This window comes from Gossypium arboreum, chromosome 13, assembly GCF_025698485.1.
Source record: "Gossypium arboreum isolate Shixiya-1 chromosome 13, ASM2569848v2, whole genome shotgun sequence".
NCBI classification, from domain to species: domain Eukaryota; kingdom Viridiplantae; phylum Streptophyta; class Magnoliopsida; order Malvales; family Malvaceae; genus Gossypium; species Gossypium arboreum.
In genome coordinates this window covers 82,003,268-82,075,356 of record NC_069082.1, presented here as the reverse complement: position 1 = coordinate 82,075,356, position 72,089 = coordinate 82,003,268, and the positions used below count along the sequence as shown (strand labels likewise).

Sequence of the window (72,089 nt, the reverse complement as noted above, 5' to 3'; positions counted from 1 at the left end):
AACCCGCTATTCTTTATAGTGCTTCTTAATTTCTTGTTTTCCAAATGAAGGTCCCTTAAGTCGTTTCTCACAATCTCGGCTTCTCTTTGTACTTTTTCGTTCTCGACCTTTCAACTTTGAACTTCAATCTTGATTGATAGTTTTCTTCTTGAAGGGCACTAAGGTCCCGAGACATCTTGGCCTTTTCTCGTTCAATTCTTGTCTTGCCACTTCTAGCTCGGGCGGCGTTTCCTTGAGAAAGGATTCGGATGGGGTGGTTTGTTGACTAGATTTGTCGACTATTTACCCGTTGCTTCCTCCATACGCGTAATCTTGGGTAAGGGTATCAGCATACAAAGCTAATTCCATGAAATGAATTTCCTTCCAAGACTTTGCGGTGTCTCGGACTCTCTTCATATATCCTTCACCCCCGAAAGCTTAACTCGAATCGTGCTAATCCTCCGATTATGGGAGGAATTGTCGTGAAGAAAATTACCTTTGGACCAATAGCGGAGCATATCCAACTCCTCCCCATAACCCAAGTAAAGGTACCCAATCTTGGCTTCCACATTTGTATAGCGAATCAAGGACGAATCCGTGGTGCTCTCCATGTTATATCCTCGGTTCAAGATTCGAAAGATCGATACCCAATGTTGCTCGGTGACTTCCTTGGCCATTCTTTCTTGAGGAAAGCTTCTAGCGGGAGAATGTTTTAGAAAACATATGGAATGGAGTGCGCTCTACCTTCCGAAGTGACTCAAAATCCAAACATTGAGCAATCACAAGATCCGATAAATCGTCCCTCCCTTTTCTTCGACAACTACTCGGGGACACAAGGTTTACGCTAGGATGGTTGGGACAGGTTGACTCCTTGTTTTAACCTTTCAAGAAATCAACTATCGCCACTTCGAGATGTCCGAGAACCTTTGGGAAAATAACCAAACCATAAATGGCCAAAGCGAATAGATTTACCCTTTTCAAAGATGTCGATGGTTCGAGTCAAATCTCGTAGGGAGGACCATGGAATGCAAATGGTTTTGTTCTTCTTCTTTATCTCGTCTTTCAGCCCATGCATCGGTCATGTCTGTTAGTCTCACTAACTTTTTCTTGAAGGTCATCGACTTAGGCTCCTTCACATATATTTTGTCGAATTGTACATTGTCGATGCGGAGTAAGCAAAGATACTCTTCTATAGTTGAGTCATGTCTTCTTGATTGAAGGTGAAACAACGATAAGTCGGGTCCCGAACCGAACCATGGCTTGAATCAACTGTTCATCTACACGGATGGTGATCGGTGAGCTATATCTCCATACCTCTCGGTGAAAATGTCTCTAATGTCCGAATCCCATCGATTCCAAATTTGAACCAAATCTTGAGGTTATTTTGGCGAACATTCACGATTATTTGTTCGGGTAAATTGGCAGACACCTTTCTACAAGACTATCACCCTTGTCCCTCCGAGTTTTAGAGACCGGTCCGAACCACGGCATTCTTCTCGATCATTTGTGTAATTGACTCCTCCATCGAAACCCGTTTTTTGGCAACCAACCTTTAATCAACACCTTCCTAATATGATGCCTACGATGCATGATGAAAATAAAAATAAAACAAACAAACTCGGTTAGTAAACACAACAATTATAATTTGAAAAACAAATTAAACTACCCAATCCAATTCTCTTGAAAGGTAAAAGGCATTTTCCCGTGTACTTATTTTGGTGACTATAAGCGGACGAGAGGTTCGTCATGGCTCTAATTGGATAGCTCGTATGGTTCATTATATGCGTCTCGGTTCTAGACAATTTTCGAATTGCTCGTACTATCATCTACTAAGATTAGCACGAAGCCTCGGTCATAACCCATCACAGCTCACGAGTTCAATTCGAGGATTACATTTACTTATGCTTATGCGGAGGGACAAGTTAACTCACGAAAGCATAAGTCATATGTAACCCAAAGTATTCACTAGCTTGTGCGGAGGGACGAGTTAACTCACGAAGGCATAGCGTTTACTTTCACTTAAACGGACAGAGCCCGGGTAGAGAGCTTTATGTTATGCAAAATGCAAGTGCACGGTGTGTGGGAGAAAAACTCATAAACCTTTGTGTTTTACTTAAAGGAACTAAACCAAAACCATAAAAGTTGAAAACGAAAAACAAACAAATAAGCAAGTTAGAAGATATACAAATGCAGAATTTTGAAAACGAGATTTTTGGATCACGACCAAATATTTACTTTGAACAAGGAAATTTGAAAATTTTAACAACACATGCTTAACTCGACTCGACTCTCAAAAACGCGTCCCGATTGGAGTCGCCAAATTATGACGAAAAAAATTTTACGCTTGGTCGCTAATTATGGTGATTTATTAAACATTTGAAAACCAACTTCCGATTTTATTAACAAAGGAGTCGCCACCGATCCTTTTATAGGTGTGATCGGACACCTAATAAAATTATTTTAAAACAAAAAGAAGGCCAAATTTAGGTCTACGTGAAAGTTCGAGAGAAAAATTGGGGTTCGAGTCGATTCTGTGAGGAAGGTATTAGCACCCTCACGACGCCCAAAATTGGTATCTCATAAACATGTATTGACTTGATTTTCAAAAATACGAGTTCAATATAATATTTAATCGTGATCCGATTGAAAAATAGGAATTTTAGTTTTCGATTTTTTTTAGAAAGGGTGTCCTGTTTCACAACGTCGATTTAATTTCACCCAACATAGCGATGAAATCGATAGCTTAATATTAAATCGGTACATTGCCTTATTTTTGAAATTAATTAAAACATGAGAAAAATATTCCTAAAGTGAGAAATTAAAAATAGATAAAGAACAAAAAAAAAATGATATCATTAATGAAAAATATTAACATGGAATACTAGAATATTAAAATAACAATAATAATGATATTTACAAAATAGAAACAAGTCATGTACTAATAATAAAATAGGAAAAATGATATATTTGGTAATAATAATATAAAATAATAATATGTACATAAAATACATATATATGTATATATATATAATAAAAGTATGTAATAATAATAATATCTACAATAAAAGAAAATATTGGGAAACGCATACATAAAAATATATACATAAAAATTTACAACAATAATATAAAATAATGATATGTGCAAAATATATATATATATATATATATATATACATATGTATATAAAATATACACTAATATAATAATAGTTATAATAATACTAGCAATAGTAATAATTTGTAATAATAATATATACACAATATGGAATTTAAAATATACATATATATATATATGTATATAATAGTATTTAAGAATATATACATAAGAAATATATAACTAATGGCATATATACATAATATATATATAATACACATAATATATATATATACATATTAGAAATGATAAAAATATTAACACACTACATAAGTGAATAAAATATAATAATAATACTAAAATAATTGATTTAAATAGTAAAATAACTAAAAGGATTAAGTTGAGCTAAAACAAAATATTTGGGGCAAAATTGAAATAAAATAAAAGGAAAGGACTATATTAAACACACGCGGAAACATCGGGGACCAAAACAGCAAATATTCCTTCCCATAAAATGCAGACATCATTGTGGACTAAATTGAAAATCGCGACAAATTCGGGCCAAATTAAAAAACAAAAATGACTTAATTGTAAAGTAATAAAAAGCGGAAGGGCTAAAAGCACAATTTGCCCTTCCTTTAAAAAACACGGATCCTAGGCGGGTTGGGTCGGTCGAACCGGTCCAAGTCAAAACGACGTCGTTTGGGGTTAACGACAACCCCAAAACGACGCTGTTTTGGAGGGCTATATAAGGCCAAAAATAACCCCAAAAAATCATTTGGAGGAGGGAAAGAAAAAAAGGAAGAGAGAGGAAGAGAGAAGGAGAGATAAGGAAATCGGTGAGGGCAACCGGTCACCGGAGGCTCGCCGTGGCGCCGGCCACCCACACTGCTGTTTTAGGAAAGGTAAAAAAAATATTTTTTTGTTTTTATTTTATTTTATTTATATTTTATGTTTTAATATATATAGGTTAAAAACTTAAAATCGGATTAAAATAAAATATAAAAAAATCACCTTAGATTTTTTGTTTCTTCAATCTCTAATTTGAATTTGTTTTGGGTCGTTCTATTGTTTTTTTTTGTTTTTTTTTGGAAAATTTTTTTGGAAATTTTTTTTGATGCTGGATTTTTTTTTGCTTCCCTCTTTATCTCTTCCTCCTTTCTTGATTAAGGTTTCAACACCCATCATCATCGGCGATTCACCGTGTCGAAACGGAAAGACGAAAGCGCCACGGGTAGATCCGTAATACTCTTTTCTTCGTTGATTCTTTTTCGTTTTAAAGTAAGTTAAAAAAAAAATAAAACAAAGCAAAGATAAGCAGAAAGATTGAGATAACAGAGAAAAATTGAAGTTCACCTTCCGAGCTTTCCTTTTTTGTGTTCTTGATACAAACTTTTTATCCCTTTCCCCTTTTTTGTTGTTTGGGTGGCTTTATATAGCCTAATTTTTACATACTTTATTATTATTCTCTATTCTTGCTTCGCTTTTGTTTGTTTGCGGGGCATGGGCATGGACAATGGGGTGTGTGATGGTCTTGTGGCAGACAAAGATGGGAGAGTGGGAGTGGTCTTGGTGGCAGACAAAGATGGGAGAGTGGGAATGGTCTGGTGGCGCACAGACATGGGAGAGTGGGAAGAGGCAAGTGGGAGTCTAGGGTTTTGGAATTGGGCTTGGATGTTGGGCTAGGTTAATTTTAGGTTTTGGGTTTGAGGATGGGTTAAATGGTTTAATGGGCCTAGGTATTTTGTAAACGGGCCAAAATTGGCCTACAACACATGCCATTTTAAAGTTCAACCAAAATTGTACCAAAAGGGGCTTTGATAGTGTGGGAGACTTGACTTCCAAAAATCCCGAGTCCGATAGTGACGGCGAAAATCTATAAAACAGAGAAACAAAGAAACGGAGTAAGCAATTTATGCTTAGTAAGTTTTGAGCAAGGATTCCAAAGACAACAAAAGCATAGCATTCATATAGCTAAACGGATAATTTCATATGCACAAATTCTCAATATCATACTTACTTCACATTACCAACCTTTATGTTCATACACAAAAGATCTACTTAGCCAAAGGCCGGTAGCTCGTTTATCAACCGAGCGAATACTTATTTGTAAGGGCTCAACTAATTCAAAGCACATCTGAAACATACCTCATTGTTGGGATTTCAAGCGTATTAACTGAAATTTTACAGCAAGTTCATTCATTCCCGAATCACGTACCTTCGGAGTTTAACCGGACATAGCTACTCGTTCAAATACCTTCAGGACATAGCCGGTTATAGTAGCTCGCACAAATGCCTTCGGGACTTAACTCGGATTTAGTAACTCGCACAAATGCCTTCGGATCTTAGTCCAGATTTAGTAACTAACACAAATGCCTTCGGATCTTAGTCCGGATATAGTCACCTAGCACAAAGCCTTCGGGACTTAGCCCGGACATCATTCGAAGAACCATGCACACATATATCAATAAATCATGACACTTCCATATTTCATTTTCATTACCAAAGCTCAACACAAGACACTTATCATATTTACAATTTCGGCTCAATAGCCACATACAAAGAGCATGATTTTGATTTACTTAAGACATAATCTAATCGAATCATAATTTAAGTTCCATTACTCGAAAACTTACCTCGGATGTTGTCGAACGATTCCGATGGCTATTCGACCACTTTTTCCTTCCTTTATCTCGATTTAGTTCCCTTTGCTCTTGAGCTTAATTTAACAAATAAATTGATTTAATCATTTGAGCATCGAAAAGAGGAACTCAAGGTACTTAGCCCACATATATTCATTAGACATTAAAGTCACATATGTACGGAATCATGAATCAAACTCAACACATTAGTTAGTACTCTCCTTAGTCAATTTTATAAGTCAAGATAAAGCCTTCAACATGCTTACCTATGGCGAACAACACATCAACCTATGTACTCATTCATGTGGCCGATTATGCATGTCTATGTTGAGGCCAATTATATACTCAATACCACACACAAATGGCATACCTTTTACTAACTAATGCATTACATATTATAACTCAATACGCATCCATCATGTACTCCATAACCGAAACACCATCATATGTAAGTATATACCTTGAGATATTGTATATGTCATACCAATACGTCATGTGCAAACATATATATATATATATATGTGCAAGAGCCAAATCTCAAAATTGATTATAACTAAACATGAACATAAATCCAAAACACAAATCTTACCTACCATGCAATAAGCATAAATCATACTTATGGATATACCATGGCGAATACATCACAACACCATACCATTTCAATTTTGGTCATGGTTAAACAAAGAACTTAATGTCTCACTCAAAAATGCTAAAAAGAAAATCCAAGAGTCATCAATCCACCATTACATGTATCATTATCAAGCTTCATATTTAGCATGCAATGGCATTAACACAAAATCCACCTTGGCGAATATCATCCCCATGACATAGCAAAGATTTGAACCATGGGCTAATTAGAACTCAAGCTAGCAACTAAAACATGCATGAATCTCATGGCACAACCTCAAACATACCTTAATCTAGATACTGAGTATGGCCAAACCTCTTCCTAATCCTCTTCCAAACCAAACATGAGCAAGAACTCCTTCCTTCTTCCTTAGAATTTTCGCCAAAAGAAATGAAAAGGATGAACAAATTTTTTTTCTCTTTCTTCAACTCACGGCAATGGGGGGGGGAAACACTCACACCATTCTTTTTTTTTTCCCATTTCTTTATTACCCATACTCCTTATTTTATTTTTTTCCTAACATACACCATTGTCACAACATGTTTTATGAAATGTTTTGCTCGTCACTCTTTGTCATGGCCGACCACTAGCAATTAGGGGGGGAAATTTGACATGCAAGTCCTCCCTTTTGATTACATGCACTATTAGGTCCTTATAGATTAGCCTATCACATTTCAAAAGTGTCACACAAGTCCTACTAACTGAATTCACATGCAATCGACTAAATCGAAGCTTGAAATTTTCACACATTCATAATTACATATTCTAGACAATAAATATTACGTTCAAACATTTCGGTGACTCGGTTTAGCGGTCCCGAAACCACTTCCCGACTAGGGTCAATTTTGGGCTGTCACAGGATGGCTAGACATTATTTACACAAATTTCAAGTTGATCTCAATTATTCCTTAACATCTTTACAAAATGATATTAGTGTCTCGGACTAAATGTATGAGGGCTAAGATTAGGGCTCTAGAACTAGTTCAAGGGTATCATAAAGCCCAATATGCCAATATATATGATTATTTACTTGAGTTAAAGAGAAGCAACCTTAGTACAACAATCATCTGTAAATTAGACCGTAGGCTATTTCAGAGGCTTTATGTATGCCTTGAAGAATGCAAATTTGGTTGGTTAACTAGTTGTAGGAGAATTATAGGGTTAGATGGGTGTTGGCTTAAGGGATATTATGATGAACATTTGCTTACTGTTGTTGGGGTCGATGCCTATGATTGTATATATCCAGTGGCTTTTGCTGTAGTTGAGAGTGAAAACAAACAATCATGGTTTTGGTTCCTCGAATTGTTACAGAGGGATTTGGAGATCGACAACTCCTACAATATATGCTTCATGTCTAACAAACAAAAGGTACTATAAAGTCATAGTATACGCTAAATTGTTTATATAAAAATGATTGCTTATCATATTGTTTTAATTGTTTTACAGGGTTTAATAAAAGTGATTTCTTTGTTGTTCCCTAATGCTAAAGCAAGAAATTGTGCCAGACATCTTTACAACAATTTTAAAAACATAGAAGGATTTAAAGGCCAAGTTATGCGTCTCACTTATTGGAAAGCTGCTAAAGCAACTTTTCCAAGACAATTTGAAGAAGCAATGTCTGAAATGAGGTCACTGTCAGAATCTGCTGAGGCTTGGCTGTGTGACAAGGATTCAAGGACTTGGTCAAGAGCCCACTTCTCAACCAGATGCAAATCTGATCTACTACTGAACAACAACAGCAAATGTTTCAACAAGGTTAAAATTTATTTTTTAAATCTGACTGTTTATCACTTCATGTTGTATAATTATTGTAACACCCCTAACCCGTATCCAACACCGGGACAGGGCTCGAGGCATTACCGAAACTTTACACTTTCAGTATACTAACTTAGGTCACAAAATTTCATTGAAATTTAAAACTTTTCAATCATGAACATCTCGTCTCTTGTATAGGACTTCGAGACCTACAACATATCGAAAGGTAATGCGGGACAAATACGTGCATGTTCGATTAACCTTAGGCTTCTCAGAAAATTTTTCTTAACATAAAGGGACACACGCCCGTGTAGATTAAGCCATGTGGACTCACACGCGCGTGTATCTTGGTGTGACAGCCCTAATGTGACCCTAGTCGGAAAGTGGTTTCGGGACCACAAAACTGAGTCATAAAAATAATTAATTGCTATATTCTATGCTTATTATGTGTGTACATGAGTATGTGGAAGTTTCATTCTCTAATTTTGCCAATTGCATGAGAAATTATTAAATAGGGATCAATATGAGACATGGTGAAATATGATAGGCTAATTTTAAATGGCTTATTAATGCATGATGACACAAGGGTGGACTTGCATGTCAAATTCCCCAATTCCTTTGTAGTGGCCGGCCAAGATGGATTGTTGATGGACAATATATATGTTAATTAGATATTGTAATAAGAAATTGGGTTATTGGAGATAAAATATTGTTAGTAAAAGAAGGTAAAAATGAAAAAAATGAAGGAGTGCTCATCTTTCTTCTCCATTGCCGTGACTTGAGGGAGGAAGAAGAAAGGAATTCTTTTGCTCATGATTCGGCTTGGATGATGCTTAGGAAGAGCTCAAGAGCAAAGGGGAACTAAATCGGATAAAGGAAAGGAGAAAGCAATCGAATAGCCGAGTTGGAACCGTTCTACCCAACACAAGGTAAGTCATTAAGTATATATTTGGTATTGATTTAAACGATCGTAATACCTATGCAATTGTGTTTAATGAGGTGAAATGTATACAAATGTATATGTATGAAGAGATGAAATTGTCGAATGTAAAAAAAGAAGTGAAGCGTATAGAGTGGCTGGTTTTCGGCACTAAGTGTGCGGGCAATAAGTGTTCACGGTTGAGAGATTGGCACTGAGTGTGCGAGCTTGAAATGCATGGCACTAAGTGTGCGAGCTTGAAATGCATGGCACTAAGTGTGCGAGTTTAAAGTATATGGCACTAAGTGTGCGGTGATTATTAAGCACTATGTGTGTGAACCCACTATGTATTTTCTATAGATTATTTTCATTAAGGTGCGACCTTACCGAGTCGATTTTGGACAGCGGAAAGGGTAAGTACCTTGAGTTCATGGCTAATAGGTGCTATGTTTATATTTGGAGTTGAGCGTGGTAAGTTTTGAACCTATGTGATGATTATAATTGAAGTCACGTACATAAGGTTCATCGTGGAATAGGTGAAAGTTCGTTTAGTTGTATGATTGTAACGAAAATAAAATGATGTATGGAAATGCCTCAATAACTCTATTTAATAGCGTATGAAATGTCAATGTAGGACTTGGAATGAGATTGAATCGTAAGGTCTAAGAAACTATGGCATAGTTCGGTATGGATGGAGTACTTAGCCTCATTTCGTTGTTTCCTCTTGTGAAAATTTTATTAATGGATGGTAGTGTAATGCTTATGACTTCTTGAGTTATATACTCATTCGGTGTTTGCTTGTCACCTATTTTAGGTTTCTTGGACTCGACTTTTTGCGTACTCGGGACCGTCATCGAAGTCATCACACCACTAGCAACTTTTGGTATCTTCTTTTAGTTGGTCTAGGAGAACATTTCGGCATGTATAGGCTATTATGTTTTGTTGAAATTTGGTATGTAAACTTTAGCCATGCGAAAATGGCATAATGTTCGGTTGGATTTGGTTCTATGATGTTTGGACACAAGTCTTGGTAATTCGGTTTTGGTTAAGTATTGGTTGAGGCCTACTCGATTATTATGCCATATGTCATGGCTGATTATTTTCGGTGTTAAATTCATGATTTGGTAATAGTGTAGTAGGGAGATGCTCGGTGATGATTAACCTTTGGCATGGCTAGTCATGGTCATAATTTGTAATATGTATGATGAATTATTAGTTAGATCAAGGAAAAATCATGAAATAGGCATAGTTTGCTTTAGTAACAGATGCTGACAGCAGCAGTGATGTGAGATTGAAAAATCACTAAAAATAGTAGAAATGAAATTAAATAATGAATAAATTATGTAATCGAAGCTTGATGAGTCTATTTCCATATGGAAGAAACGAAACTACCATATGAGCTGTATGTTAGGAGATAATTAAATTCTTGTGAAACAGGGCCAGAGCGATTTCTGGATCCCCTGTTTCGATTTAGAAAATTCATCGTAAACTTCATCGAGATAATTAGAGGTCATGCCTTATATTTACAGATTCATTATCGAGTCTAGTTTCATTAGAGACAAACGGCATAGGCATTGAAGCCCTTTACAGGGAGATATTTAAATCGTAAGGTACAGAGGTCAGTGTAGTCGAACCTTGAAACGGGGGAGACTTTAATGAATAAACTGTACTAATTGGCCCAACCAAAAATTCTACAAAAATTCCCCCATATAGATATATGATTCTAGTTTTGGATAAAATTTACGGAATTGGATTTCGAGTTCCAGAACTCAAGATATGATTTTTAAAGCGACTACGATACTGTTAGCCAGCTTGCCTGGAACAAAAAAAAATAAATAGGGGGAAATAAATGAAGTAAGCTCGGTAACACCTCGTATTCGATTTCCGGTAACGGTCACGGGATTGGGGTGTTACACTTGGGGCATGCCCATGCCCTTCAACCGTGGGCAACACTGACTTATCAACACGGCCATGAAAACACGCTTGTGCTGCCTGCTCGTGGACGAAACTGTCATTTTAACACGACCACGGCGCACGCTCGTGTGGCCTACCTGTGTACAACTTTGAGCTAAAATTTTTAAGTGTAGGGGACACACGGCCATAACACATGCCCACGGGAGGGAACCGTGTATCACACACGGCCTAGACACACGCCCGTGTGTTCAACCATGTGGACTTTATTAGGCTATTTTCCAAGCCTTTAGTCACCCCTTTATACTACTTGTGCCTAATGGTTACCAAGTTTGAGAAGAAGCATGATTATATACTTGTAAATAACCTTAATGAAAATAGTTGTATGGAAACCTCATATCCTTAGTTTCATACATAAATGGTTATTTCCTATTTAGTGTCATGGGTTCCCATATTACTTTAATCCATCTGAAATTGGCTCATTCATGTGATTCATTGCCAATTGATAGCAACCATCCTTCGTAATTAAAACCATGCATAAAATCGTAGGCCATAGCCTACCTAAATTAAGCCAATTTTCATGGCCATATACAAAGAGATAAACATATTTTTACATGCCTTTACTGGGCAAATCAAATGACACATATAACAAAATACTCAAGAATACTACACATGCCATTGAACAAAATAAGCTTAGTCTTTATACCAAAGCTTGTTCAGTTGATAGTGTGTTCACTCCCCAATTGTCTTCCAATCCTTATGAGTCCTTGAGCTCTGTGAGACAGGGAAAAAGATAGGGGTAAGCATTTTCATGCTTAGTAAGCTCGAATAACCGAAAAGTAAACTTACCGAGTAATTTGTATACATCCATACTTAATTCATGAAATCATCCATTATGAAATGATTTCCTATACATGCACTCAATCAATGAGTTAGTCACATAATCATGTATCACGTAATTTAACCAGATGAGCTCGTCATTCAACATTTTATTCATATATGTATATTGTAACGTCCCCTAACCCTATACCGTCGCCGGAACAGGGTTACGAGACATTACCAGTCAGTACAGTCCAATTTCGATCATTAATTAAAATAAATATTCACACTTATCCTAGTTTTAAGATGTCGTCCCTTTAATGGGCCCTCGCGGTCCAATATGAACAGTAAATTCAATTCGGAACTAATTTAGAATCACTACGAGTTTTTAATAAATTTCAAAATTCATACTATATACCGTTGCCAACCATAATTTACTTATTTCATCAATACTTTTACAACCTAAATGACTCTCATTAAACATCCTAGGTACATGTCATTATCAATACTCAACATACTTTACCTCATTGAATTCGGGATCGGCCTGGGATGCTGATTCAACAGTCTAACCTTAACTTAACTCACGCATCGAAAACAAACCGACTGATTGAGTATACACTCAGTGGTATTTCTATAATCTGAACACTTAAGCAATTATAAAACTTATTAATTTATATATATCGAACTATTCAAACTCAATGAATGTTCAAACATTCACTTTCTAACGAATTTTTTGGTCTACTTTAAATTTCAAATTATTTATTAATTTCAATAGCAATTAATCAATCAGTAATGTTCATTAACAATCAGAACAATTATTTATTCAGTAACAGTCAGTTATTCAGTAACAATTAATTATTCAATAATAACCAGTTATTCAGAATTTCTCCTGAAAATAGACTCATTAGGGATTCTAAACATATAACTTTAAGCCTCTAATTATTTTTCTCCAATTTTTGGTGATTTTCCAAAGTCAGAACAGGGGAACCCGAATTCATTCTGACCTTGTCTCACTAGGGATTCTAAACATACAATTCAATTGCTTATACCGTTTCTTCTATAAGAAACTAGACTCGATAATCTTTAATTCCATATTTTATTCATCCTCTAATTCAATTTCTACAATTTTTGGTGATTTTTCAAACTTAGACTACTGCAACTGTCCAAAATAGTCTTAGTGCAAAAATGTTGATTTTCTACTTTTAATTTCAATTTAATCCTAACTAAATTCACTTACTTTTCTATCTTAATTCATACTTTATTTCTGCTCAATTTTTAACCAAACTTAGACATAATTATCTATTTTTCATCATAAAACCATAATTTCGAAATTCTTTCAATTTAAACCTTAAAGCATAAAACTTATGAATCACTTTACAATTCAATCCTTATTTCATTTCTAACTTGAATTTCTATCAATTTAGCCCCTAATTCATCTTTTTATTCAAAAAGAACAATATCTAGAAATCTAACAACTTTCAAAATTTTCACTTAAATCAAGTAGTATTCATCTCTAGGATTCCATAAACTCAAAATTTACAAGAAAAGGGATTAAATTGACTAACCAAATTAACTTTGAACCTTGAAACCCTAAATTTTTCTTTTTCTTTTTCTTTCTTTCTTTCTTTCTCCCCTGTTTCTTCTCTGTTTCGTTTCAATTTCATTCATTTCTAATGTTTCTTTACTTATTTATATAATATAATATATAATATAATATAATATAATATAATAACAATTTCTTATATTTTAAGTAATTATTTAGTTGTATTACAAGTGTATGTATTTAATTTATTACACATGTATTTATAATTACCATACAATTGTTAAAATAATATTATAATATCATTAATATAAATTACAATATAATAAAATAATAATATAGTCTTATTAAATAATACATTCATGAAAAAAATCTAAGATTTTTATCCACATTTGCAGCGTCATTTATGGGACTTGGTATATTTACCTATTTGGTCCCTTTAACTTTTCTTTAATTTATAATTAAACTTTCACACTTAATTCAATTTAATCCTTTTCACTAATTACTCTTAATTAATCTAAATTTACTTAATTAAAGTCTAATTAACCATTCAATTGACTTCGTATATATTTTTAATAAATATTTACGAATCCATTTTTCAGAAACGGTGACCCGAAAATTCACTTTCTCGATAACCATAAAATTTGGGTCATTACATATATCCCATGTTAATCTCATTGAGTTTCTAGGAAATCTCGATTGAATACCCATTATCCGTCAATTCATAGGAATGATCATTCCACATATGCACTCCCGCGAACCTCACATCTCATGGCAGGATTACTAGTCCAGGCTAAATCCCCCATATCACAAACTCATAAGGTGATGTCGGGATTACCAGTCCAAGCTAAATCCCTTATAGCGAAAAACACCCTTAATGAGCTCGAATCTGAATTACCAGTCCAGGCTAAATTTAGACCCTAATAGGATTACCCGTCCGGGCTAAATCCTCAATGCACATATATTCTTTGAGAGGCTTGATCATTCAAGGAAAACCCGTCCGGGCTAGATCCTTTCCATACTCGAGATCACGAATTACCCGTCCGGGCTAAATCCTTACAGAAACACATGCAGGATCTCAATTCACATATAAAACATGGTTTATCCATCGAATCCCCTTTTTAACCTCAACCGAGATGCATTTCATGCATTTTCATACCATCGATAAATGCAAATATCATGCATTCATAATTCATACAATTATGCATATTAGGAGTTTACTTTAAGTTATCCGAACTTACCTGTTACTCTTTTTGGAGTTGTGTTTCGGTTATTCTAAAACCTTGAGTTTACCACGATTGACCTCCGAAATTTGTTCCTCAGGGTCTATAACAGCAAAATTAATTCATTAATACCCCCATTATATATTTCAAGTTTAATACCTACCTCGGTCTAAATGACCATTTTGCCCCTAACCTTTCACATCTTTACGATTTAGTCCCTAGGCTTGTATAATGAAACACATGCAATTTCTATCTTACCCAAGCCTAACTGAACATTTTTATCTCTCATGGCAACCCACATTTTTTATTATTTTCCTCATTTCTACCACACATTTACATCTTTTACAAAATAGTCCCTATAAGGGTTTCTTATGAAAACCAACTTGGAAAAGATGTTTAACACACATTTATCTTTCATATTCTTCCACAATCCATCAAAATACCAATAACTCATGCATGGGTAAATTTTTGAACATGAACCCTAGCATGAAATATGGGTAGAAATGGAGAGAGCAAACTACCGGGATTTCAAAAATACAAAGAACATGAAAAACGGGGCTTGGAAGCACTTACTATTGAGCTTGAAAATTGAAGAAACCCTAGATATGGTGTCCTCCAAATTTCAGCAACTATGGGAAGAAGATGAGCATATTTTTGCTTTATTTTTCCCTTTTTATTTCATTAAAATGCCTAATGACCAAAATGCCCTCATGCCCTTTCTTTAAAATTTCATCCATGCAAGCCCATTTTTGTCTAAAAATTTAGAATTTGGGCAAATTTCTCTCCAAGACCTTTTAATTAATAATCTATAGCAATTTCATACAAATTTCTTCTAGAATCCAAGTTTTGCAATTTATTCAATTTAGTCCCTAATTTCCAATTGGACATCTTATACTTAGGATTTCTTCATGAAACTTTAACACATGCATATATTCATATTCCAGGCCTCATAATAATCATAAAATAAATATTTTGATGTCGGATTTGTGGTCCCAAAACCACTATTCTAACTAGGCCCTATTTCGGGATGTTACAATTATTGTTGGAGTTATTTAAGGACTTACTCTCCTCTCCTTGCGGATCATTTTAAAAGCTAGAGATAAACCCAGCCTAACAATGTTGGAAATAATTAGAAGAAAAGTCATGACTAGGTTGGTTTCTATGAGAGAGGCTGCTGGGAAGTATCCTGAACCTTTATGTCCAAGGATACAGAAGAAGTTGTCTGAAATTGTTAGTCAGTCCAATAAGTAAGTTTTGCTAACTCTTTTTTACTTAGCTTAAATTCTGTTACTTGGATGGAAAAGTTTTTAACTTTAAAATGTTACTTTGTTTGTAGTATATGGCTGGTATATGCTGGAAATGAGAAGTTTGAGGTAGACTGTGGATTAGGCAACAAGCATGTGGTTGACCTCCTCAACTCCTCATGTTCATGCAGAAAATGAGACTTTTTAGGAATCCCATGTAAGCATGATGTTTCTTGCATGCAATTACTTACTGTGAGCCTTGAAACTTATGTCAATACATGTTATACTGTCACTACCCAGTTGAATATTTACAGCCACTTGATTAACCCTGTAAAAGGTAATAGCCCTAAAACTCTAAACCTTTATGAAATATTACTTATTTATAAAATGTGTTTGACATCTTTAAATTTTTGTGTATAGGTCCTATGCAATGGGAACATGTGAGGGACATGGAACCCATTCTTCCTCTCATAATTAGAAGGCCCCCAGGAAGACCCAAACAAACAAGGAGGAAGGAAGTAGATGAAGCAAAAAAGAGTGGACCAAAATTAAGCAAGACAGAACAGCAAGACCGAACAGCAAGCTAACTGCACCAAATGTAGCAAACCAGGCCATAATACAAAGACTTGCAAAGGAATCGTTGTGGGTAACCAAGTGGCAAGCCAATCATCGAGCCTGCAAATTTCAAACCAAGCCACTTCCATGGATAACACATCAAGCCAACCACCCTTAACCTAACCAAGCCACCCTTTCAAAAGGAAATCTGTTTTGTGAACAAAGAATATATCTTTTTGGAAGGGTTGTTGAATCATGTTAACAATAGTTAGATTATACATTTTGTCTTAATTGAGGGTTTGAAACAAAAAATTTTTTTGAAATGTTAAACTATTGAACAATTACTTGAGAAATGTTAGATTATACATATTCTCTCAAAAGGGAGTAAAATAGTTGAACTCTTCTTACATCTTTTAAGGATATCCTCTATATGCCATTTTTTGCCTTACTATGCATTATTTTCAACTCTTTTAAGGATCTCATTTTTATATCTCATAAGTTTATTTTCATCCTCACACTAATATATATAGATAAACTAAAATATATATCTTGTGGAGCAAACTTGTAGAGTAAAATTTTCATAAATTATGCGTGAGGTATTCATGGTAAAGACAACCACATGTGAAATTAAAATTGATTACTTTCATTTTGCAAACCAAATCAGCAACCAATTGAAGTAAAAAAATGTATAAATACAGGATCAAAGTAATACAGTGCCTGTTTATTTCTCTCTCCTTTTTACAATGCCAGTTGAGTGAAAATAATTGTTAACTATAAGACAAAAGATTCTAATTTTTCTAGCATAAAATTGCTAGATTACAGATTTCAAAAACTTAATATCAATCAACATGATTTTGCAGATTTCACAATTCTTAATATTAGTTTGCAAGCCTAAGAAGATTGTAGATTTCAAAAACTTAATATCAATCAACATGACTTTGTTGTATCTCTAAAAGAACATTGAAATAAATAACTTATGAAGTAGGGGTAAATTTGAGAAGAATATGACCAATTCTCAAAGAAAATTAAGGTGCACATAGTATAGAAGGGGAGACGCAGGGATCATAATGCAGCTAATAAGGGTGAATTAGACGAAAGCATTAAATGATTTTTAAAACAAATAAGACACAAGGGATGTATAGTTCAGATATAAAACTTAACTAAATCTACAGCACAAATCTCATGTCTCAGGGAAGCAGTGAAACTGAGCTAAGACACGACTAAAATAATCGAGTTTTAACACCCTTTAGACCATTTCATGCCGGAAAGAAATGCCTCGCTATAATCACTTTCTTATCTGAACATTCTTTGTGCATCCTTCTCCAAACAAAACTCCTAACATTTGCAAGCATGTTTACCTTCTAGTTTGATGCAAAAACAGTAATAAGCTGATTTCAAGGACTGCAATCTCCTAATCATATATTTCATGTTGAGCTCCATGTTGGGAATATCTTGAAAGTTAGATTACTAGAAAGAACAAAGATACAAACATTGGACAAAGGAATTGAGTGGAACCAACCTGACATAATCAAACAAACTGCTAGAAATTTCAGACTATTCTAAATTTGAAATGAATTTGAAGGCATGGACATGTTTAGTTTAGCTCAATAACTCACTGTTAATTTTTCTCCTTTTTTCAAATCAACCAGCAAAACATGACCACTTATTTCCTTTAAAATGAAGACCTAAGACATTTTACTAGAAGGTCTCGCATGCCTCACAATGAAGGAAGAGGATCCTAGCACACAAGCGATAATATTAACCCCTCTACTAAAGAAAAACACAGCATTTTGCACCTATCCTTCGCTCAATACAAAAATCTTAAGATAGGAAAGGGCAGACATAAGAGGCAAAGAAACTTTTACTTAGTATTAGATTCATACCTACTGAATTAATGTATCATAAAGGACAATAGGCTTGTTCTTAAAGAAACAATACATATAGGCCTGCATGATGTTGAAAACATTGAACCATAAGTGGGATGAAAAAGCACTTCTGTAATCAATCTTATTGTGAATGAGGGACAAATATTTATCAAATTGAAATAAAATTAGTTTTTAGGCCAAAAGAAAAAGAAATAGGCTTAGTTTGCTTTTCCTCAATGCTATCAATTGCATTACACAATTCATAACAATAATGTCCCTAGAGTGTGTAAACAATATATTTAGCAGCCACGAGTCTATAAAGTAAGATGATTGAAGTAATCAATGATTGAAGTAATCACTATTAGACTATCAGTTCAAACTTTTACATAAATGGTTTTACAAAAGAAAGACATAGTGTTGTCTAAAATGATAGAATATTAAAAAACTACAAATAATAATACTTACATTGCTATAGCTTGATCTTGTAGATCCATTAACAACAAATAGTTTCTTTAAAGGAAATTTAAGGGAGAAAGCGAGTCTCTCAATCTTAAGTCTGAGCTCTCCTTTAGGAAGCTATTTCCCACAGTGCCATCCAGGGTAAAACAAAAGTAATTAGACTTAGGGGAAATGAGGAAGCTTGAATGAAACTATGACACAATGGTTAAGAAATACTCATAGGGGTGAACTTATTAAAAAGTGGAGCTATCACAAGAGAAAGTACAAACATAAATGCCCAAAGATAGATAGCCAGATAAGGACCTCCACTCTATAATCACAAAATAAAGATTCACCATAGTCAAAGAAGGATAACAATAATAGCAAAAAGACTAGAGAGTAATTAAGACCATAAAATCTCGTTGTTAAGCTAACAATTGTCTGATTATAATAAAAAGGACTGATAATATTTGACCAAAGAGACCAAATTCTAGAAATGTGCACAATTTTACCTGTACTATGACAATAATAGCAGAAACAATAGGTGGACCAAGTACAATAGCAAGACATATTCCTTTGATAAGGTCTTTAAAGAATAACCATATTGTTTGTTGCCAAACATATGAGAAAATAATTAGGAACAACAAGATAGGTGTGATCTTAATATTAAAAAAAGTTCCAAAAATAGCAGTAAACAAAGAAACAAGAAAGAGATTTAGCGATTAAGAATACAAACTTTATTGAAACCATGGCGGGCCTCGATTACAAAAGTTGAATAAAGAGAAAAGGGTAGGTCAGTGATCTGTAATATAAAACCACAAATAAATGGTCTGTGTTAACTTACACAAAATGATAATTGTATTAAAGGATGTAGAAGACAAAGAAAAGATCATGAACTCACTTGTGACCATATCATAGCACCAGCCAAAAATGAAAGGGTGTGCAATATTTCATTCTCTTCAATTAGACCAAGTAAAGGCAAGAAAGTTCCTGATTTCTGCAATAAATAACAATTAATTTACAAGATAATGACAATCAACAAAAGGAAGGATCCATTTATTAAACAGCAAACAACTCACCTTCCAAAACCAAGGCAATATGCCAAAGAACAAAATTGCAGAATCTATCAGGATCGTCACAAACTCATGAACAAAATAGAAGTGGCTGCGAAATAAAAGAGATGCATCAAGGACTATGTCAAATCAAGTTAAAAAGAAGCTTGATTATTCCCTAATGTGACAATGTAATCTAGTAAACGATCAACAGAAACAACAAACCAACCTCTTATCGAGACTATAGGCTCGAGACTTTTCAAATTTCTCTTGGCTGATTACTGCTTCCAATGTTTTTGGAAGAGTTGGCAATTTGAGAGTAGCATGTTGTCGTAAGTCTAGATAAGTTTCAAATAAGTACATTAATATCAAAAAACCTATAAATAATAGAGGGTAAGTTGGGAGAGAAAAAGAACAGAGAACTTACAAACTCATAAATAACCATCAAATTAGTACAAGAATGAAAAACAAACTTCTTTAAGAACATAAGTAACCGAGTGATTAACAAGTCCTACAACCTGTGTCATGTACTTTGCACAACACATTCCTTAATAAGCAGGAAAAAAAAAACTAAAAGCCAAAGAGATTGAAATGCAAAAATAAAACCTATAAACAAGCTAAAATTATCTTACAAATCATTGGACCCCCAAAACTAATAAGGTATATTCAGTTCAATCAACAGTTTACAGCAACAAGGGCTATCTAAATATTTGGAATTGTCCTTTTACTTATGTTCCCAGTGTTTTTTTAGCAACCAATTGGAAGATAAACCCCAAAGAACTAGATACAAACCATTTAAGCATGATGAAATATACTCCTTCGATCATCTCTAAAAGTACCCACATGCGCAAAAACACAAAACATAAAACGCCTCAACGTGGCATAAATGCAAGTACATGTTTTGGTTCTTTCGAGTGAAAAATTGCATTATCATGATTCCCAATTTCTTGCAACTTGTAAGCTACTTAACTAGTAGATCAACCCTCATCCCCTTCCGACAATTACTAAACAGGACACTTGAAAAATATAGAATACCCACAAAGGGATTGTGAACAAACAAGTCAATTTAGATCAGAAAAAATCAGATTGAGAAACCAATTATTCAAGAACGTGAATAAGACATAAATTTTTCTTAGAACAAACAAACAAACAAACAAAAATCGGATTTAGCAAACAAGCCACTTGATTTTAAGTCTTAGAAAATAAATTTGTCAGTAAAGAAGACATACTTAGAACATAAATTTGTCAGTAAAGAAGAGATACCTGGAACCTCCATTGAATCCTCTTTTATTTTTGTACGATAAAAAAATTTTGATGATAATAAAATTTTTTTAGTCAAATGAAAAAGAAAGCAAAAAAAAATAGAGGAGATGGACGATTTTTTCAACTAAGATTTAAGGTTTAAAATTTTTAATTAATTAAATTTATTTAATTAAAAATCTATTCTTATCCCATTTGGAAATCCAAGTTGGCACTCAAAATCTAGTTGGACTACCATGTAGGATTACCGTTAAGGAGGTAACAGAACTTAACGGAAGAGTGATCACTTAAAAATTTTTTAGTCAAATGAAAAAGAAAGCTAAAAAAAATAGAGGAGATGAACGATTTTTTCAACTAAGATTTAAGGTTTAAAATTTTTAATTAATTAAATTTATTTAATTAAAAATCTATTCTTATCCCATTTGAAAATCCAAGTTAGCACTTAAAATCTAGTTGGACTATCACGTACGATTACCGTTAAGGAGATAACAGAACTTAATAGAAGAGTGATCACTTCGTAACAAAATAATAATATAAGTGACTAAAATATAACATTTCAAATATAAGTGACTAAAATGTAACCTGAAGCAAACAAAAATGACTATTTTTATAGTTTACCTTTTTTATATTAAGAATGCATTGGTTGTCAAAAGTTAATGGTATGTTCAAAACCCAGAAATTGGACTGAAAATTACAAGGAAATTGAATAATTGGAATGGTGCGTTGAAGTGGAATGAAATAGAGAGTTGGAAAAGTCTTTTCTTTTGTTCGTATAAAAAACTTTGACTAGACATCAGAAGTTGCCATGCAAATTAAAAGTTGGTCATTGGTTTTTTTTTTTTTTGCTGACATTGGTCATCATCCACGCGCATCCATTTAACATTAAGATTTTAACTTCAAAAACAACTTATGCTCTTTGTATGTAAACTCGTTGGATGAAATACATTTTTAAATTATGAAAAAAAAAACAAAAACATTATCCAAAACTTGAATAAATCAAACTTGTTGGAAAGGTAACACAGCAACTGACGTGTCAAACCGAGTTATGTGCTTCTTCTATAAATAGAACGACAATAAGAATTCAATGAGAAAATAAAAGGATTTTTCATGAAGAGGATGCTCATTTCTTGGATTTTAACTGCTTCTGCCCTTCTTTTCTAACTACTCATCATCTTTTCAGTTTTTGGCTTTTAATTTAATCATATCATGTAAGCTCTTCTTACCTTTTCTCGTCATTTTCTTTCTTTATGCATTCTATCTATATTGTATATTAAACATTTGATTAAGTTAGCATTATTAATCAATCAAACATTAATTTAATTTAATTGAGAAATGATGAAAATACTCGTATGAGAGAATGGTGTTAGATATAAACACCATAGATAGCTTATGGACTCTTTAGTTTTAAACATTCAAAGCTTCGAAATGTTATTGAAAAGACATTTATTGTTTTAAAAAAATATTTCTCATATTAAGTGAAATTGAGATGATCCATACTTCAAGAGTATATGAAAGAAATAGATTTTGATAATCTTAATTATGCATATTCAAATCCAGATGATAATGAACTCGGATAAGGACCAATAAATGGTAATAATGAGCATATATTAAATATTAAAGAGAGAATAACCCAACAAATATGTTGTAATGGCCTAAATTTAAGGTTATCAGAACAGTGGTTTCGTAATCACAAATCCAATTTAAAGAGAAATTTATTTTAATATTTTTGCATGAATATTAATATGATAGGAAAATTGTATGAAAATATCGATAGAAAAATTTTACCGATTTAGTGGTTAGTTAGAAAAAGAAATTATTGAAGAAATTGGATAAAAACAAGGTATCGAGACCTCGATCTCGTAAAACTAAGTAAATATATTTTTATAAATATTTATAATAGGTTAATAATATGGTATTAAAATTTCGTTAGAAAATTTTTACGTTTGGATAGTTAATTAAGTAAAAAAGACTAAATTGAAAAGGGTGTAAAAGTTACTAAAAATATTAAATAGCTCAATTGTTAAATGAGGAGGGATATAAATTGAAAATAAGCCCAAAAGGAGATATTTTGGGCGGCATAAGCTGAGAAAAATTAGGAGAATTGGTGAAATAAGGGCAAAATGTGAAAATAACAAAATTTACTAAAATAAAAATGGGACCAAATTGGAATATCTAGAATTCTCTTCATATTTTCTTCATTATCGTCAGCCAAAAATTTCCTAAGGGTTTATTCAAGCTGGTATTTCATAATTTTTGCACCAAGTGAGTTAATCCTTGCCTTTTTCATATAATTTTTGTGTTTTTAAGACTTTTACAACTAGGTCTTACTATTAAATTCATTAGTTTTTGATTTCATGGATGAAATTGAAAATCACCATGGTTGAGTGCTGTAATTTTATGATGAAATTGAATGAAATTGAAGCTTTAATTTATTTATGAAATGATTTTATTAGATAATTTCAATAGAAATTGATTTTTAGGACCTAATTGTGAAAATGTTTGGAATTAAAGTCTAGTGCTGAAATTATGATTCCCAAAGATTATAAAGTAGTTTAAAGTGATAGAATAAAGTGTTAATTGAGAAAATAAATCAGCTCAATTGAGAGGCTAATTGAGTAGGGACGAAATTATTATTTATTAAAACCTTAGGGGAAAAATAGTAATAAACATCTTGCATTAAAACAGTTTTAGACAGCAGTAGTAGGCTAACTTTGAAAAATTACCATAAATTGTGGAAATCGAATTAGAAGATGAAAAAAAATAGGATTAAAGCTTATTGAGTCTAGTTTCTCATAGAAGAAACGGTATAAGCAATGGAATTGTAAATCATGAGATATAATAAATTTTGTGAGACAATGTCAGAATGAATTTGGGTTCCCCTGTTCTGACTTTGAAAAATCATCAAAAATTGAATAAAAATAATTATGGGCTTAAATTTATATTTTTAGAATTCTGAATGAGTCTATTTTCAAGAGAAACAAACGTAACATCATTAGAATCTTTTATGAAGAGATAATTAATTTTTAGTGAAGAAGGGTCGGAATTGTCAGACAGTAGAATAGAGGTGACTTTAAAGAATAAACTGTACTTATTGGTTAAACAAAAAATTCTGAAAATTTTATGGTAAGAAGATACGTGAGTTTAGTTTCAGGGAAAATTAGAGGATCTTAGTTTGGAGTTCTGTAGCTTAAAATATAAATAATTTAGTGACTACGAATTAAGTAGATAGCTTTGAATGAACTATAAATAATAGTGGAATTGTAGAGAATGTTACATATGAAGATGAAATGTATTAAATTGATGATTAAATTTATTTATTTAGATCCAGAAAATTCAAATACGAAGCTAGATCGAGGAAAAGAAAAAGTTAGGGATTAGCAGATTTTTCTATACGAAGAAGTATCGAGGTAAGTTCGTGTAACTTGAATTATATTCTTAAATGCTTGAAATTTATGTTATTGATGTGAATATGATTTGAATGTTCATTGTATGATAATTGATGAAATATTGATAATATTTGATAAAAAGGGAAAATAAATCCCTGTTGGATGGAATGGATTTTGAAGGATAATTGAAAAGGAATTGATGGTAAAAAAGGATCTAGCCCGAACGGGTGATCTTGATATAAGCCCTCCCAAAGAATATGTGTAAAATGGATTTAGCCCGGATGGGTAATCCGAATTAGGGTCTGAATTTAGCTTGGACTGGTGATTCAAATCCAAGCTCATTAGAGTAATTGTCGTTGCAGGGGATTTAGCCTAGACTGGTAATCCCGACAATATTCTATAAGTTTATATTATAGGGGATTTAGCTTGAACTGGTAATCCCGCTATAAGGATGAGATTTGTGGGAGTGTGCTATCTGAAATGAAAATGTGCGCACATGAATATGAATTGACGGACCAAGAATTGTATACTAAAAGTGTACCTCTGAAAACCCATCGAAATTCCGAGAAATTCAACGGGATAAATATGGAAAAATAACAAGGGAATGGAAATCATGGTATTGATGAGCTCATCAATCATGGTATATATTATTGATACATGGAAATTATTGGACTAACTTGAATGTTGAGTTTGTGCATGTTAGGGTAATAATGCATTAAATGGATATTTGTGTGACAACCCAAAATTGACCCTAGTCGGAATGTGGTTTCAGGACCACAAAACCGAGGCATAAAAATAATTAAAAATTTATTTTGATGCCTATGATATGTGTTAAATTGTGTATGACATTTTGATGTTTCAATTTAGAATTATAAATGTGAATTTCACTAGAAAGGACCTAGTAGTAAACTTTGAAAGTATGATGGGGAAATGTGTGATGACTAGTTGAGCATGCATGCAAAAATAAGGGATTTGCATGTCAAATTTCCCCAAAGATGGTATAGTGGCCGGCCATGACAAGGGAATATGGGCAAGGAAAACATGTTATGACATGTTTTGTTAATGCATGATGTGATAAATGATAAAAAATTAAGCATGTAGGAAGAGAAACAAAAAATCAAAATTTGCTCATCCTTCCCCCTTTTGCCGTGAGTGAAAGAGAAGCAAAGAAAAAATTTTGTTCACCTATTTTTCTCTTCTTTGGCCGAAAATACTAAGGAAGAAGGAAGGATTTTTGTTTCATTTTCTTTGTTTAGAAGAGATCTAGAAGGAAATTTGGCTAAACTTGCAACAAGAGTAAGGTATGTATGAGGTTGTGTTGGGAGTTTCATGCATGTTTTGGTTGCTAATTTGATGTGCATGTTAGCCATGGCTCAAATCTTTGTTATGCCATGGAAATGGCATTTGGCCAAAGTTGTTATGGTGATAAAGCCATTGCATGCTAAGTGTGAAGCTTGATGATGATGCATGCAATGATGGATTGTCTACTCTTGAGTAAGATTTTGAGTTTTCTTTTTGTTTAACAATGATTGAAGTTGAAAAGGGCATGATTGTCATATTCGCCATGATGCATTCATGAGCATGGTTCATGCTTCTTGCATGTTAGTTAAAATTTGTGTTTTGGATGGCTATGGACACCTTGAAATTCGCCATGCTCATATATGTATATATATGTTTGCACATGATGTTTTGGTTATGAACTAAGTGATGAATATATTGGTTTAAAGAAGAAGATGTGGAAGAATGCTTGTGAAATTGCAAGCACAATTCGGCCTAGCACACATATAAGTGCTTGATGCTATATTATAAGTTTTGGGCCACAATGTGCAAAGCATTAATTAGTAAATTGCATGCTGTTTTTGTGAGGTATTAAGTGCAAAATTGACCTCAACATGTACATGAATATTCGGCCTTGGGTAGCCTATTGAAGGCCTTAGCATTTCCTTGATGCTCGAATAAATTGTATTGAATTGCTTGATGTAGTATAAAATGTGCATGACCATTGTGTATTCAAGCTAAAGGGTGGCCATATGACCATTTAAACTCCTTGTCATATTCGGCCATAAGCTAGCACAATGAGGTTTTAATAAATTGAATTTGTTTGAATTAGCTCAAGAGCTTAGAGGGCCACAATTGGACAAGGGGAAGGAGAAAGTGATCGAATAGCCGAAAAAGCCGTTCGACAACATCCGAGGTAAGTCCTCAAGAAGTGACCCTACTTGAATTGTGTGAAATAAAGTATGGATGTGTATTGATTATTGATTATGTGTGCATGAGTATTTGAATTCTACCCGGGCTAAGTCCCGAAGGCGAATATGCTTGAATTCTACCCGGGCTAAGTCCCGAAGGCGAATATGCTTGTGACTATAATTGCGTTTGAGCCTTAGTAACGAAAATGAATTATGTATGTCCAATGATTATACCTCGTACCCTATTCCGACAACAAATACGGGTGGGGTATTACATTTGTTATATAACAATTAGATAAAACTGCATATAATGTTTATTTTTCTCTCTCTTTTTATTAGTAATTGTATTATTGACTACTTTTTAGACATAATACATATGATGATTTGATTTTAATTTTTATTACTTGTTTAGAAATTATTTTATCATACTAATAATTTTTATAGTAATTAATATTTTTAAAAATATAAATTATGTAACTGTGTAATTACAATTTGTATTACCAAAATATAACATAAAAATTTAGGATATAATTACACTTTGCCAACCAAGTCTAGAGAATTACAATCCTTTGTAATTACTATCTTAATAATGATATGCTTAATTGTATTGGTTGATATGATATTTATAAAAATAAATATGTAATTTGTTGAGGATAAATCTTTGAAGTTTCGGTATTTTTTCCTCAATATAATTAATTATGAATTCAGTATGGATAATATAAATTAATGAAAAATTGTAAATATTTGTTTGATTTTTTTCTTATATAAAATTATTATTAGAATATTAAATTGATTATAAAAACTATATTTTATTTGGTGGTATTCAATCAAATTGATTAAATTAAAATTTTGAAAATTTAAAGTGTTGTTTGTTAAATTAAAAATTAAGTACTGAATTTAAATCATGAAATTTATTTGATAAATTATTTAATATTTATTATAGAATATAATTAGATTGTTTGGTAAATATAGATTTTAAAAGTAAAATTTTTATAGAATAATAAAATATTAAAAATAAAATAATTGAAAATATTTTCCAATAGCTCTAGTTTACTTATCATTTTTACAATTTTCTTTATAGAAAATTTTGATGTGTTTTATTTTAGATTATCAAATTAATTAATTTAAATTTTTAACAGTTTACCAAACAAAACGTAAAGTATAAGATAGAATTTAATGAAGCTTAAAACCATTTATTTATTTTTATTTAAAATGAAGTATAAAATGTTTTGATACAAATATATTTATTGATTATTAACATAATTTTACCTAAATTAGGAATAAGTTTACCTCTCTAGAGCGGAAAATAATTCGTAAGTTTAAATCCACAAATATATATAATCATATAATGCAATTATGGCAATTCTTTTTAGTAATTGAATGTAAGATTTTAATTTTATATTTATTGATTATTAGCATTTAACTTAGAAGAATATCTTCGAAATATATGATATATTAATTGATTATTAGCATTTAATCATATAATGCAATTCTTTTTAGGGTTTGATTAAGATTTTAATTTTATGTAAAAAAAAAAAAAAAAGAAGAGTATCTTAATTGATTATTAGCATTTAATTTAGAAACTTCCCATTATATGATATATTTCATGATAATTTTACAACTTTTAATGACCTAATCTTTTTTGTTTTTTCAGGAAAGGGATATTAAACCTAAAACACATTGACACCCAGCAGCAGCCAACCTTCTTGAATCTATTTTCTTTTTTATTTTCGACCATAAATTGGTTTTCTCGAGAAAAATCTCTTTCATTTTGCTTGTTAATATAAAAACACATTAAATTTTGTGAAGATTCCCTTGATTGACTCATCGTATTTCTTTGAACAATTTCTTGTATTTTTTTTACCAGTTGACTCTTTTTTTGTTAATATTGGTTATTCTTCGATCGTACGGCATTTGAAACGCCTTCAAAACCCGAAAGGGATTCATCCCTGAATTAGTCGACAAAATTTTCTGTTTTTCTTTTGGGTCCACTAAAACTTTTTCACTGCAACCTAAACCCCACCAATTCCCTTTTGTTGTTTTATTAAGAGGGCTCTATTTCCTCGAAAAGCACTAGGAAGCAAAAACCAAATTTTGAACTTCAAGAATCAGTTTAAATAATTAGGGTTTTAATTTGAAAAGGACATGGGAGGCTGCGTTTCTGGTGACTTGAAAGGAGGCAAGCAAGCTATAGGTGGGGTTCATGGTAGGCCCACTATGAATAATGACGCAGGATATAACGAAGCCATTGAACGCTTTTTCAGAGATAGAGGTCAATCTCCTCTTTTTACTCCAATTGAGGTACTATAACTTTTTATCTATATTTTTGTTTATAATTAAAATTGCTGGGTTCACAATTTTTTATAAGGGTTTTGCATCAGAATAGAATCATCTTTGTTTACACTTAACTAAGAAGGAATTTTGAGATTTGACATTGATTTTACCATGGCATTACCGCATTAGTTTGTGTGTGTGTTTTGCCTATGTTGGATTGATTAACGAGGTTATTTGATTCTTAGCGTGTTTATATTATTTAGGCTTGACTGCAAAAGTGGGATATAATTACATGCTCAACACAAGTATAATCAGATTTTTTAATATATTTGGATGTTTTTTAAAGGATCATATTTACAGGACATGTACATTAAAAAAAAAAAAAGAGTCGCAGTAGCATAGATTTAAAGAGATCTTTTGAATGAATGTTTCCACTGCTTGGAATTGTTTCTTTTCTATTGTTTACTGTTCAATCTTCAGCGGTTCTAGGGCTCATGGTAGTTCTTATCGTGTTAACCCTAAATCTTTTACTATTTCTCTGCATCAATCATCATGCAAAGTAGATGTTTTTGACTTATTCTCTTCTGGATTAATTGATGTGTTATCATTGGCTTTTTCAATTTACTCAGCAAGTTTAGGCTTTCTGCTTTAAATTATACCGACCCACTTTAGAACTTAAGGCCTAATCATTGTTTTCCTGGTTGAAACAGTGCAAGATTCTCTTTTCTAGATTCTTGTACAAATAGTCGGGAAACACAAGTTCCTAATCATTGGTTTATTCTTTATCAAATAAATGTTTGTTCATATGCAAGGGCTTGGCATTATACGTGGTTTTTATTATCCTTGTTTATATTCCCTGGATGACTATATTATTTTTTATTTTGCTGGGGCACATAGGACCACATTCGCTGATGTGAATGTTTTATTAGCTTGGGCCTACCAGGGGACAACCATTTGGACCCTTCTTAGCAATAGCACATTTCACCGTTCTTTACTGGAATAATACATACTGATTATTATAATGAATGCATCAAGCTATCGACTATTCATATCTCATGCTTAGAAACCAAGTATTATTCTGGTGACGGTCTGTCACTGTCATGGCCAGACGCACTTAAAATGGTATATAAATTATTTGGGGAGATTGTGGTCATGCTCAATGTGATTGAATATTAAAATTGTCATGTTCCTCTAAGAGTATATGTTGGCGCTCTATGTTCTCTATCATGAGCCTACCGTTTTCCTAATGAAGGGTGATTAGTTGTTTCCAAGCATCTTAATGTTGCAAGGACACGATTCATGGATGCTGTTGGGATAGTAGAATAAATTATTATATCCAATTACAATTTTGGATGCAGTGGATAGTTCATATTAATGTTATAATGCGAAAACACTGCCACTTATGGTGCTTTTATGTTTTTCAAATGTGCATTGCAGTTATCTCTGTCAGCATCAAACTTGCGCAATCTTGACATCATATCAAAGGTAAGATTCTTGATACATCTTCCTTCATTTTGTGGCAAGTGCCTTTATTATTTCCTAGTGAAAAATATTAGAAACTTATGACATGAACTACGTACCTCATTGATGTTTAACGTCTGAAAATAAGAGGTATACAACATGTTGTGCATCATAGGAAGTACCTGAAAATTCAGGTCCTTCATTGCAAGTAAGATTTGCTTCTCATAGTAAAAGTTGACTTTCAAAATTGCAATGCTCTTGTTTTCTTGTAGAGTGATCCTATGGCAGTTCTGTATGTAAAGAAAATGGATGGCACACTAGAGGAGCTTGGTCGTACTGAAGTCATACTCAACTGTTTGAATCCTACTTGGATTGAGAAGATTAATGTTTCTTATCAGTTTGAGATTGTTCAAAATTTGGTGTAAGCTTCACATCTTTTCTTAAGAGTATCCATCTTTCAGAGTTCTCCATCGCCCTCCCTCTCCCCCGCCCCCCCCCCCCAAAAAAAAAAAAAGAAAAACAAAAGATACATCGTAGTTTTGTGTGTCTCTGTGTGTGGATTTTGAGATTCATGTTCCTCTCTTTCCTCCTGCTCCAGTTTTCATGTATATGATGTGGATACCAAGTATCACAACATGTCTGTGAAGGTATGTCAAAAGTCCTTTTTTTTTTTTCAAGTCTGTTGTTTCAAGTCCAAATTTAATGTATGAAATTGACAAGTTCTGCAGAGATATCAGTAGACAATGTCAGATTACTATGGCTTCTTTACCAATCATAATGTTTGAAGTTTTCATTGCGCTAGATAACCTCCTCCTTATATTTGTTAAATGAAACTCCTTTGAATGAATTTTATAATTTGATTCATATAACACCTAATACTTGAGGAGCCTAAATAATAGACCATCATAAAACAATAATTGCCAATGAGTTTGAGGCTGAGATGCTATGTTACTCAAACTCAGGCATGAATTTGGTAGATATGGGTATGTGTCTGACATAGGCATGCTCCCTTTTTTCTAAGCCTCCCATGTATTTGGAGGGTCATACCTCATATCTAGCTGGACACGGTCGCAGCATCATAGCTTAAATGTAGGAAGTGTTTTACAAATTTTATTACTGGACTTTTACGACTTTTACTACTGGACCAAAAGTTTCCAACTTGTGAAAGGACAGTTGTTTCATAAAAATTCTTTGGTTTTGAGAATTTTTTGTTGTTGTTTTTCTTTTCTTTCGGCATGTGGAATTTATAGTATGACAAGTACCACTGCTTTTTTTGACACTAATTGAAGTGGCACTGTATAGAATCTAGCATTATTTTGGTTGAATAATAGTTGAATTCCCATTATAGAATTTTTGTGCTGATTGCGCTAAATGGGAATTCAAATATTGTATAAATGGAATGGATGATCATAGAAATAGGTCTGCAATTTAAAGCAATTAAACATTTATTCACTCAACTTGGATTCTCAGAGAAAACAGAAAGGTCAGGATTGAATCAGGGAGGAAAACTTTGAAAGAAATCTCATAAAGGATAAATATTTCAGATTAATGTCATTATCTGTCTGCTTTTATGGTTCCTTGGAGCCATGTTCCCAAGTTTGGCGAGGAATGTGCTCAAAGTATTGGCTGAACTATATTATTCAACTTCTATCATGTTGATTTGTAGGCACTAAAGTTGAATGAGCAGGATTTTTTGGGAGAAGCCACTTGTGTTCTGTCTGAGGTGAGTTGTCTTGTATCCATTTCTTGGATTTTAATATATAATTCTTTATTATGAACTAGGGAAGTACTGTTTAGAATTATTACATCTGCATCTACTGTCTTTCAAGTGAAGTTATTGAAAAACCTGCTCAGTATTTTCATCATGGCAACTAAAAAACATTGCATTTCCCTCCTGTTGTAAATAGAATTTGCTTGTCTCTGCTAGTTTTCCAGAAGATGTGGCTTAGAGAACCTTTTAGAATGATTTGTTAAATCTTTCTTACTGGTAACATGTGTTATTCACTTTTTGCTTGGCAGATAGTGACCAAAAGAAATCGATCTTTAACTCTCAATCTCCATGGAAAAAACGGTCCAGGAGGTTCCAAAAACTTTGGGACACTGACTGTCCATGCTGAAGAATCTTGTTTATCCAGAATGGCTGTGGAGATGAAATTGCGTTGTTCTCAGTTAGACAACAAGGACATGTTTTCTAAAAGTGTATGTACTCTGATGCAACTAGTTTGGTTGTGCATGTGCATCTATGTTTTCTAACTTCCATACTCTTACTGGCTATAGGATCCTTTCTTGAGAATATCAAGACTAACTGAAAGTGGAAAATATATACCAATATGCAAGACAGAGGTGATAAACAACAATTTAAATCCAGTTTGGAGACCATTATATCTAAGCATGCAACAGTTTGGAAGCAAGGCAAGATTGCAATTTCTTTAAGGCTCCTGCGATAATATCTTAAAAGTTTATAAGATTTTGGGAAACGTAGTTATGATTCTATGTTCTATGTTGATTACAGGATAACCCATTACGTATTGAGTGTTTCGATTTCAACAGTAATGGCAATCATGTACTTATTGGGTAACTTTTTTTATATTTTGGCCTCTGCATTGGTTGGTCTTATTCACCGTTGCTTTTACCAGTTAAAATTGTTGTTGCCTGGCTGACTTTGGACTTATTTATTAACTTAATCAGCCAACTTCATAAATCAGTTTCTGAGTTGGAAAAACTTCACAAAGACAGAAGTGGTGCAAATCTGGTTTTCCCAACTCATCGTGGTCAGGAAAAGGTGATCACCATGCTTGGCATCAATATTTTTACCAGAAATATGTAGATGTTGTTAAACATACCTTTAGCTTACAGGTTCTCAAGGGCCAGCTCTTTGTAGATCAATTTATTGGGAAAGAGCAATTCAGTTTCCTTGACTACATTTCTAGTGGATTTGAGCTAAATTTTATGGTTGCCATTGACTTTACAGGTAAATAAATTTTGTGCTCGTTGATATGCTTGTTCTAGGAATTTTTGTTTTCCCTATTTCTGATCTTATGTTCTGGTACAAATTTACATATTTGACTTGTCCAGCTTCAAATGGGACTCCTCGAAATCAAGATTCCTTGCACTACATTGATCCTTCAGGACGATTGAATTCTTACCAGAAAGTAAGTCTGGGGTAGCTCTTAATAATGCATTGCTATTTAGAGTAGAAATGTTCTCCATGGGATAGTATGAGATCAGCACATATGCATTACGTTTGCATAAAACAAAGTGTATTCGTTTCGTTCAACTATTTATTGAGATTTACATTGTTTGAGTTCACTAGAATGGGGGTAACTTAATAATGATATCATTAACAGGCTATAATAGAGGTTGGGGAGGTCATACAAATTTATGATTCTGATAGCAGATTTCCAGCTTGGGGCTTTGGAGGGAGGTATGGTGGCACTTTATCCCATTGCTTTAACTTGAACGATACAAATGCCTATGAGGTAAGAGAAGGCACGTTTGTTGTTTTCACCATAATCCTTCACCTGGAAAGCTGCACACTTTCTTCTAAGACTAGTTAATTTACTTCCTATAAAAGGTCGAAGGTGTTCAAGGCATCATGGCTGCTTATGCTAATGCTCTGCACACTGTCACTCTGGCTGGACCTACTTTGTTCGGCCCTGTAATCAACACGGCTGCACAATTGGCGGCTACCTCAAATGACATTACCAAATATTTTGTGCTGCTCATTATAACGGTAAAAATGAACTATTACGTCTATGTAGCAGTTTAAGAATTGTTAATCTTTGCCTTAACTTATAAAGGTATGTGGTCTTATGTAGGACGGGGTTCTGACAGATATACAAGAAACAATGGATGCTTTGGTTAGGGCATCCGATCTACCTCTATCCATTCTTATAGTTGGAGTGGGGAATGCAGACTTTAAACAAATGGAGGTATGCCATTGTATTCCAGAACAATCTGGGATAGTTGAATTGTCAATTTTTGCGTTTCTAGATAGAGTGCTGTACTTGCTTGTAAATGATGATAAGAAAAAGGTTTTCTGGTGTTATTATTTTGTAGGTTCTGGATGCTGATGATGGACGTCGATTGGAGAGTTCAACAGGTCGGGTCGCTACACGAGACATTGTACAATTTGTTCCCATGCGAGAAGTGCATAGTAAGTCATGTTCTACATCACCAAGCTTTTCCATTTTATCAAACCTTTTGTCCTAACCTTAATGATTTTTACTTTTAAGCAAAGAATGATTACGTACCCCAAACTTTGAATGTATTTAGAGAAAGTCAGAGCAACAGTGAAAAAATTTTGGAGACCTTAAATTAGTGGTAGACTTGGCTTGGCTGTTGATATAATTGGCAAGCACTTGTATAGGCTAAACAGATGATTAACGACTCTTTTCTCATTTGTATCTTTGCCAACCCTAAGAAAATTGGAAATGGCGATTACCAAACCCGAAACCCATTTTCTACTTTTGATGTTGAACAATTTGTTGATTTAGACTAATCAAATGAGGCTGTTTTTACAGGCGGGCAGATTTCTGCTGTTCAGGCTCTACTGGAAGAGCTACCGCATCAGTTTTTGACTTACAATCGGTCTAGAAACATTAAGCCACTCCGTTCTTGATTGCCCCCAAAATCTTTCAAAGCATTGACAAAGGTAATTAGATTACTACCGTCTCTTGAAATATAGTGCACAAGTAGCCTTAAGAACCAAATACAGATATACAGTTTAGGATTTAGTTTTACAACAAATTGTTAATATTGGCTTTTATGCAGAAGTAGAGGTAAATACCATGTAAGAAGGCATTAATCAATGAAATTCGTTGTATTCATCGTTTATTTGATTCTTAAGTTCTTTTGTGCATCATTAATTACCCCATTAGTCAAACCCCAAGTTGTTGAATTCAACTCCAGACTTAAAACTATTAGTTTGTCACCCCCCCAAAGTTTGTTTTACCAATTAAAATTTTATGTTTTTATTTTAGATTTATGGATACTAATTTAGAAGTCTAATTATTTATAAGTGGGTCTTGTTGATTTGTCATCTGTCAATACTGGGCTTGAATCACTAATTTTAATATCCCAATGTAATAACCTGAATGTTACCTCGTTATTTTTAAGAACCATGAGAAAGGGTCCCAAAACAAAGCATCCTTTAGATTTAGAGTTGATTACCTTTATCTTTTTTGCGAGGTGAATTTGGATAAAGTGGTCGTGTCTGATATTAGTTCAATTCAGATATGATATTCCAGTTGGGAATTGAAATAACATAGGTTGATTGCAACTCATGGTTACCAAAATCACACTATGAATTTGATGATTTAGGTATTTTCATTTATAAAAATGAAAATTTCAACTTGTATACAACAAATCTGGCAGATATTGTTTGTCATTTTTCTCTTCCATTAACGGCAAAAGTTTCCATAAAATTAAGAAGAGAAAATAGCTCCTCCAAAGGTCTCTCAATCTGAATAACTTTCCATACTCCCCATGGCCTTCAATCCTCTTGGTCTCTGCATTATCCCAATACACATACAAAAACACAATGAAACTATATCACTCAGACTTTGGTAACTGTCAGATATGGGTACGGACATGCTCAATTTTTTTCTAAATTTTTCATATAAACCCATATTACAGACACAGGTACTTGAAGAAAAATGAGAATATATTGAAAGCTGAAGAAAAAAATATAAGAAGAGTGAATCATGTACCTTCTTATAACTCTTCTTTTCCCTTACTTCATACCTCTCTTGGCACATATCAGTCAACCATGCACCAGGGCTCACCAACTGCCATTCACCACATAAGTAAACCCAATTTGCAAAAGAAACAACCCAAAACCAATTTACTCTATGTTACTCAGACTGAGTGTTCAATATTTTCAGAGTTTTTCCATGTATTTGGAGAATCCTTGGAGGGTCATATCCTCGTACCTATGTCCAAATATGGGTTAGACACGGGTACCTCAACCAAAATAAAGGATCCAATCGATTGTTGGCTATTACAATTCTCACATTCAAAAACGACATATGATTCAATAGTTAAATTATTGGAAATTTGGAATAAATTCATCGATGTTACTTACAAGTAAGCTCCTTTGAATGATCTTGGCTCTCTTTCTAGGTCTTTGAGGAGGTTTACACCCTTTCATTGCCATAAAATCCTCCTCTTTTTCTTTGCTTGACAATGTCATATACAGCTTCGGCCACACTACCCTTTTTTTATCATCTCCATTACTGCTACTATCCACTACTACCTTCCCATTCTCATCAATTAAACTCACCGCTGATCCCCTTGTTGTGTAGTACCGATCTTCCTTCTCCAGTGACAAAGTTTTCTGGTGCTCAGTCATAGTCGACTGGAGTGCCTGAGAACTACAATCAAACAAACAATGAGAGTCAATTTCACAAGTTGGTGCTAGCTTGCTAATTCATTATAAAAGTTTTACTTGGGAATTTCATAACACCAACGTTAGGTCTGCTAAGGGACTAAAAATATAGTAGTCATTGAAACAAACAAATTCAAACTTCCCTTCTCTATTTTCCCTGTAACCAAACAGAGTAAAAGGGAAAACAACGTTTCCAACCTCATTTTCTCCGAAAATTCCTTCCACGCACTAGGAGGCTAGCTGAGATTCCATAGCCATTCGCAGCAAATTTGGATAAAAGAAACTAACACAAAATTCAAGCTTTTCTCCTCCCAACCCAACAGTTTCCCAGAAATCAAACAAAAGGGTAAAAAAAAAAGGGAGGTAAAAAAAAAAAAGCAGACAATCTAATAATCCCAAACCAACAAAAGGTGCCAAGAAAATTGATTGATTTTTTAAAAGCCCCCCGCCCACAAGACAAAAAAAGAAAAGAAAAGAAAAGAACAGAAAAGAAGAAGAAAAGCTGGTCTTCTTACCTAGTGAGACGATAATTGGAATGAGAAAAAGTAGAGGAATTGAATCTTCTACGGGTTGTAGCATTGGATTTATGAGATGTATTTTGAGAGTCTTTAACTCTCACACATCTTAGCCTTTTTCTGTTTCCCCACTGTAAAAACAGCTCTGAATCTATTTTTTTGCATGTTCTTTGGCTCCTCTCATCTTTCTCCATCCCTGCTATAAACAAAAGCAAAACAAGTTTCAACTTCCATATCAAAAAAGAAGAAAAAAAAATATCAAAGTTGAAGAAAAAGGAAGAAATTCTGAAAGACCCCAGATGGAATTTTGTTCAAGAGAATGAATTAAGTAAAATAAAACGGATTTTGGTGGAAAAAACTATTACGGCAGTTTATGGTGTGAAAAAAAAAAGGAAAATGAAAATAAATTCTGGGTTTTGCTGCTTTTGTTCAACCAAGATAGAGAAGAGTCATCAGAGATGAAGATATGCTCTTTACAAAGTACATATTTTATGTTGAAAATTTGAACTTCGAGAGGAATTTGTTGTCTGACCTTAAAGATCTAAACAAGTACACTAAATTTTTATCAAAAAGGTCCTGAAAATCAACATAAAAATAGATATCAATTACCAGGTAAAAGAAAGAAAGAACGAAAAAACTGAGAATATTACATAAAAAGGGAAGAAGAAGAAGAAGAAGAAGAAGAAGAAATCTTACAATGAAAACACAATCATCCCAGAGAAAAATAAAAGAAAAACTTGGGGTATATTTTCTTGTCTAAATTATTGCTTTAATATATATATTTATGTAATGAATCTGAAATTGAGGCAGGAGGAGGCTTGGTGTTGCTGTTGTTGCTCTGCCTCTGTATCTCTTATCAGTCCACTTTTTGTGTTTCTTTTCCGATTTCTTTTCTTCTCTCTTTTCTCCCTCTCTTGTATTTATTTATTTATTTATCTATGCATAGACATATAATTTTGAAAAACGAGATTTATAATTACCGTCTGATTTGAATTTATGGTTTGATGAAATGTGAATTTTAATCGTTTTCCCAATTTAAAATAGTTTTTTATTTTAATACTTTAATTTTTGGGTAAACTATGCTAATAATCACACAACTTTGAGAAAATAACAAAATAATCACTCAATTTTTAATTTAATTACGAAACTTTAGAAAAATAACAAAATAATCACTCATTAGCATTTTCCGTTGCAGATTAACAAAATAAGTAATGTGGTAGTTAACTAACTAACGTGGCCAATTAACTTGCCATGCTGGACATTTTCTTGTCATCTCTCTCACACGCCTTATTTCATTAAACAACAAAAAGAGAAAGAGAAAAAAGGGGGGCTTTTTCACAATTTTTCTTCATCCCTCTCAGCTCCCTCACTATCACCCTCGATGTTGGCCACTTGTAACACGACAAATCTGGCATAGACGTTATGGCCGAATTTAAAAGTGTTACAATGAACTATTTTGAAATCAATTATATTATATTAAAACCTCGTATAGTTTATCACTAAGAAAAAGTCCAGATTTTATAAAACATATCAGTTAACATGTTTATTACTAAAACCGTCGATAATTTATTCTTTTAGGAAAACTTAATTTGCAGCGGAAATCTTAAAAGTTGTTATATTTTGAAACCAAGTTTGTATTTTAATAAAACATTTATTTGCGTCAAACCTTGATTTTGTCAAATGTGTTTAGAAGTCTAAACACACCCAAAACCAAAATTAAGAATAGAAAAGTCCGAAGAGTCCAAAAATTACAAAACTCTCAAAACAATCTAGATTTTAAAATAAACTGATAGTTAAGAATTAGTTTCTAGGCTAGTGGTCACCGTTAAGTCTCTGTCGTACTGACTCGCCTATGTCTGATGATTACTTGATTTGGATTTAATGCAAACGCTCTTATGAGATAACCAGAACCTTTAATAGAACAACGATAGTTCCACGCAACTAAGTTACCAACGGACAATTCCAAGCCTTTTGGTCTTCCCCGAATACAAAACTGGGACAAAAAGAAACAATAGATGAACCACAGTACTGATCAATCAAACAATAACGCACGATTTCAAAATTTGAAGAATGGAGAGAAGGAAAATTTACTTAGGAGAGGAAAAGAAAAGATGAGAGGAAAAAAAATCAGAATTATGGAACTTTTGAGAAAGAGGAAAAAAATTAAAAAAATAAACAAAATTTCCCCCAACTCCATCCACTAATCACCTTATCCTATACAATCCTACCCACAAACCACATCCAACTACCTCAAAATCGCAACTCCACCAAACCTTTATTAGACAACCAAAGCAAAAATTAACATTCATGTTCGTACGATGATTCAAACACAAGACCTTAGGACAAGCTAACATCTTACCACTCGAACCAGCAGGCTTATTCTAATATGAGTTTACTGCAAATAAAATATAAGCCCAATTGCCAATGAATAGGCTAGGATAAAAAATAACAGAAATTTATATGACTGAGACTTGAACCTAAGACTTAAATCACACATCCAAAACACTTAGCCGTTGAAGCAGATACTCATTTTTTACAGAATTAATAGAAACAAAATTAAATAATTCAGGGTGTTACAACTCCACCCCCTAAAAGAAATTTCAACCTCGAAATTTACCTTATCCGAACAGATGAGGATACTGCTGACGCATTGAGTTCTCAGGTTCCCACGTGGCTTCCTCAGTGCCATGATTTTGCCACATAACCTTAACTAATAGGATAAACTTCCTCCTCAGAATCTTCACATCCCAATCCAAAATCTGAATTGGCTCATTCTCAAATGCCAAATCGGGTCTAACCTCGATCTCCTCAATAGAAACTACGTGAGATGAATCAAAGCGATACTGCCTCAACATTGAGACATGAAACACATCATGGATACGGTTTAACTCCAGAGGTAGCTCTAACTGATAAGCGACCAGTCCCACACGCTTCAGAATCCGATATGGCCCAATAAACCTAAGGCTCAACTTGCCCTTACATCCGAATCGCAGAACTTTCTTCCACGGAGATACCTTAAGGAACACGTAATCCCCTACAGAGTACTCAATATCCTTCATTTTCAAATCCGCATAAGACTTCTGTCTATCAGAAGCTGCCTTAAGATGATCCCGAATTAATTTAACCTTATTTTCAATATCGAAAACTAACTTAAGATCCAAAACCCGTCGTTCACCCAACTCAGTCTAACATATCGGAGTACGACACTTACGACTATACAAAGCCTCGTAAGGTGCCATCTGGATGTTAGACTGAAAACTGTTGTTGTATGCAAACTTAGCTAGAAGCAGAAAATTCTCCCAATTACTTCGAAAATCAATCACACAACCTCAAAGCATATCCTCCAGTATCTGAATCACCTTCTCAGATTGGCTATTGATCTGATGATGGAATGTAGTACTAAAGTCTAATATCAAACTTAAAGTTTCATTAAGTTTCTTCCAAAATCGCAAAGTGAAGCGAGCATCCCTATCAGGAATTATCGAAATCGGAACCCTGTGAAGTCTCACAATCTTAGAAATGTAGAGCTTGGCTAACTTCTACAGAGAATAGAATCGGAATAAAATGGATGGATTTGGTTAATCGATCCACAATAACCCATACATAATCATTCTTAGTAAATGTTAAAGGTAACCCACTAACGAAGTTTGTAGTCATACGTTCTCATTTTCATAAAGAATCTTATGGGTTGGAGCAAACCCGAAGGTAACTAATGATTAGTCTTAACTTGCTGGCACGTTAGACAACGAGAAATAAATTTGATCCAAAATCAGACATGCTGCCATTCTCAACTTGATAGAAACGCGGAACCAAAGAACCATCCCCTAACTGTTTATCACGAATCTGATTAATCCAAGTCGACTGAACTTGTAACTCGGCTAACAAACTTCCATCCTCAAACAGACTTAGACGAGCAAACATCGCCCTCAAATCAGACATCTCTCTACGACTGAGAATATCAGCTACCACATTGACCTTACTTGGATGATACTCTATCGTACAATCATAGTCCTTAAGCAACTCAATCCATCTACGCTGTATAAGATTCAACTCCTTTTGAGTAAGGAGGTACTTGAGGCTCTTGTTATCGGTGTAGATGATACACCTCACCATACAGATAATGCCTCTAGATCTTTCAAGCAAAGACCACAGTAGGCAATTCGAGATAATGTGTCAGATAATTTCCCTCGTGTGACTTAAGCTGTTGGGACGTATAAGCCACAACCTTACTATCTTGCATCAGAACACACCCCAGACCGAGATGCGATGTATGACTATACACTACAAACTCCTTACCAGATTCAGGCTTTATTAGAATAGGAGCCTAAGTCAGAACAATCTTAAGCTTTTCAAAGCTCGATTGTTGTGCATCAGTCTAGATAGAAGGAACATTCTTGCGTAAAAGCTTAGTTAAAAGAGCTACAATCAATGAGAACCCCTAAAAAAACTCCAATAATAACCTGCAAGACCTAGAAAATTGCGGATCTTAGAAACATTCCTAGACTATTTCCAATCAAGTACAACCTTAATCTTTTTAGGATTAACTCAGATCCTCTCAGCAGAAACATGCCTTAAAAAAGTTACTTCTCATAACTAGAATTCACGCTTGCTCAACTTTGCATAGAGCTGTTTCTCTCGAAGTATTTGAAGTACTACTCTAAGATGTTCATCATGCTTATCTCCAGTCTTAGAGTATACTAGAATATCGTTGATGAATACTACGATGAGCTTATCCAAATATAGTTGGAAAACCTGGTTCATCAGATCTATGAATGTAGCCGGAGCATTCATCAAACCAAAGGGCATAACTAGGAACTCGTAGTGCCCATAACGAGTCTTAAAACCCATCTTATGAACATTAGTTTCCTTAACATTAAACTGATGATACCTAGAGCGGAGATCTATTTTTGATAATATTGAAGCCCCAAAAAACTGATAAACAAATCATCGATCCTCGAAAGTGGGTACTTATTCTTCACAGTTAACTTATTCAACTGCCGGTAGTCGATACACATCCTCATGGTACCGTCTTTTTTCTTTACAAATAAAATTGGTGCCCCTCACGGAGACACACTAGGACGAATAAATCCACGATCCAAAAGCTTTTGAAGCTGAGCCTTAAGTTCCCTAAGCTCTTTCAGTGTCATACGATAAGGAGCGATGGACACCAAAGCTGTACTCGGTAGAATCTCGATGCCAAATTCAACTTTCTGATTCAGAGATAAACTCGGTAACTTATCAGGAAAAACATCTAAAAATTCTCTCACTATTTTAATTTCTTAACAGAAGAGTCCCTAAAAATTGAAACTCTTGCAAAAGTCATATATGCTTCACACTTTTTTCGAACTAATTTTTCAGCCACAAGAGCGGAGATCACGTTAGATAAGTAATCCCGACGCTCGTCGATCGCAACAATCTTCACATCACTCTTGGTTCTCAGTACGACCCTTTTAGTCGCTTAATCCAAACTGACTCGATGCTCTACTAACCAGTCCATACCCAGAATCAAGTCGAACTCTCCATACGGTAACTCTACCATATTTGCTGGAAACATAACCTCTTGTACTTCTAGCAGTACATTCCTATACAATCTGTTTACCAAAATCGATTGACCCAGTAGACTCAATATAGAAATCTCACCCGAAGTATTTTCAACAGGAATCCCTAATTTACTAGAGACAGAACTAGCTATATAGGAGTGAGTTGACCCTATATCTATTAGAGCAGTATAAGGGACATCAAAAATAAGGAACATACTCGTAATCACATCAGGGGCGTCATTATTCTCTCGATGTCGAGCAGCATATACCAGCATAAGTTGCCTCACCTAAGTCTGATTAGCACTTTTGCCTAGTGCTCTCTGTCCTCTACCTAAACCATTACTACCCTAGCCAAACCACGACCCTTAGGTAGTTGTTGAACTGCTCTATAAGGCTGAATAAAACCCAGACCCGGAGCTTGCATCTAATCAAAATGCTGTGGGCAATTCCTAATCAAATGATTCATCGACCCACAATGCAAACATGCCCTAGTCTCTTCCAATACTCCCCAGGATGGCGCTTACCACAATCACTGCATAATCCTAGTTGGAGCAACTGGGGCTCCCCCTCTTGAAGGCTTATCAGGTCTGGGCCATTTCTTAGGCCTCTGAGCAGAATTAGAGGGCTCTGAATCCCTTTTATTCTTTCCTTTCTCACGATCCCTGTTCTGGTGCTTTATGCGCTTAACTTCTTCGGTGATCTTTGCCTTGTCCACTAGAATGGCGAACTCTTGCTCCCTTTGTGGAGCTATCAAAACCCTTAAACTGTCCCTCAGACCATCCTCAAAGCAGACACATTTCTCGTACTCAGAGGCCAACATGCCTCAAGCATAGCAGCTCAGTCGTAAAAAATCGACCTCATACTCGGCCACAGTCCTATGACCTTGCATGAGGTTTATGAACTCATGCCTACGAGCATCTACATAGCTTGCGCCTATATATTTTCCTTGAAAGGCAGTCTTGAAATAATCCCAACTAAGACGATCCAGTTGAGTACCCTCCTCAACCGATAACCACCACTGATATGCCTCATCGCGAAGCAAAGAAATTGTTGCCTTCAGTTTTTACTTAGGAGTGCATTTTATGTCATTCATTATTCTATCAATGGCCTCCAACCAGTATTCAGCCACGGTAGGAGCGACTCTAGTGATGCCTTTAAATAGTTTAGCTCAATTGGACAAGATTCGTTCAATTATCGACCCACGACCATCAAATCCAGAATGGGGCCCAGCGACTAAGGGTGAGTATTCGGTCGAGTCGAGTTGAATTGAGTAAAAAAGTTCTAGTTAGTCGAGTTGACGAGTCATATTTTAGCAACCGAACTTAATTTAAATTTTTTTCGACTCGAATCAAATCGAGTGAAAATTTTTTGAGTTAAGTCGAGTCAAGTTAACGAATCATTTATTTATATTGTTGCATTTATATGGACCGATTATTTAACTAGTAGACGAAGAACAAGATTATTTCACTACATAAACAATATAATTGTTTTACCTTTTAACTTAATGAGTAAATATTTATCAAAATAATGTAATTTTTCCTTTTAACTTAACAATTTTTACTTTTAATTTTAGAGAAGGTAAACACTTATCAAAACGAACTAGTTTTGCCTTTTCTTATTCGGATTTTTAGATAACTTGAATTGTGTAATTCATATTCGAGTTAAACCAAAAAACTTAATTTTGTATTCGAGTTGATCCGAATAACTTGATTAACTCAAATAAATCGAACTATTTAATTCAAAATTTAAATTTTTTATCGAGTTTTTCGAATCGAATTGGATTTTGCTTACCCATACCAGCGACCCTCTCTAAAACTCTCAACGTGGCTTGGCACAGTATGTCGACCCCAGCTGAACGGCTTTGAGACCTAGTCTCAGTAGTAGGTATAGTTGGAATCTCGCTCGTATTCAGATTTGGCATACTACCCAAAGAGGAAGACTTAGCTCGAGTCCCCCTACGACGCCTATCGCACCCACGAATACCACGACTGTGAGTTCCACGAGCGCTCATTGTTTGAAAATTTTATCTACATTACGAAATTTTATGCCTCAGTTTTAGTATTTATTAGTAGATGTTTTATGTCTCAGACATTTATCAAAAATTTAGAAATCTTTCAAAAATCTCAGTTTCTAACTAACTCACTATAGTTTCAGATATTTCTAACTATAGTGTTTTTAAGTCCATAAGTACTTACAAGATCGGTGCCGGAGACTCGGTGTACTACATACTCTACTAACAAAAAGTAAACTTGTTTGAAAAACCATTTTTTTTACAAATTCAATTTTGAACCCAAAATTCACAGCCTGAGTTTTGCAACCTACCTCTGATACCACTAAATGTAACACCCTAAACCCGGCTTAGACGTTATGACCGAATCTAGAAGTGTTACGATGAACTGTTTTGAAATCAACCCTATTATATTAAAACATCATAAAGTTTAAAGCTAAGAAGAAGTCCAGATTTTATAAAACATATCAGTTAACATGTTTAATACTAAAACTGTCGATAATTTGTTCTTTTAGGAAAACTTAATTTGCAACAGAAATCTTAAAAGCCGTTATATTTTGAAACCAAGTTCGTATTTTAATAAAACATTTGTTTGTGTCAAACCTTGGTTTTGTCAAACGTCGTAGCTCAGAAGTCAAAACACACCCAAAACCAAAATTAAAAATAAAAAAATCCGGAGAGTTCAAAAATTACAAAACTCTCAAAACAATCTAGATTTTAAAATAAACTGATAGTTAATAATTAGTTTCTAGACTAGTGGTCATCGCTGAGCCTCCGTCGTACCGACTCACCTATGCTTGAGGATTACCCGATACGGATTTGATGCAAACACTCCCACAAGATAACCAGAACCTTGAATTGAAGAACAATAGTTCAACGCAACTAAGTTACCAACGGACAATCCCAAGCCTTTTGGTCTTCCCCAAACTAAAAATTTGGGACAGAAGGAAACGATAGATGAACCACAATACCAATCAATCAAACAATAACACACGGTTTCAAAAATTAAAGAATGGAGAGAAGGAAAATTTACTTAGGAGAAGAAAAGAATAGATGAGAGAAAAAAAATCAGAATGATGGATGTGACACCCCTAATTTGACCCTAGTCGAAAAGTGGTTTCGGGACCACAAAATCGAGTCATAAAAATAATTAGTCGTCATATTTTATGTTTATTATATGTGAATATGAATGTGTGAAAGTTTTAAGCTTCGATTTAGTAAATTGCATGTGAATTTAGTTAATAGGACTTATGTGTGACATTTTTGAAAGGTGATAGGTTAATCTATAAGGGTCTATTAAAGCATGTATTGAAAATAATGGTCTTGCATGTCAAATTCCCCACTTTAGAGGAAGTGGCCGGCTATGATGGTATGGGATACAAAATATATGCATTTTGTATTAATATTATAATGACTACATGGTTTTATAATAGGAAATAAGTATTAAAAAAAAAAAGAGAGCCATACACCCTTACCTTGTTCTTGCCGAATGTTTGAGAAAGAAAGAAGAAATATGTTTTGAGGATTTCGGCAAGATAGCAAGCTGAAAATTTAAGGTATGTGCATTCGGTCATAGAGAAAATTGAATCAAAAGTTGGTTGATCCTTGTCCTCCATTGCCGTAGCCTAAAGGGAGGGAGAAGAAAGTTTGGTTGCTTTGACTTTTGGCTTAGAAGATGGCTAGAATGAGGTATGTATTGAATGATTCTTGAAAATCTATGCATGTTTGAGATGATTAGTTCAAACTCTACTCATCACATAGATTAAACTTAGAATTTTGAGGTTTGAGATTCGGTCAATAAGCTTGAAACTCATAGTAGTTTGTTTTGGTAAGCTTGGTATACGGATGATAGATGTGTTTTGGTTTTGGTTTGATAATGATGTTAATGATGGTGATTTTCGGTCATGCATTAACTTAAATTGTAAGTATGATTTATGGTATAATTTGTGTGATGGAATGGTCTTGAGATTTGGCTTGATTAAATGGGTAAAATGCTAAGTGTTTTAAAGATGATGTAATGGTTATTTGGTTTATGTGAAGTAAATATAGATGATGGTTATAAGTCTGTTTTATGATTTGATAATGGTGATTAAATCTTGTAGTTAAGTGTTTAGATATATATATATTAATAATGAATTTAGTTGTACTTGCTATGTGAGAAATGTGCAATGCTATAGGTATTTGATTATTAGATATTGTTATTTTAAGTTGATTTGTAATGGTATGATTGCATTGATGAAATGGTTTGGAAATGGTGGGAAGAATTGGCTATTATGCTTGATACTAATGCCGAATATGAGAATGTTGTACTTGAAAAATGTAGGTGAACATGACAAGTGTATTCGGCTTAGGGCATAAAGGATATGAAAATTTGGTATTTATTTTTGATTGTGTGTGTATGACCATGGATAATTGGCTGCACAAATATTATGAATACATAATGTATGATAAGTTTATTAAGCTACAAAACATTATACATGATCGGCCAATGTAAATTATTTGAGTAAAGTATATCTTGATGGTACATTTCGGCTAGTATAAAATGTATATGGATGTCATATGACTATGTTTAATTTGGGAAGTAAATTGTTTGATTTAGCTCAAGAGCCTAGAGGATCAAAGTTGGATAAGGGAAAGAAAAAAGTGATCGAATAGCCGTCGTAATCGTTCGGCAACTTCCGAGGTAAGTTTTAAGTGATTAAACGTTGAGTAAATTCAATCATAATAGGACACAATGAGTTGATTTAATAATATATGATGTGGCCATGATATGTCTTAAACTCAAATGGTAAGTTCATAAGTGTTTGGACTTGGAAATTTAAGAGCAAATTGTAATAATTTGCTTGGGACAGCAGCAGTAACGTGATTTTTAGAAAATCACTATAAATTGTTGGTGTGGAATTATAGGCTGAATAAAATATGTAATCAAAGCTTAATTAGTCTAGTTTCTTTTAAAAGAGACCGTGAAAGCAAAGAAATTTCTTATAAAGAGATATTTAAAGTTGTGTGAGACAGTGTCAGAATGACTCTGAAATCCCCTGTTCTGTTTTAAGAAAATCACTATAATTTGTACAAAAATGGTTACAAGATAAAATTTATATGCTTAGACTCCTTAATGAGTCTAGTTTCAAATGAAATCAAATAGAACATACTTTGAATTCTGTACAATGAGAATTTTGATTCGTAGTGAAGACTGGTCAGATTAGTCAAGTAGTGAAACAGGGGAAACTTTAAGAAAAATCTGGTATTGATTGGCCAAACCTAAAATTCTGAAAAATTTATGGATGGAAGATATACGAGTCTATATTCAGGGAAAATTAACGGCAAGTGATTTGGAGTCTTGTAGCTCCGGGTATAAATAATTTAGTGACCATTGCTCAGGAAAATAGCTCATAGTGAATATGTGATTTTGTTGTAAACATGGATAAAACTTGTTTTAGTTGCTCATAAGCTATTGATTAAACCCATACTTGAATTCTAAATCGTGATATTGTAAAATGATATATGAGTGTTAGATGGATCTTTAATATTAAAATTTGTGAAATTGTACGTTTATGAGTATTCGAATATGAAATGATAGTATGGCGTGAAATTGAATTATTCATTGGAAAATGACTGATTTAGATTCGGCCAAGACCAAGTCTGTACATGATAGTATATGTGGTATGTGAAGTATATTTGAATAATTGTGATGTGAATACACGAAAATTTATATTTTGATTTAGGATTTTATGCGATGAATGTGAATGTGTATATATGAGATAAGGCCTAATGGCCGATGTGATGAATGTGAAAGTGTATATATATGTGATAAGGCCTAATGGCCGATGTGATGAATGTGAAAGTGTATATATATGTGATAAGGCCTAATGGCCGATGTGATGAATGTGAAGGTGTATATATATGTGATAAGGCCTAATGGCCGATGTGATGAATGTGAAAGTGTATATATGTGATAGGGTAGAGTGGCCAACGTGATGGATGTGAAAGTGTATAAATGTGATAAGTCCCGAAGGGCATTTGTGTCAGTACTATATCCGGGTTAAAACCCCGCAGGCTTTAAGCGAGAATATTATCACTGGTTAATGTCCGTAGGCTTCGTGCTCGTACTATATCCGAGCTCTAAAGACCCGATGACTACGTGTGGAGATTTTGTCCAGGTAAGCCCCGAACTAAAGGTTTTGCTGAAGATTCAAGTAAAGCGTAAGATTATACGACTTCACGGTAACAATTGGTAATAAATACGTTCAATGCGTTAAGTTGGTCAGGTATGTATTTTGAGATTATATTTAAGTTTGATTTAGACTAAATCACAAGGTCGTTATGTGATGCACATGTGAGTAAAGCAATAAGACTGTTCTATGATTATTGTGCATTTGGTCAATGTGGAAAGTCAGGTAAAAATATGTAATGTACCTATGATCATAAGAGGTCACTATCAAGTGAGAATTTATCTTCCTATTATATATGATGAGATGTCCATATTCGGTAAAGGGATGGTATGCCCGAAGGAAGAGTGAAATAAAAATACAAACAACTATGTTATAATTTGATTGTTATCTGTTGACACTGCTTAAAACTTACTAAGCATTGTAATGCTTACTCCGTGTACTTTGTTTCCTCTGTTTTATAGATCTTATTTGGAAGCTACAGGCTCGGGGATCGTCAGCAACTAGTCACACTATCACTATCCACTGTTTTGTACTGCTACGTTTTGGATTATCTTATGGCATGTATAGAATAGACTAGTAGTGAGAGGATATTTTGGTTAATGTATATAAGCCATGCAAAAATGGCATCTTTTGAATGTGTACTTATAGAAGTTTAAATTGTATCCCTTACTGTCTTTAGTACTTATCTAAAGGAATGTTCAAAAAAAAAAAAGTTCAAAATTTTACTGTTCTGATATGAGTTTCAAGTCTGGTAATGCCCCTTTATCTATTCCGACGACGGATACGGGATTGGGGTGTTACATTTTATTGGTATCAAAGCTACGATTTAGTCGATTCTAGGACTAACGTAGCACGTGTGAGTCTATTTATACATGCCATAAAGTGATAAAATGATAGTGTGATGATTTTTGACTATTAAAATGTGTTTGCTGTATCGTAATGAATCTTGATCCCGATCGAGCTGTAGCAAGCTTCTGACTATGAGAATTTGCGATATAACTTCACTTAGATATGCCTGAATTATTAAGTTGATCAGGTGCGTATCATGTACTCGTACTTGAATTTCGATTTGGATTGAATTATAAGGGTATAAGTGATGCAATTTTGAAAGGGTGTTATGACTATAAATGTGATTTTTGTATGTGGCTATGGAACTGGAAGTTGAATGGTCGATAAGCATGTTGTGTTTGTATTCAAGTAATGTAAATGATATACTATGTGTATTGCTATATGTGTATATGTACATGAGAATTGAGGGTGATGTATCCGGGCTAAGTCCCGAAGAGCATTCGTGCTAGTGATGTATCCGGGCTAAGTCTCGAAGAGCATTCGTGCTAGTGATGTATCCGGGCTAAGTCTCGAAGAGCATTCGTGCTAGTGATGTATCCGGCTAAGTCTCAAGAGCATTCGTGCTAGTGATGTATCCGGCTAAGTCTCAAGAGCATTCGTGCTAGTGATGTATCTGGGCTAAGTCCCAAGAGCATTTGTGCTAGTGATGTATCCGGCTAAGTCTCAAGAGCATTTGTGCTAGTGATGTATCCGGTTAAGTCTCAAGAGCATTTGTGCTAGTGATGTATCCGGCTAGGTCCCAAGAGCAATCATGCTAGTGACGTGTATTCGGCCTTCGTGCCTAGTAGGCTTCGTCTTGGTAAATTGAGCAAAGTTTAAGTGTTCATTACTATACGAATTCAAATTTATATGAGACGATATGTTTAAAAGTGTACATACGTGATGTTTATAGACTTGGGTAAGTCATTTCAATGTGTAATAACGAATGAATAAGAGCACTATGTGTGTGAATGATTAGAGGCAATGTGTGTGTGTGCGAATTCCTTTAACCGAGCACTATGAGTGCGAGATCGGTCAGTGGGCACTAAGTGTGTGAAGTGGAATTCATGTAAGACCTCGTCTGGGACGAAGGCATTGATTTGAGATCATGTGTAAGACCATGTCTGGGACATGGCATCGGCTCGATATGTGAGAATATGTAAGACCATATCTAGGATATGGCATTGTAAGAGCTATATGTGCTTAATGAGTTTCCGTAATGATTTCGAATGATTCAATGGGTATATTTAAGATGATAAATAAAGTAAGATCAGAATAAGTGATACAGGTATGTACGGAAGGTATGTGAAAATCAAATGAAAGTAAAAAAATTGGTGAGTTCATATTATATTATGTTATGTATACTAAATAAGTGAATACGTAAAAAGATGGTGGATATGTTGTTAAGAAGTGAATTCATGTTATAAATGTGTTACGGATTTAGTCTATGGAATGCTTGGTATATGAAGTCATATGTGCTATTGCTAAATGACCCCTATTTTTTTTTGTTAATCATATTCAAGAAATTATTTCGATTAAGTTCGACATTTGAAAGTCTGTAAGAATTTTTGATGAATGCTGATAATTTTGGATATATGGGTTATGTGCTAAAATAAACCCCATGCCGGTATACTATATGAGGCTTTATGCCAAATCGATTGTATAAGGGTATCGTTAACGATGATTGAATGTGCTAAATGAATTCAATGTTCAGGTATGTGGAAGTTGATTTTCTGTTGGAAATAGGTTAAGTTGAATAGTGAGATATGATGGAGTTATAAAGGATATTTATTGGGATGTTTGAGTATATGTGTACTTTCAGTCAGATTACAGCTTATACATGAATGAAAATGTGGGTTACAAATACGTGGGTTGATGATGTGAATTATACATGTTAATATGTGCTTAATATGTGTGTGAAATGCATTTGTGAATTAAATCAAGTGATTATTGCTTATGAAATCAAGAAAATGAGATATATGTGCATACTTGTAGAAATGTTTATGTATTTGTTTTAAGATAAGAAAATGATTTTATAGATCGATGCGAAATCAATAATGAATTACAATTGCTATCGATGAGCTAATGTTTATATGAATATAATTCAATAAGAGGACGCTATCCTAAACTATGCATTGGTAGAAATTTTCGGGGACGAAAATCCCTAAAGGGGGGAAGAGTTGTGACACCCCTAATTTGACCCTAGTCGAAAAGTGGTTTCGGGACCACAAAATCAAGTCATAAAAATAATTAGTCGTCATATTTTATGTTTATTATATGTGAATATGAATGTGTGAAAGTCTTAAGCTTCGATTTAGTAAATTGCATGTGAATTTAGTTAATAGGACTTATGTGTGACATTTTTGAAAGGTGATAGGTTAATCTATAAGGGTCTATTAAAGCATGTACTGAAAATAATGGTCTTGCATGTCAAATTCCCCACTTTAGAGGAAGTGGCCGGCCATGATGGTATGGGATACAAAATATATGCATTTTGTATTAATATTATAATGACTACATGGTTTTATAATAGGAAATAAGTATTAAAAAAAAAAAAGAGAGCCATACACCCTTACCTTGTTCTTGCCGAATGTTTGAGAAAGAAAGAAGAAATATGTTTTGAGGATTTCGGCAAGATAGCAAGCTGAAAATTTAAGGTATGTGCATTCGGTCATAGAGAAAATTGAATCAAAAGTTGGTTGATCCTTGTCCTCCATTGCCGTAGCCTAAAGGGAGGGAGAAGAAAGTTTGGTTGCTTTGATTTTTGGCTTAGAAGATGGCTAGAATGAGGTATGTATTGAATGATTCTTGAAAATCTATGCATGTTTGAGATGATTAGTTCAAACTCTACTCATCCCATAGATTAAACTTAGAATTTTGAGGTTTGAGATTCGGTCAATAAGCTTGAAACTCATAGTAGTTTGTTTTGGTAAGCTTGGTATACGGATGATAGATGTGTTTTGGTTTTGGTTTGATAATGATGTTAATGATGGTGATTTTCGGTCATGCATTAACTTAAATTGTAAGTATGATTTATGGTATAATTTGTGTGATGGAATGGTCTTGAGATTTGGCTTGATTAAATGGGTAAAATGCTAAGTGTTTTAAAGATGATGTAATGGTTATTTCATTTATGTGAAGTAAATATAGATAATGGTTATAAGCTGTTTTATGATTTGATAATGGTGATTAAATCTTGTAGTTAAGTGTTTAGATATATATATATTAATAATGAATTTAGTTGTACTTGCTATGTGAGAAATGTGCAATGCTATAGGTATTTGATTATTAGATATGGTTATTTTAAGTTGATTTGTAATGGTATGATTGCATTGATGAAATGGTTTGGAAATGGTGGGAAGAATTGGCTATTATGCTTGATACTAATGCCGAATATGAGAATGTTGTACTTGAAAAATGTAGGTGAACTTGACAAGTGTATTCGGCTTAGGGCATAAAGGATATGAAAATTTGGTATTTATTTTTTATTGTGTGTGTATGACCATGGATAATTGGCTGCACAAATATTATGAATACATAATGTATGATAAGTTTATTAAGCTACAAAACATTATACATGATCGGCCAATGTAAATTATTTGAGTAAAGTATATCTTGATGGTACATTTCGCTAGTATAAAATGTATATGGATGTCATATGACTATGTTTAATTTGGGAAGTAAATTGTTTGATTTAGCTCAAGAGCCTAGAGGATCAAAGTTGGATAAGGGAAAGAAAAAAGTGATCGAATAGCCGTCGTAATCGTTCGGCAACTTCCGAGGTAAGTTTTAAGTGATTAAACGTTGAGTAAATTCAATCATAATAGGACATAATGAGTTGATTTAATAATATATGATGTGGCCATGATATGTCTTAAACTCAAATGGTAAGTTCATAAGTGTTTGGACTTGAAATTTAAGAGCAAATTGTAATAATTTGCTTGGGACAACAACAGTAACGTGATTTTTAGAAAATCACTATAAATTGTTGGTGTGGAATTATAGGCTGAATAAAATATGTAATCAAAGCTTAATTAGTCTAGTTTCTTATAAAAGAGACCGTGAAAGCAAAGAAATTTCTTATAAAGAGATATTTAAAGTTGTGTGAGACAGTGTCAGAATGACTCCGAAATCCCCTGTTCTGTTTTAAGAAAATCACTATAATTTGTAAAAAAATGGTTACAAGATAAAATTTATATGCTTAGACTCCTTAATGAGTCTAGTTTCAAATGAAATCAAATAGAACATACTTTGAATTCTGTACAATGAGAATTTTGATTCGTAGTGAAGACTGGTCAGATTAGTCAAGCAGTGAAACAGGGGAAACTTTAAGAAAAATCTGGTATTGATTGGCCAAACCTAAAATTCTGAAAAATTTATGGATGGAAGATATACGAGTCTATATTCAGGGAAAATTAACGGCAAGTGATTTGGAGTCTTGTAGCTCCGGGTATAAATAATTTAGTGACCATTGCTCAGGAAAACAGTTCGTAGTGAATATGTGATTTTGTTGTAAACATGGATAAAACTTGTTTTAGTTGCTCATAAGCTATTGATTAAACCCATACTTGAATTCTAAATCGTGTTATTGTAAAATGATATATGAGTGTTAGATGGATCTTTGATATTAAAATTTGTGAAATTGTACGTTTATGAGTATTCGAATATGAAATGATAGTATGGCGTGAAATTGAATTATTCATTGGAAAATTACTGATGTAGATTCGGCCAAGACCAAGTCTGTACATGATAGTATATGTGGTATGTGAAGTATATTTGAATAATTGTGATGTGAATACATGAAAATTTATATTTTGATTTAGGATTTTATGCGATGAATGTGAATGTGTATATATGAGATAAGGCCTAATGGCCGATGTGATGAATGTGAAAGTGTATATATATGTGATAAGGCCTAATGGCCGATGTGATGAATGTGAAAGTGTATATATATGTGTGATAAGGCCTAATGGCCGATGTGATGAATGTGAAAGTGTATATATATGTGATAAGGCCTAATGGCCGATGTGATGAATGTGAAAGTGTATATATATGTGATAAGGCCTAATGGCCAATGTGATGAATGTGAAAGTGTATAAATGTGATAAGTCCCGAAGGGCATTTGTGTCAGTACTATATCCGGGTTAAAACCCCGCAGGCTTTAAGCGAGAATATTATCACTGGTTAATGTCCGTAGGCTTCGTGCTCGTACTATATCCGAGCTCTAAAGACCCGATGACTACGTGTGGAGATTTTGTCCGGGTAAGCCCCGAACTAAAGGTTTTGCTGAAGATTCAAGTAAAGCGTAAGATTATACGACTTTTTAGTAACAATTGGTAATAAATACGTTCAATGCGTTAAGTTGGTCAGGTATGTATTTTGAGATTATATTTAAGTTTGATTTAGACTAAATCACAAGGTCGTTATGTGATGCACATGTGAGTAAAGCAATAAGACTGTTCTATGATTATTGTGCATTTGGTCAATGTGGAAAGTCAGGTAAAAATATGTAATGTACCTATGATCATAAGAGGTCACTATCAAGTGAGAATTTATCTGCCTATTATATATGATGAGATGTGCATATTCGGTAAAGGGATGGTATGCCCGAAGGAAGAGTGAAATAAAAATACAAACAACTATGTTATAATTTGATTGTTATCTGTTGACACTGCTTAAAACTTACTAAGCATTGTAATGCTTACTCCGTGTACTTTGTTTCCTCTGTTTTATAGATCTCATTTGGAAGCTACAGGCTCGGGGATCGTCAGCAACTAGTCACACTATCACTATCCACTGTTTGGTACTGCTACGTTTTGGATTATCTTATGGCATGTATAGAATAGACTAGTAGTGAGAGGATATTTTGGTTAATGTATATAAGCCATGCGAAAATGGCATCTTTTGAATGTGTACTTATAGAAGTTTAAATTGTATCCCTGACTATCTTTAGTACTTATCTAAAGGAATGTTCAAAAAAAAAAAGTTCAAAATTTTACTGTTCTGATATGAGTTTCAAGTCTGGTAATGCCCCTTTATCTTTTCTGGCGACGGATACGGGATTGGGGTGTTACAATGGAACTCTTGGGAAAAGGGAAAGAAATAAAAAAATAAAAAAATCCCCCTACTCCATCCACCAACCAGCTTATCCTGTAGAATCCTACCCACTAACCACATCCAACTACCTCAGAATCCCAACTCCACAAAACCTCTATAAGACAATTGAAGCAAAAATTAATATTCACGTTCGTACGAGGATTCGAACGCAAGACCTTAGGGCAAGCTAACATCTTACCACTCAAACCAACAGACTCATTCTGATATAAGTTTACTAAAAATAAAACATAAGCCCAACTGCTAAGGAATAGGCTAGGATAAAAAATAACAGAATTTTCCATAACTGGGACTTGAACCCAAGACCTCAAACACACATCCAGAACACTTAGGCATTGAAGCAGATACTCATTTTTGACAAAATTCATAGAAAAAGAATCTAATAATTTAGGGCGTTGCACCACCTCCACAAGCTAATTATCATTTAATCACCACACTAACATCACTTACTGTCATTCCTTTGCCAAGACACAACCACCATAATTACCAAATCCCAACTCTTAAACATTTTAGACCCATGAAATCCCAACCAAAAACAAAAATACTAAATAAAAAGCATCTAAAATCAAACAAAAAGAACAAGAATCCAAAATTGGCTTGCATCAAAAGGGAGAAGTACAAAAAATAAAAAACAAAAAAAGAAGAAGAAAGAGAGTCAAAGGAGAAGAAACCCATACCCATTTTGGGTTGGAGAACTCAAGCCACCAGTTCGATTATCCGAGTAGTCAAGAGTCATGGTTGGTTGAAGAAGAGTTATGGTCAAAATATGGTGGTGATTCGACGGTGGACAGCGAAGATCCGTTGAAGCCTTGTTCGAAGCTTTGAGGTTTTAGTCTGGATTTTGAAGGTCAATTGAGAAATCTGAAGTGAGATTTAAGAAGAGGCAAAGAGGAGTCATTTGGTGATGGCGGTTGGTCGGAGAAGGCCATGAACATAGGAAACTAGAGTTAAGGAAAAAAGAAGAGAAAAAAAAGGAGAAAAAGAGAAGAAAAAAGGGAAAAAGATTCAAAGGAGTCACTTGGGGCACAAAGATTAAAGGACAACAGCAAACTAGGTGGTGGCTCCACCTTAGAGGAACAAAATGACTATAGCTAGGGTATCTCCATTTTTCTTTTCTTCTACTGCCCAACCCAATTAGGGTTCTTAAATTGGGGTCATTTCCACTGTGGGATGCCAATGTGACCGTTAAACATGATAGGTTAGCTTTTCATTATAGACATAATAGAAAATGATTACTAGTGACTAGTTTGTTATTTTTTTCTAAAGTTTAGTGACTGAGTTGTAACTTTTCAAAGTTGAATGACTATTTTATTATTTTACTCAAAGTTAAGTGGCTGACGATGTACTTTACCCTAAATTTTTTTGTCTTAATTTAGAACTTAAAAATATCCAAATATTATATTTTGGTGCAAAACATAATTGTCGTTTTATAAAAAAACCAATTAAATCATGCCATATGTTTTTGTTTTTATTATTTCATAAAATATGTTTCTTAGAATTTTATCTTAACATATTATAATTATTTTTAAAAAATTCTTATTTTACTCTCTCACACTCATAATAAATTCAACTTCATCTTCCTCCAAAATGTTAAGGTTTTCAAACCCATTTGAACCACAAATAGTATGTTATTTTTCATGGCCTGGTGGCATCTATGGCATAAACTCATCACAAATAAAAACATTAACGAGAATACTAAAATTGCCAAGTTCTTGTATTAAGCTTACCAACAAAATCGACAGACTTGATAGTTGAGAGGTAAAATCAAGCGATTTTGTCTAAGTAGACCACCTTTTTGTTAAGGGGTGAATTAATTAGCTGAAATAGATTTTAAGTTATCTTAATTCTATTATGTTTTAAGTTTAGAATGCAACACAACGTTTAGGGGGGCTTTAATGAAACGAATCATTTTGATTCGTGATGCAAAACGATGTGTTTTACTTCGCCTTGTAACCATTTTCTTTTCTTTTTTTTCCATGTGGCAATTCTTATTCCCTAATATAACAGAGTCAGAGGGAATTAGAAAAGCTTGTTTTTTAATCATTGATTAAATCATTATAAATTCCAGTCTCTTTCTCCTCTTCTCTATTCTGTTTCTTCTCTATTCTTTATTGTTTTTCATTTCTAGAAATTATCTTGTAGCAAAGTTTATAGAGCTAGAAGATTCTCATGGTTGGGGACGGGTTTTCTACATGTTTGCAAAAAGAGGTCAATCACTTGTAGTAAAAAGTTGCCAAGCTCCATTCTGAGTTCTCCAAGTTGGGCAATCGCATTGGCGACAGATTCAAGGAACTGAAAGAGGAATTTCACATAGAGTTGAAGTCTGAACTTCAAGGTCAACTACATGGGATGTTTGAGTAGTGTTTAGGCAAGCTTATAGCACCTGACAAGGGGAAATGAGTGCTGGGTGGTCTTCCACTAGGATTCCTTGCTTCCATCGTAGAGGGTTGATAGTGGATTTCAATATTCAGGTAACATAAAGGTCAGTTCTAAGCCTTCTAAATTGGATTGTCCTTGCTTTTATGATACAAATTTTAACGGTTGGTGGGTGAAGCTGGAGTATTACTTCGTGGCTGAGGAGGTACTTGTGAATGCTAGAGTGAGGGTGGTCATGCTGCATTTGGAGGGAAGGGCTCTAGATTGGCATCACTTTTATGCTCAGAGGCAAGCTGGGTTTCACATGTTGGAGTGGGAATCCTACGCACAAAGCCTCAAGAACAGGTTTGGTTCTCAGACTTTTTAAGATCCTATGATGGATCTAGTGTCCCTTAAGCATGTAGGGTCGGTTCATCAGTACCATGACTCCTTCATTAGTTTGTTAAACCAACTGCACTTACCTGAGCCATATGTCCTTAGTGATACATGTACAGATAGCGTGAAATTTATTAAATTTCATTCACCGGAGCTACCAATTTTCAAGTTTAGGAAATCATCATACTTGTGACATCTTTTTAGACGGGATCTAGGAATTTTTAGGTTGAAATGTCTCATGACATTCAAATATCTACATCTTAGCTTTGAAATACACTTTGAATCACTCGATTTCGAGTTTGGAAGGTCAAGTTATGACCGTTTAGTGAAGACTGCGCAAGCAGAATTTCTAGACGGGATTATGATGAAAATTACAAGTTTTGGACTTTTAATTCGAGTTTAAATCATATTGGATTTAGGTTTTGGGCTTAATTTTTATTATACATGAGCCCAATATTGTATTTATCAGCTCTTATTAATTTATTAATTTATTATTCTGAATTTTTAATAATTATTAAGTAGTTTAAGTTATTTAGAGTTTTATGTCAATAAGAAAGTTTAGTTTAAAACTACTTATTATTTAGATTAATTAGATTTTTAGTATACTTAAGAGTTCTCTTTAGATTTCTTTAACTAGTCTATATATAGGCCTTTGCAATGTACACAATTCACACAATTGATTATTATTCAAACTCTTTTTGAGTTTTTCTTTTCGAGAATTGTTCTTCAGTTTCTTTTAGAAGAGTTTTAACAATCTTTTTAGATTGTGGGGATTATCTTCAAACTTTTTCTTACCAAGGTTTCTATCTTGGAAGGGAAATTAGAGCCATTTGAGCGAAGTTGTGGATTCTTCATGTTCCAAGGCTTCTTAGGAATTCTACATATCAGGTTCTATCTTTATTTTCTTCTTTATTGTTCCAATCTTTGATTTATTGTTCTATTTATTTATCTTAGTTATTTATTTATTTTAATTGTTTTATCTTACTTGGATTTGATTGCATTTTAGGTTGTGTCAAAATCCAAGTTTCTTGCTGAATGTTTAGAGCCCTAAATCAAATTCATGACTTGAACAAACTTTATAATCTGCTTCCATTCTACCACTCCCTATTGGGAAATGTGCCCATATTGTAGTAAGCACGTAACTATTTTCTACTTATTTGAATGATGAATAAATAAATAAAGTTAATTTCACATTTCACTATTCTGTCTTTTGTATTTATGTTTTTTATATTTTGTATGAATAACGAAATTGTGACAAACAAATATTAGCTCATGGATTGTTTAAAGTTCAACCTAAAGATAAGTGACATTCTAAAGAATGTTTACATTGCAAGAAAGACAACTTAATTTAGTAGATAATCTAAGTGAGTCTGTAATCCCGTAAAAGAATTAAAGGGAGCATTTGATTCAAATACTGAGAAGGATTATTATGTCGTCTATAATTCCAATTAGGGAGATGACTAGTCTTGGCTATCAAAGCAGTTGAATCCACGAGTAGAGACATAGATGTATTCATTGGTGTATCAAAGCAGTTGAATCCACGAGTAGAGACATAGGTGTATTCATTGGTAGAATGATACATTAAAATGGACCTAATATGAATTAATTCTGAATCAGTTTGTGAATTAATTCACTTGTGACATTCATGGTGTGATTTACCTAAATCCTGAGTTAGTCACTGACTATGCGTATGCAACTTATGTGCTATGATATAAGTGGAGGCTTATGCTCTAAAGATTATTGAGCCCATAGTCGGTATGTTGGGTACATGACTTGTGTATGGCATGGCTTTACTAGCAATAGTGGAATTCATAACTCAATTAAAGAGTTAATGATATCCTCTCATTGACATTGTTCTGAATTGATAAATATGAAACGTGACCATGGGTTACTCATTCTCGAACAAGCAATTTATCACAGTAATTTGTTGACAGTGATCATATTAATCATTAAGTAGACATAATTGTGACAATGAGATAAAATATGATTGCATTGAGTGAACCGATTTAACTCAAAGAAATCAAGGATATCATATGAGGGTAACACACACATGACGAGGTCATTGGAAAAAGTAGTTGGATGAATTGCTTTCGTAAAGAGTATACAATAAGGAGTTTTCAATCATGATACTTCTTGTGGACTAACTCTATGATTACATAATTGCGAAGTATCGGAATGATGCTTCTGGACATAATTGCAATCACTAGAGCCTAAATGTATATGTTTGATTGGTCTCTCTGGTAATTCAACAAAAGCTCAATCGGACTGCATTTGAATTAGAAGAAAATTCTACGACTTTGAGGATAATTTAATTGAGTCGATTTATTCGATGTGGAATTAAATTAGGTGATCGTGAGAATTGTTCAACTATATAATTTGATTAAAGAAATTTCTTGAAAATTTAATTTGGAAAATCTAAGTGATTTTTGGAAAAATTTGTAACACCCCAAACCCGGCCTGGACGTTATGACCGGATCTGATGCGCCACATTGATGCGTTCAAAACATTCCGTATTACTTAGTTTGGAAAAGCTGAGTTGGTGTTGTAAAAGACACTTTTAAAGGTAGGTTAAAGTGAATAGAAGTCATGCACGGTAGGAAACCAGGAAAAGAGGAGGTGAGTCTGCCGACCGCTTAAGTACCAAGCTCTTCCGGATCCAATCCTAGACATGCACACCACCATTGCCACACTCTAACATCTCGTATAATTTTGAAAAAATCGTTTGATTATGTCCGTCTTAAGAAAATGTTTAAGTTGAAAATGTTTGTTTAAAATATTTATTTCCTTGGAAAAACATTTACTTTATGGAAACTTTGCGTCATCGTGATCTTTTAAAAATCAAGTAGTTTTTATAAAATGAACCCTAGTGCTAACCAGTTTAATAATCCCCAAAATAAAAATAATTAAAAAGAGCGGCCTTATTACAACTTTAAACATAATAAAAATAAAATAATCCAAATTAAATGCTAAACTTATTTAAAATTGGCAATCCATCTTCATGGCCACTCTGAATCCCGCCCAGCTCCAAGTCCACCAATTCTAGGGCTCACCTGCAAGGATGGAAGAGGAAGGGGGTGAGTTTGGGAAAACTCAGTGTATACAGAAACCCATCCAAAGCCCAAATCAGCTCGAGCCCATTGGGCCTAAGCCCTATTCAGATAACAGTACACAGTAGGCCGAAGCCCTTTTCAGAATACAGTAGCAAGGCCTTAGCCCCTTTTACATAACAGTGTGGCCCATAGGCCCAGTTCAGTAACATGAGTATCAACAGAAATAATGAATGCAAGCCCATCTGGGGAGACTACTCAACCCACCAACCGCTACACTGCCCCGTACCAGCCCTACACACCATGTGGGGAATATCTCAACCCACCCATTTCACACACAGTTGCAAAGAACGCTCAAATTTCATCATTGAGGCAAAACCTCCAAGACGTGGATGAACCACTTTCAAGATTTCCTCCATTAATACCCCAACCCCATGCAACAGATATTAATAAAAGCATATCATGTAAAATACAACATTGATCAATCATGCAGTTCACCAATTTAAAACCCTAGGGTATATCGATAATTTTGCTCTTTAGGGTAATTTCGGTAATTTTTCTCTTTAGGGTAATTTGGTAATTTTGCTCTTTAGTAATTTCGTGATCTACGCCATTGCACAAGCTAATTCAGTAATTTTATCAGTTTTATGCAATTTGATTCCACCATCTACCTAATGTGCTAATTTGCCCATCTCTTACCCATATTGGTCCAGTAAGCCCATTGGGCCCGATTTTGGCCCATCAAGCCCTTTTTCCGAAATACGCTAAAGCATCACGCGAACGTGCTTACCACCTTGCGGTGCCGGATCTAACAATTCCTCTATGACTTGAGAGCATTCACATACTTACATGACCATGAAATGCCGAATTTGGCATTTCGACTTTTGCCAATTGAACTAAGAAAGGGTGTCGGTACACACCGATTCATGACGACCGCTTCGAGATCCCTTCGATGTCCTACAATTTATTAGCACAGTTCTTATTTACAAACCATAATCACTAAACCCCAAAACTTACTTATCCATGATCGAACCATATCCCTAAAAACCTTTGAAACCTTACCTTTTGCCAAAATCGATAGTTAGCTCGAATCCGATTGCTCCAATGAACCACGCCTTAGATTCAACGCTTAAGAAGACTCTAGTCACCGAAAGAAAACATCGATTAAAGACTCTTAGAGCCATATGCCCAAATCGATGACCTCCCTAATTTTAGGGACTTGGCTTTTCTTAACTTTGCAAAATAAGAACAGATCTCGAGATGATAGGTACTTACCCTTACTCCCACTTGATTTCCACGCAATCTAGTGTAGATTTATCTATCAAACGACGGTAGAACTCGATTCCCCAAAGTCTTGAAGTTTCGCTATAAGCCCCAAATCTATGGTTTTTCGGCTTTTGTGTGATGAAGAAGATGATAATGTGGGCTACAACCTTGAAGTAGAATTGCGGTCGAGATCTAGGATTAAGAAAATATAATTGCAAATTAATAAAAACAAAAGAACATAGGAGAACCTGGCTTTGAAGAAATCGGCACAAGCAATGATCACAGGATTTCGGCTTTTATGGATTCGGCAAAAGTATTGATGAATAGCAGGTATGATGAATAGTTTTGAAGAAGAAGAAAGAAAAAATAGAAGAAGAGGAATAGGGAGGTGGTAGTTTCGGCTAGAGAGGAAAAAGAGAGGAAAAACAACCCTAAGGTGTTAAAGCAGAAGAAAAACGGCACCACTCAATACCCTAAGTGCCGAAATACTAACATCATAGCCCCTGCCGATTTTCCCTCTTCAATTCCCATAATTCGCCAACTCTAGCCTCATCCAAATCCTTAAATCTCTCCCCTTATCCCTCCTTAATCCAAGCATTTAAACCGATCCAACTCTCCTTTAGCGTAATCCACCGAACTCCAACACTTACCCTCCCGCACTAAAAAAAAATAAATGCATCTATTTGCCAACACAGGAATCGATCCCTTGCCTTCCCAAAGCTCCACACGCCACTTTTCTAGGAGCCTAGTGGCGCCACCCTTGCCACTTAACCAAGGCTCTTTTGTGATGCAATTTACCCATCACTCCACTTAAGGCCACTTAGCCAGAACCCCTAACTCCTAAGTCTAAAATTCCAAAAATTCAACTGGGTTTTGGCCAACTCATGGGCCTTCTATAAGCCCATTTACCTACTCAAAATACTAATTCCACATCCAAATACAAAATTTTAAAAATCTTTACAAAATATTGAAAATCGCGAATAAACCCGAAAATCAGGATGTTACAAAATTAATTTTGATCAAGTAAAATTAAATTGATCAAATCAATTAAAATTAATATGATATTTTTGGAAGTTAACTTTCAATTCAAACAATTGGCCCGATAGGTAGTTGAACTCGAAAATTAGACCTAAGATCAGAAATTCAGCTCGGAAGCCCAAAATCGAGATCAAGACCCAAAAATTGGTCGAACTAGACTCGATATGTGAAATAGGACTGATAGTCCAATCGGTGGCTAGACCGGACCGATCGGGTCGTCCTTGACCCGGACCAAACCGGTTCGGGGTGCCGTAAGGGTGTCACACCTACATTATCGAAAATGGCAGTGCCGGTTGCTGCGACTGTAGCGACGGTTGGTCGTCGTTGGTTGAGCAGTGGAAGAGTTATACTCCTACTAGGACTCTACCTGAGAATTTGATTTCAGATTAATTATTCCAAAAATAATAATATTTTAATAGTTTAATATTAAATTAAATTAAAATTTTATCTTAATAGTATTTTATTAATTTGATATTAAAGTGATTATCTTAATATTAAATTTAATTTAATGTTTATCTTGTAGATAAACATTCTATTATTTTAATAAGATTTAATAGTAATTTAATCTAATATTTATCTTGATAAATATTATATTAATTTGATATTAAAGTGATTAAGTTTAATAATAGTTGAACTCTCTAAACTCTCCTATATAAAGTGAGCATTGAGTTATTATTTACACATACTTGAATTCGAGAGAAAGTTGTAGAGAGAAAATTCTCTGAAGAGATTATTTTAAAAAATTTCTAGAGATATTTTTTTAATTTACAACTTGACCCAAAAGTTTAGAGAAATTATGAAATTACCCCACTGGTAATTTTTGTGAAATTTTTTTTATTCGAACCCTACTTGGTCGAAGCGCTCATCCTATACGAATAAAAAGGTACAATTTTGATAAGTGGTTATTACTTTAGATATCACAACCAAGATCTTGTTTTGAAAAAAATTTTAAAACTCTAGTTTTTTCCTAAATTTATTTTCTGTCACATTTTCCATACTCGCTTTTCCAACACTCCCATTCTTTACCATTTAGTATCAGATTTCAGCATTGTAAGTGTTCTTATAAAATTTATTTCTAGCAAATACCCTCAAAACAAATTTTTTTACTCAGACAATTTTCAGAAAAAAATATTTTTCAATTGGTAAACCTGTTTCAAATGATCTGAAAATTTACATACTATTTCTTGGCACTATTTTATAATATAAAAGAATATTTCCCAAAAAAATGAGAGAAAAAAATACATAAAAAATACGAAAAAAATAAAAAAATATTTTGTGTGTTGAATTTTGTTCTGAAACTTTCCTGACCAAATCTACATTACTTCGGGAGGCTCTAGTTTAAATTTTGTGATTTTTGGAAATTAGGAACACCTCGAACAAAGTTTGTCAAGTTACTTCGCAATTTTTCGGGTTTTAGCAATTTTCATTGACTCTTAGCCTTAGGTTTTCCTTTTTTTTTTTTCTTTTTATTGTTTCTTTACGCATTCTAACACTTTATTGCTTCTTGTGTTAGTAAGTTAAAGCACATTGCAGATTCCTTCCTCTGAGCAACATAATTCTTTGGTGTCTAGCCGGTTTTGGACTCCAAGTGCTACTAGGTTTGCTTTGTTAGTTTGAGTGTAATACATTCTAATTGATTGATATAGATACTTTTAAAATACTCACAAGATTAATTCTACCTCATTGAGAATTTTATTTTTTTCTAAGTGCATAAGGTGAGATTTGCTTAATTTTCTTTTGAGTGTTGTGTCTTTTTCAAGCTTTCACAATGACTTGTTATACTTATAACCGTAAAAATCATGATGGGATACCATCTGATGAAAAAGAAAAAGATGTTACATTTGAGAATATTATGGGGATGGTAAAATTTCAACATCAACAATTGAACGAGGTACATGATACATTTAAGGCTAATTTGTTTAAGTGTTAAATGGAACTACATGCCAATTTGACTAAGTATCAAACAGAACAAAAAGAGAGCATTAATCAAGTTACCAATCAAATTCAAATGCTAACTCAAGTTGTTGCTTTTTTGGAGCCTTCTTTGTGATAGCCCTAAATTGACCCTAGTCGGAAAGTGGTTTCGGGACCGCTAAACCGAGTCATAAAAATAATTAACCGTCATAGTTGATGCTCATTATATGTACATATGCATGTGTGAAAATTTCATGTTTGGATTTTGTTAATTGTAAGTGAATTTTATCAAATAGGACTTGTGTGAGAAAATTTAGAAATGTGCTAGGCAAATGTAAAGTGGTCTATTAATGCATGTTGTGAAAATGATGGGTTTGCATGTCAATTTACCCAAAATTTAAGCATGGTGGCGGCCATGCTATGAGTGGAAACATGTTGCAAACATGTTGGGTTAGTGGTTATGTTAGAAAGAATAAAATAATGAAAAAAAAGGAATATGATGAAAACAAAGGAAAAAAAAGTGTCCATCCTTTCACATTTTTCTTCCTTGGCCGAATGTTCTAAGAAGAAGGGGGAGAGCTTGAGAAAATTAGCTATGGTAGTTTGCTAGACTAAGGTATGTTTGATGTTGTCCATGAGATTCATGCATGTTTTTAGTTGTTAGTTTGAGTTCTACCTAGCCCATGGTTTAAATCTTTGCTATGGGATGGAGATGATATTCGCCATGGGTGTTGTCTTCTTGGTTGATGTTTGATGTTGTGGTGATGAGGCATGAAGATGAGTTAAGTTTCGCTAAGGTGGATTTGTGTTGATGTCATTTGCATGCTAAGTGTGAAGCTTTGTAATGATACATGTGTATGGTGCTTTTGATGTTGTGAATGGAAGTAGTGGAAAAGTAAAAGAAAATTTATGTAGAAATGTGGTATATGTGGATTTGTAGGATGTTATAAATATATGTAAAGCCATGCTAGATTAGGAAGAATTCGGTCAAGTGTTCATGAGATGAAATTTTGTGTTTAGGTGAATTAAAGATGATAGTATAGTTGATATCATGTATATATGTATGCATATTCGGCCATCAAATTAAGAGCATAGGTGATGTTGAGTCTAAGCTTTGCACATTCGGACATATATATATATATATATATATATATATATGCATGTGTGATTGAATTATTGATAGTAGGGCGATAGCATATGGTTATTAGTCGAATAGCTCAAAAACATATGGTAGGAAGATAAGAATTAGTCATGTATCTCCTATGATATGAAATCATTAATATTTTGATATAAATATTTAGCAAGACGGTTAAACTAGTTAATTTGTTGATTAAGCTCAAGAAGTTAAAGGAGGAGAATCAAGCAAAGGCAAAGGAAAGGACATCGAGTAGCCGGGTTAGAACCGTTTTACCCAACACAAGGTAAGTCATTAAGCATATAGTTGGTATTGATTTAAATGATCGTAATACCTATGCAATTGTGGTTAATGAGATGAAATGTATACAAATGAATATGTATGTAGAGATGAAATTGTCGAATGTAAAAAGGAAGTGAAGCGTATAGAGTGGCTGGTTTTCGGCACTAAGTGTGCGGGCAATAAGTGTTCACGGTTGTGAGATTGGCACTAAGTGTGCGGGCTTGAAATGCATGGCACTAAGTGTGCGAGTTTAAAGTACATGGCACTAAGTGTGCGTGGTTGATTATTAAGCACTATGTGTGCGAACCCACTATATATATATTTTCTACCAATTATTTATATTAAGGGTGCGACCTTACCGAGTCGATTTCGGACAGCGGAAAGGGTAAGTACCTTGAGTTCGTGGCTAATAGGTGCTATGTTTATATTTGGAGTTGAGCGTGGTAAGTTTTGAACCTATGTGATGATTATAATTGAAGTCACGTACATAAGGTTCATCGTGGAATAGGTGAAAGTTCGCTTAGTTGTATGATTGTAACAAAAATAAAATGATGTATGGAAATGCCTCAATTATTCTATTGAATAGCGTATGAAATGTCAATGTAGGACTTGGAATGAGATTGAATCGTAAGGTCTAAGAAACTATGGCATAGTTCGGTATGGATGGAGTACTTAGCCTCATTTCGTTGTTTCCTCTTGTGAAAATTTTATTAATGGATGGTAGTGTAATGCTTATGACTTCTGAGTTATATACTCATTCGGTGTTTGCTTGTCACCTATTTTAGGTTTCTTGGACTCGACTTTTTGCGTATTCGGGACCGTCATCAAGTCATCACACCGCTAGCAACTTTTGGTATTTTCTTCTTGGTCTAGGAGAACATTTCGGCATGTATAGGCTATTATGTTTTGTTGAAATTTGGTATGTAAACTTTTAGCCATGCGAAAATGGCATAAATGTTCGGTTGGAATTGGTTCTATGATGTTTGGACACAAGTCTTGGTAATTCGGTTTTGGTTGAGTATTGGTTGAGGCCTACTCGATTATTATGCCATATGTCATGGCTGATTATTTTCGGTGTTAAATTCATGATTTGGTAATAGTGTAGTGGGGAGATGCTCGGTGATGATTAGCCTTTGGCATGGCTAGTCATGGTCATAAATTGTGACATGTATGATGAATTATTAGTTAGATCAAGGAAAAATCATGAAATAGGCATAGTTTGTTTTAGTAACAGATGCTGACAGCAGCAGTGATGTAAGATTGAAAAATCACTAAAAATAGTAGAAATAGAATTAAATAATGAATAAATTATGAAATCGAATCTTGATGAGTCTATTTTCATATGGAAGAAACGAAAAGACCATATGAGCTGTATGTTAGGAGATAATTAAATTCTTGTGAAACAGGGCCAGAGCGATTTCTGGATCCCCTGTTTTGATTTAGAAAATTCATCGTAAATTTTATCGAGATAATTAGAGGTCATGCCTTATATGTACAAATTCATTATCAAGTCTAGTTTCATTAGAGACAAACAGCATAGGTATTGAAGCCCTGTACAGGGAGATATTTAAATCGTAAGGTACAGAGGTCAGTGTAGTCGAACCTTGAAACAGGGGAGACTTTAACAAATAAACTGTACTAATTGGCCCAACAAAAAAATTCTACAAAAATTCCCCCATATAGATATATGAGTCTAGTTTCGGATAAAATTTACAGAATTGGATTTCGAGTTTCAGAACTTAAGATATGATTTTTAAAGCGACTACGATATAGTAGCCAGCTTGCCTGGAACAAAAAAAAATAGGGGGAAATAAATGAAGTAAGCCCGTAACACCTCGTGTTCGATTTCCGGTAACGACCATGAGTTCGGGGTGTTACATTATTTGAATCGACGGTCTCGTGATCATGATAGTGATAATGATAGGGACAATAAATAACTTCGTATTCGTTCTAATATTGGTAGACACAGATATCATCACATTGATGAAACTTTAGGTATTCCTGATCGAGACCAGCCTTCTGTAGCTAAACCAAAGTTCAACATTCCACCATTCCGAGGAAAGTATGATCTAGATGCATATTGTGACTGAGAGGCTAAAATTGAGATCATGTTCCATTAGTATAAATGTCTAGAGGAGGAGAAAGTTCCATTGGCTAAATTGGCATTTTTGGATTATGCATTGAGTTGGTGGAATCAACTTGTGTTGAACCACCAAAAGAATCGTGAACAAGATGTTGATTCGTGGGAACAATTGACACAAATCATGAGAAAATGTTTTATCCCACTTCACTATTATTGGGATATTAAAAGAATAACTTCAATGTCTTACTCCAGGTAATCAATCTACTGATGAGTACTTTAAGGAGATGGAGATGTTATGCACAGAGCAAATTTCTGAGAAGATGAAGAGACTACAATGGCGTGATTTGTGGATGACTTGAATGTTTCGATAGCCAATGTTCTTAATCTTCAAACCTACATTGATCTTAAAGATTTAGTACGCAAGGCATTTGAGATTGACCAGTAGTTTCAACAACGTCAAACTCGTCCATTTGGCACGTCACACTATTATCGAGGTACAAGTTCTACTTCTACTTTCAAGAATTTGGAACCTCCTTATGCTACTAATAAGTTGCTGCCAAAACATGATGAGACTAAACCTTTTGATTGAAAAAGTGAGCCTCCTATAAAACCTCCTTCTACATCTTCTAAGCAGCCCACTTTTACTAATTCTTCACCAAAACAATAAAGAGCTCGTGAAATTGAATATTTTAAGTGCAAAGGGCATGCCACTATAGTCATGATTGTGCCAACATGAGACTTTTGTTGATCGAAGAAGATGGTAAGTATACCTCTGATTCAGACAAAATAGATCCAGATATACCTAAATTAATTGATGATGTCGATGATGGAGGTGAGTTTTATGGTGAAGTAGAGTTGGTGGAACCACTAAATGATGTTCATTGTCTAGTTGTGAGACACACCCTCAACATCCAATTGAGGGATGATCATGATCTTCAAAGGACTAATATATTCCATTCAAGATGTTTTATTAAAGGTAAACTTTGCTAACTTATCATTGATAGTGGAGGTTGTGCTAACATTGTGAGCAGCTACCTTGTGGACTCTCTTGCTTTGCCATACAGCAAACACCCTACACCATACCGTCTTTAATGGCTTAGTGAAGGTTCGGAGGTCCATGTAGTAAAGCAATGCTTGATCACTTTTAAACTTGAGAATTACATTGATGACGTTTGGTGTGATGTCGTTCCCATGCATGCCACCCACTTGTTACTTGGCAGACCATGATAGTACAATTTTGATGTTATTCATCATGGTAAATTAAATTGATATCCCCTTGTTTTCCATGGGAAGAAGTACATTTTATCCCCTTTGAATCCGAAAGATGTTCACAATGATCAAATCAAGATAATAAAGTTTTGTAAGGGGGTTATGAGAAACGAGGAAGAATCATGTTTAAAAGATAGAGAGAAAATAGACATTGAGTGATAAATGTCTACTTGATGGTCCAACTTTGGTGAGTGAAAATTCGTATGAGGTAAAATTGGAGAGTTCTTAAGCGGAACAAGAAAATGAAAAGTAAGAAAATACCCATACAAAAGTTAGGAGTGATTATGTTTTAACTAACCCTAACTCAAATTTGTTTAGTGCTGTTTCTTCATTACAAGATTTCAAGGATCCATTGACGGGCTTCCAAATATATTACTCTACCATCAATAGGCTATTTTTTATAGGAAAAGGGTAGGTTAAATATTGATAATTCCCCACAAGTGCTACAAGGTAACAAATGTAAGGAAACAATAGAAATTAACTTAAGATGGCATACATTGAATGTTTTTTATAAGTATGCTACTGATTCTGTTTGTAAAATTTTTCCTTACAATATGTTTTTTCGTTGGTCAAATTTCTTTACACCTGGGTCTGAAAGTTCAACTAATTTTATGGGTTTATCTAAATTTGTAAATGTTAAAAATAGTAATTCTGTTGCATTGAATAGGTCATTTTAAAAACTTTTTATAGATTGTCTCTTGCAACAGAATTTTCTATATTGACATTTAACAATGAATTTTTACATAATAATATTAAACTTCTTAATTTTTATAATTATGTGAAATTCTTGACCCATCGTTGGAACTTCTTATGGATGACCATGCATATTTAAAGAAAGTTACTGATTATTTTTTACTTGAAGATTCATGTACCTAACACTTCCTTGTTTAGTGTTGATACCTTGTTTTTAAAGGAGACATACATGATCAAAGGTTATTTGAAGGATCAAAATAATATCTTTGATTCTGGAGATAGTTTTGGTGCATAAGAAAGCTTAGGTAATTTTTTTTTTTCATTTTATTGTTATTTATTCTAATCCTTTTTCTTTTTGTGCAGTTAAAGATTCAGGGACGAATCTTCATGAGGAAGGGGGAATGATGCAAGTCTCAATACCCAAATTCAGACTCATGGATGTGATGGGCTCACATTTCCTCAAGGCATAATAGCAATGTCAAAGTCCAAGAAAATCAAACCAAGATTTAATCAAATACAAGATTTGAGGACAAATTTTTTCGAGGAAAGGAGGAATGATACATGCACGGATGGGGTGAAATTTATTAGATTCCATTCACCGAAGCTGTCAATTTTTAAGTTTAGGAAATCAATAGACTTACAATGTCTTTTTGGATGGGATCTAGGAATTTCTAGGTTGAGATGTCTTTATGGAGTTCAAATATCTATCTCTTAGCTTCAAAACGCACTTTAAATCACTTAATTTTGAGTTTGGGAGCTCAAGTTATGATCGTTTTAGTGAAGACTGTGCAAGCATAATTTTTGGATGGGATT

At 34.0% G+C, this 72,089-nt stretch overlaps 3 protein-coding genes across 8 annotated transcripts; 1 reads left to right on the top strand and 2 right to left on the bottom strand.

Annotated features, from left to right (window-relative positions):
- Window positions 1–18,191: 18,191 nt before the first annotated feature.
- Window positions 18,192–20,939, bottom strand: LOC108465333 (CAAX prenyl protease 1 homolog). Its single transcript, XM_017765658.1, has 9 exons — window positions 20,927–20,939; window positions 19,893–20,040; window positions 19,691–19,775; window positions 19,513–19,608; window positions 19,350–19,413; window positions 19,124–19,224; window positions 18,854–18,942; window positions 18,639–18,750; window positions 18,192–18,254 (listed from the first exon to the last, which is right to left on the bottom strand). The coding sequence occupies exons 1-9, from the start codon at window positions 20,937–20,939 to the stop codon at window positions 18,192–18,194; spliced, it is 771 nt and encodes a 256-aa protein (XP_017621147.1).
- Window positions 20,940–21,950: 1,011 nt separating this feature from the next.
- LOC108465335 (protein BONZAI 3-like) lies at window positions 21,951–35,081 on the top strand. Its single transcript, XM_017765659.2, has 19 exons — window positions 21,951–22,131; window positions 24,246–24,330; window positions 26,420–26,503; window positions 28,153–28,799; window positions 30,210–30,257; window positions 30,506–30,654; window positions 30,832–30,880; window positions 31,900–31,956; window positions 32,253–32,432; window positions 32,511–32,645; window positions 32,746–32,807; window positions 32,922–33,015; window positions 33,090–33,204; window positions 33,309–33,385; window positions 33,581–33,712; window positions 33,808–33,966; window positions 34,052–34,165; window positions 34,293–34,389; window positions 34,757–35,081. Exons 4-19 carry the CDS (start codon window positions 28,644–28,646, stop codon window positions 34,852–34,854), a joined length of 1,722 nt encoding a protein of 573 aa, XP_017621148.1. The 5' UTR covers window positions 21,951–22,131; window positions 24,246–24,330; window positions 26,420–26,503; window positions 28,153–28,643; the 3' UTR covers window positions 34,855–35,081.
- Window positions 35,082–35,521: 440 nt separating this feature from the next.
- Window positions 35,522–38,118, bottom strand: LOC108465336 (uncharacterized). 6 transcript variants are annotated; one of them, XM_017765665.2, is made up of 6 exons: window positions 37,833–38,117; window positions 37,669–37,712; window positions 37,137–37,335; window positions 36,319–36,607; window positions 35,945–36,022; window positions 35,522–35,743 (listed from the first exon to the last, which is right to left on the bottom strand). In XM_017765665.2, exons 3-6 carry the CDS (start codon window positions 37,328–37,330, stop codon window positions 35,693–35,695), a joined length of 612 nt encoding a protein of 203 aa, XP_017621154.1. In that variant the 5' UTR covers window positions 37,331–37,335; window positions 37,669–37,712; window positions 37,833–38,117; the 3' UTR covers window positions 35,522–35,692. The 6 variants fall into 6 exon arrangements, with proteins under 6 accessions (XP_017621154.1, XP_017621151.1, XP_017621150.1 ...); XM_017765662.2 differs by having other exon boundaries at window positions 37,137–37,332; XM_017765661.2 differs by lacking the exon at window positions 37,669–37,712.
- Between the last annotated feature and the right edge of the window lie 33,971 nt (window positions 38,119–72,089).

Bases quoted from the DNA above. Each gene is read 5' to 3' on its own strand.
- LOC108465333 (XM_017765658.1), bottom strand. The intron at 19,776-19,892 runs GTTGGTTTGTTG...TTTATTTCGCAG, and splicing joins GCCTATAGTCTCGATAAGAG to CCACTTCTATTTTGTTCATG. The intron at 18,255-18,638 runs GTAAGTATTATT...AACATCATGCAG, and splicing joins CAAGATCAAGCTATAGCAAT to GCCTATATGTATTGTTTCTT.
- LOC108465335 (XM_017765659.2), top strand. From the start codon at position 28,644: ATGGGAGGCTGCGTTTCTGGTGACTTGAAAGGAGGCAAGCAAGCTATA. The intron at 30,655-30,831 runs GTAAGCTTCACA...CTCCTGCTCCAG, and splicing joins GAGATTGTTCAAAATTTGGT to TTTTCATGTATATGATGTGG. The intron at 33,713-33,807 runs GTAAGAGAAGGC...TTCCTATAAAAG, and splicing joins ACGATACAAATGCCTATGAG to GTCGAAGGTGTTCAAGGCAT.
- LOC108465336 (XM_017765665.2), bottom strand. From the start codon at position 37,330: ATGGAGAAAGATGAGAGGAGCCAAAGAACATGCAAAAAAATAGATTCA. The intron at 36,023-36,318 runs GTAAGTAACATC...GGTGAATGGCAG, and splicing joins TCATTCAAAGGAGCTTACTT to TTGGTGAGCCCTGGTGCATG. The intron at 35,744-35,944 runs GTACATGATTCA...GGGATAATGCAG, and splicing joins AAAAGAAGAGTTATAAGAAG to AGACCAAGAGGATTGAAGGC.